This window comes from Microcaecilia unicolor, chromosome 12, assembly GCF_901765095.1.
Source record: "Microcaecilia unicolor chromosome 12, aMicUni1.1, whole genome shotgun sequence".
Lineage (NCBI taxonomy): Eukaryota > Metazoa > Chordata > Amphibia > Gymnophiona > Siphonopidae > Microcaecilia > Microcaecilia unicolor.
The window spans coordinates 69,068,072-69,133,802 of NC_044042.1; the positions used below are offsets into that span (position 1 = coordinate 69,068,072).

General features: G+C 49.2%; 1 protein-coding gene across 2 annotated transcripts; it reads right to left on the bottom strand.

The window, feature by feature from the left end:
- Nucleotides 1-13,300: 13,300 nt before the first annotated feature.
- STAC2 (SH3 and cysteine rich domain 2) lies at nt 13,301-50,698 on the bottom strand. Of its 2 annotated transcripts, XM_030221763.1 has the most exons (11): nt 49,857-50,696; nt 40,130-40,433; nt 22,210-22,307; nt 21,821-21,902; nt 17,551-17,663; nt 17,378-17,450; nt 16,905-16,960; nt 16,653-16,762; nt 16,497-16,548; nt 15,590-15,727; nt 13,301-13,971 (listed from the first exon to the last, which is right to left on the bottom strand). In XM_030221763.1, exons 1-11 carry the CDS (start codon nt 49,923-49,925, stop codon nt 13,870-13,872), a joined length of 1,197 nt encoding a protein of 398 aa, XP_030077623.1. In that variant the 5' UTR covers nt 49,926-50,696; the 3' UTR covers nt 13,301-13,869. The 2 variants fall into 2 exon arrangements, with proteins under 2 accessions (XP_030077623.1, XP_030077624.1); XM_030221764.1 differs by lacking the exons at nt 17,378-17,450; nt 17,551-17,663 and having other exon boundaries at nt 49,857-50,698.
- Nucleotides 50,699-65,731: the final 15,033 nt, after the last annotated feature.

Here is a 65,731-nt window from a genome sequence, read left to right on the forward strand (position 1 = left end):
GATTGGCCGCTGTAATGGATAGGATGCTGGCCTCGATGGACCCTTGGTCTTTTCCCAGTGTGGCATTACTTATGATCGATAAATGGTTCAGTGATTTTAACTATGGTTCATCTGTTCCTTTGATAGCCAACACTGTGTCTTCTAGTTGTAGTAAATGAGGTGAGACAGTATTCTGTGCACTGATGGTACTTTTACAGAGCTGTCTGATGCTGCCCTTATTGAATCCTTCCACATATGAATAGAAAAGTAAAGATCTTTTTATTATCTTTGGTCAATCGTAGACCTGAAACAAACTCTGGCCAAGGAATTGGTGTCTTGTAGGAAGGGCTGGCCTTAGTAATTGTGGAGGCCTCTGCCCAGGATTTAAGATTATAAATGCAGTGTCACAGATTTATTTATTTAAGGCTGGTCCTGGGGGGGGGGGGGGGGGGGGGGGGACTCCAAAAAGGCAATAAAACGGTGCTGTCCCTCCGAGAAGCATGAAAGCAAAGGGGAGTGAGCGTAAGGATGAAAATGTAAAGGGCTGGTCAGTGATGTGGTAGGAGGAGTATAGAGCATCAGAGCTGAGAAGCATGATTACAAAGGAGGAGGGAGAGAGAGATGGAAAGGGATAAGAAGCTTTAATGTTTGATCAGCCAGCCGTTGCAAAGCTAGTTCTGTTAAATGTGGGGTCCTCTGCGACTGCCCCTGTTTAAAGCCAGCCCTGCCCATAGGTGAGAAGAAAAAGCAGGAACTTAGGACCATGCCTAAGGCAGTTCTGGTACAGGGGTAGGAGAACAACTGGTGCTGCGGGTCATAATGAGGGCTGTGCAAGTAGTGCAGCTGCTCAGGGCATAAGAGAGGAGGGGGCACCAAAACCGTTCTCTGGCCATATGATCCTCTTTTTGGCTGTGGAACAGTGGGGTGGGAGTGCCAAAATAGGATGCAATTGCAAGTTGGTACAGTCCTGCTGCTGTTCACTCTTGAAAGAAGGGTGTAGGGGAAGGTGGGGACACCAGAGGTAGAAACCATAACAAAAGCTAAGAACCCAAAGATCAAATCCGCTGTGCTGTTCCAAACAGAGCTGGAAAATTAGTGCTGGGACAGCATGCGCCCAAGGCACAATCCACTCACAGAAGTTGTTTGAAAGATCTGGGCTGTCAAAAAAAAAAATAATAAAACCAACCAACCAACAACAACAACAAAAACCCTGGACCTGGAGACTTAAGGCTTGTCCTATCTGTCTTCAGCTTGCAAGTTTAAAACAGGAGCTCAGTAAAGTAAAGCAGGAATTGGATGCACTTAAAGCAGCTTCTAGGACTGCACCGAACCATACCAAATTGTCACCACTGCCTCAAAGGATAAAACCACCTAAGAATAGATGGTTCACAGTAGGCTCTGGCAGACTTTATGTGTCACAGAAGCATCCCCCCTCACAAGTGTTGCCCCTACAAAATTCCTTTACTCCATTACAGTACTGTGATGTTCCTGAAAATAGAACTGAGGCAGAAGAAAAAGCAATGGAGGTGGAACAAAAAGATATGAAGGTACCCAAAGAGAAAAGACACCCCCAAAATCACTAATGTTAAAACACATACTAGGAAATGTAGATGGAAAGCGATGACCACAAATTCTCACAGTCTAAGCAATAAAGTTCATGACCTTCAAGCCCTGATGTTGGAGGCAGACTTAGACATTGTTGCAATCACAGAGACATGGCTCAATGGTTCCCATTCATGCAAACATACCAGGCTATAATCTATTTAGGAAGGACAGAGATGGTCGTAAAGGTGGAGTAGCTCTGTATGTGAGAAATGATATCGCAGCGACTGAAATGACAGGGGCCTGCGGAAAGGAAGAAGCGATATGCAGTGGCGTTCCTAGCCTGGATGACACCCGGGGCGGATCGCCGATGCGCCCCCCTCCCCGTGAAATGACACCTCCCCCCCCCCCCCCCGGCAAAACGACACCCCCCTGGGTGCACGCCGCTGGGGGGTGTACCGCGGCGCGTGCCTGTCGGCTCCGAGTTCCCTAACTTCGCTCGTTCGCTGCAGCTCCCTCTGCCCCGGAACAGAAACCTGTTCCGGGGCAGAGGGAGCTGCAGCGAACGAGTGAAGTTAGTGATCTTGGAGCCAACAGGTGCGCGCGCGGCACCCCCCAGCGGCGTGCACCCGGGCCGGACCGCCTCCACCACCCCCCCCCCCCCCTTGGTACGCCACTGGCGATATGGATCACCTTAAAAAGAGATGATAGAACTTCCGACACAATTGGAGGAATTAGATAAAGACCTGATCACAGATATTCAAAAGTTGGGAAAGAAGAGAGAGGTGCTGCTGCTGAGAGATTTCAATTTGCCAGATGTAGATTGGAAGGTTCCATCAGCGGAATCAGAAAGAAGTAGAGATCATGGATGCTTTCTAAAGTGCTCTGCTCAGACAAATGGTGACGGAACCCACAAGGGAGGGAGCGACGCAGGATCTGGTGCTCACAAATGGGGATAGTGTGTCAAATGTCCGAGTGGGTGCCCACCTGGACAGCAGTGACCATCAAACGGTTTGGTTTGATATGACAGCTGAAGTGGAGGGCGGCCACTCAAAACTCAAAGTCCTGGATTTCAAGCATCCTGACTTTAGTAAAATGGGGTAATACCTGAGGAAGGAGCTGATGGGCTGGGAGGACATACGAGAAGTGGAAAAGCAGTGGTCCAGGCGAGTAAAGGAGAGTAAATAAAAGCAAGAGAAAAAGGAACCTGATATGGTTCTCCAAGCAAGTGGCTGAGAAAATAAAGGCTAAAGAGTTGGCGTTCCTGAAATACAGAAAAACTCAAGAGGAGGAACACGGAGAGGAATACCGGATGAAACTGAAAGAAGCCAAGAGAGAGATACGTCTGGCAAAAGCGCAAGCGGAAGAACAAATGGCTAGAAATGTAAGGAGGGGTGACAAAAATTTCTTCAGGTATATTAGTGAAAGGAGAATGACTAAAAAGGGAATTGTGAGACTGAAAGATGCTATGAACCGCTATGTAGATAATGATGAAGAAAAAGCAAATTTGCTAAATAGATACTTTTGTTCTGTTTTCACAGAATAAAATCCTGGAGAAGGACCGCAATTGACTGGCAAAAGTACATATGAGAATGGAGTGGATATATCACCATTCCCGGAAGAGAGTGTGTATGAACAACTAGGAAATCTAAAGGTGGACAAAGCCATGACCGGACAGGATCCACCCCAGGATATTGAGGGAGCTCAGAGAGGTTCTGGCGGGTCCTCTTAAAGATTTGTTTAATAAATCCTTGGAGACAGGAGAGGTTCCGTGGGACTGGAGAACGGCAGAGGTGGTCCCTCTTCACAAAAGTGGTGGTAGGGAAGAAGCTGGAAACTACAGGCTGGTAAGCCTCACTTTGGTTATTGGAAAAGTAATGGAAGCGATGCTGAAGGAAAGGATAGTGAATTTCCTGGAAGCCAATAAGTTGCAAGATCCGAGACAACATGGTTTTACCAAAGGGAAATTGTGCCAAACGAATCTCATAGAATTCTTTGGGTGACTGGAGAACTGAATCAGGGACATGCTATAGATGTAATCTACTTAGATTTCACCAAAGCTTTTGACACAGTTCCCCACAGGAGGCTCTTAAATAAACTGGACAGGCTGAAGATAGGACCCAATGTGGTGAACTGGATTAGGAACTGGTTGACGGACAGACACCAGAGGTGGTGGTTAATGGAATTCGCTCGGATGAGGGAAAGGTGAGTAGTGAAGTGCCTCAGGGATCGGTGCTGGGGCCAATTCTGTTCAATATATTTGTAAGTGACATTGCCGAAGGGTTAGAAGGTAAAGTTTGCCTTTTGAGGACGATACTAAGATTTGTAACAGAGTGGACACCCGGGAGTGGAAAACATAAAAAAGGATCTGCGGAAGCTAGAAGAATGGTCTAAGGTTTGGCAATTAAAATTCAATGCGAAGAAATGCAAAGTGATGCACTTAGGGAGTAGAAATCCATGGGAGACGTATGTGTTAGGCGGTGAGAGTCTGATATGTACGCACGTGGAGAGGGATCTTGGGGTGATTGTATCTGAGGATCTGAAGGCGACAAAACAGTGTGACAAGGCGGTGGCCGTAGCTAGAAGGTTGCTGGGCTGTATAGACAAGACGTGTGACCAGCAGAAGAAAGGAGGTGTTGATGCCCCTGTATAAGTCGTTGGTGAGGCCCCACCTGGAGTATTGTGTTCAGCTTTGGAGGCCGTATCTTGCTATGGATGTAAAAAGAATTGAAGTGGTGCAAAGAAAAGCTACGCGAATGGTATGGGATTTGCGTTACAAGATGTATGAGGAGAGACTTGCTGACCTGAACATGTATACCCTGGAGGAAAGGAGAAACAGGGGTGATATGATACAGACGTTCAAATATTTGAAAGGTATTAATCCGCAAACGAACCTTTTCCACAGATGGGAAGGCGGTAGAACTAGAGGACATGAAATGAGATTGAAGGGGGGCAGACTCAAGAAAAATGTCAGGAAGTATTTTTTCACGGAGAGTGGTGGATACTTGGAATGCCCTCCCGCAGGAGGTGGTGGAGATGAAAACGGTAACAGAATTCAAAAATGCATGGGATAAACATAAAGGAATCCTATTCGTAAGGAATGGATCCTCAGAAGCTTAGTGGAGATTGGGTGGCAGAGTCGGTGGTGGGAGGCGGGGCTACTGCTGGGCAGACTTCTACGGTCTGTGCCGTGAAACTGGCAGATACAAATCAAGGTCAGGTATACACAAAAAGTAGCACATATGAGTTCATCTTGTTGGGCAGACTGGATGGACCGTGTAGGTCTTTCTCTGCAGTCATCTACTATGTTACTATGTCAAACAGGAAGTCATTCCCTCTCTCTCCCCCATCCCATCCACAAGGGGTTAGAGCTCTGGTGGACCTCCAAGCCACCCCCCCCCCTCCCAGACACAAGGCTACAAGGCGCTGGTGGATCTCTAGCCCACCTAACCTCTTCCCCCAATGGCAAAAAAAGTCCCGTTTAACCCAGTGGCCAACCCTATCCTCTATCTACCCTGGTGGCCTAGTGCCCTCAAAATCCTCCCCGTACCTTTAGAAGGGAGGAGGTAGTAGAACCCCTGGGGCGCTGCCTTCAAAATGGTGGTGCTCTGGCCAGTGCATCCTGGGATGCACGGGCAGGGCTTCAATACCATATAAAGGAAAAATTCCCTTAGATGGTATTGATGTACTGGGTAGGGTAGGATGTCACCATTTTGAAGGCGGCTCCCCAGGCCCTCCTCCCTTCTAAAGGTACAGGGGGAGTTTGGGGGGGGCACTAGGCCACCAGGGCGGTTGGGGTAGTTACCCACTGGGCCACTAGGGCCTTTTTTTGGTGTTGGGAAGGGGCTAGAGGTCCATTTAAATGAGCTCTGCCGTATTCTTTGGCAGGCTCGTTGTTTGCCATGCCAGGGCCCTCTGTTCATATTGCGCGGGTAAGTATGGGCACTAGTGGTTTCCAGTGTCTGCATTTATCTTTGATCAGTGGGGCCCAAGAGCTTGTCAAAGCTGAGAACCCAGCACATGCACACAGCACTCCTCAGGGTATGGGTGAGGGGACACTTCTCAGGGCCATGAATGGGATGGGGGGGAGGCAGTGTGCTCTCATAGGTTCTATGCTGAACATAGCTCCACCAGTGCCATAGCCAGATGGCTCATTTAGGATGAGCCAGAAATTTCTCCCCCCCCCCCCCCCCACCCACGCTAAAAATAGAACTACCTCAGTTGGCAGAGATCTAATCCGTGCCAGGCCAAAACTTCCTTCTTGCTGGAACACTTGTAACCTGGGCAGATACTGCCAGCCCCCATGAATACATACATAAAAACTGAGCTGGGGGGGGGGGGGGGCGGCAGTGGCTTGGGGTTGCAGCTGCCCAGGTTGCAAGCGTTCTGGCCAGAAAGAGGTCTTCGGCTGGCAGGGCTTGGGAATTCCCACCAGCCCCACCAAGGGAACCCCACCTTTGGGTGGGCTCTGGCTACACCACTGCATAACTCGCAGCTCATATACTTTGCTCCTGTTATAACCTTAGTGTGGATTTCTCCTTCCAGCTCTGCCAATGCACCTCATTCCCGCCCCCCCCCCCCCCCCCATCCTCCCCAACAAACTTCACTTCTGTAAATTCAAAACACCCCCTCTGCTGGTATGAGACCTCCACAATTCTACTCCAGCACACTCTACTAGGCTAATATCGAATCTCCCCAATCGCTGCCAATGTAGGTCAAGTGCTGGTCAATGTTTTCTATAGGTAGTAAGTTTTCCTTGCCCTATGTGGTTGTTGAATTTATTACAAATTACCAAAATCTCAAAGAGGGAGGAGCTAGGGCCCTGAATATTATTGTAAGCTGCCTTTAAATGATGTTATGAAAAGGTAGTTTCAGAAGTTTTGCAATGAACTAAACAACAATTAAGTTCAAAGCTGAAGGTTGACCAGGGGTGACTAATTCACTTGCACCAGCCTTGGGCTTAGAATGCAGCAGCAGCACTCACTGGAGGTGATAGATCTAATTTAGTTTACTTATTATTAAACTTTTGTTATAGTGCACTTCCTAGATAAACAGGAGCAGTGTACATTAAACTAATAAAAATCAAATATAAAAGAAGGAACTACATTTAAAAAATACGAAAGAGGAGCAAGTGAAAGGGAAAAGAAAAAGATGCAGTACAAGTCCTCCATCCCATACCGTCCATTGCTGGTGCAGTTTTCTTTTCCAAGGCTGTGACAGAAAACAAGAGTCAGGGCAAATTCATTAGCAGCTCAAGGTATTACACTCTAGATACTCAACACTTGAATAGATCAAATCTGAGCTCTAAGATGCCTTCTCTGATTTTTTCCCCTCGTTGAAGTGACCCTTAAAGTGCTGTCCCCATCCCTAGCACTGCAGTTGGATTAGGGCTCTTGCCACTGCTACAATCCAGGGCTGGCTGTCCCTGAACAACCAGAGCAGGTAGTGGGAGGAAGACATTTGAGCAGTAGAGTACAAGATGGATCTCACCAAGGAGGTTTAATCATGGCATGATGTCACAAGGCTGAAGCCAGTCTCCACCCAATAAGGTTTTAATTCTCCCAACTGCAGCTGCCACCATCTTGGTACACTCAAAACAATGATAGGGCTACAAGCGCCACTTATTGGCTTCAGCCCACATAATAGGCCAGACAGGCTCATACCGTCTCCTGTTATCAAACCGCCTTGGTTCTCACAAAGCTGTCGCCTATTGGAGAAGGAAGTGGATAACACCTCAGCACCAGAACGTAGGAATATTTCTGTTCTTGCTGCTCCTCTTTCCAGCTTAATTGGCTACCCATAGGGAGCATGCCTTCCTGTTAGAAGAAGATATCTGTAAACTTTCTTTGACTCTCTTATGCTCAGTAATGCATCTTGAGTGTGGGGGTAAAGGCTGAGTTCAGGCTGCTCTGATGTTACTGCTTGGCCCTGTAGTATCAGTCTGATCTCCCTTGTGCAGGTAGTGCTTACACTTGTCCCGTGAGACTGTTTTTAAGGAGACATGTAATGGATAAAGATAGGTATTTTTATTCCTGCACCTGCATAGGCCTTATGGCTACCTTGAAAATCAGCTATAGTAGGTGTGCCACCAGCAAAAAAAAAAACCCAGAGGCATCCCTGCCATAAGCGGTAGCTTATCCTTATTTTGAGCCGATGAGTACATCACAAACTATAAATTCCAGTTATAGATTAGGAACCAATTTTTCAAAATGATTGGGGGTGCTAAACTTACTAGAAATTACCCCTCTCTGCCCACTGTTAAGGAGTTTAATCAATACTGCACCCACTTTGCTGGCTTCTAGGGTTATAGATAAGTAGGTTTGTGAAGTCACCAAATACAAGTAATACTACTAGCCACTGCAAGCTTTGCTTTACAGCTGAGATTATGTTGGCTGCCCCCTGCTGGTAATACTGTGCATTCTCTCAGCTGTGGGCAAAATAGACACTATAACAAAACAGCAGCATCTGCGGCAACAACTAATATCTGTGTATCTCTGACATGGCATGCACATAGTGTAATGTGTTAGTGACAGGCGCCAGAAAATTCTACAAACAAGGACAGACATGATTAGTACTGGTACAAGGCAGGAACATTTAATTAGGACCCACCCCCCCCACCCATCCCCAAAAACATTTAAAATCCATGAGACATGCAGAATGGATCTGCTCCATTGTCTGTACATGATAGTATTACCCAGAAGGCTTTTTGCTCTATTATTGCTCATTTGAATATAGATAGATTGGTTATTTTTAGTGATGTGAGCTCAGCTATTCTGTTAATAGAATTCTATAGAACAGGACCTAGGAGAGGGAAAAGCTGAAAAAGACAGCAGGATACACTGCTGACAACACTCCACTACCACCAGTCCATCATATCACAGCAGGTGGCTCTTATACCTAACTCCTTAATTGAGGGCTTTGCTGGGGGAGCCAGAACAAGCAGCTTAATAACCGCCCCTCCTCCATCAAACACATGTGCCATATTTGTAGATGTCTCTGCTCCAGGAAGCAATGGAAGCGAATTATGTTAGCCTTAGGAAGATTCATTGTACAATTCCCATCAAAAGGACCTTGCAGGGGTAATGGAGGCAAGGACAAAAACTCACAAAGGTATTGTTGAGTGGCGAGTATCTTCCAGGGTATAGACCCAGGATGTTTCTGCACTTGCAGCTAATATGGAAGCTAGAAGCCCTGACCACTGCCCACAAACTGATAGCATTTATAAAACTGAGCACTGGCATCTTTTAAAATTAAGCAAAGTCCCTATCCAACCGAGACCTTAACCCGTTCATCTATGCAGATGACGTCACAACCTACATTCCCTTCAGGCATGACCTGTCAGAAATAATCAAAGAAATCAATGACGGCCTGAACATCATGAACACTGAAAAAACACATTGCCTCATCCTCATCTCAACATTGTATTTATTTGTAGCATTTATACCCCACTCTTTCCCGCTCGATAGCAGGTTCAGTGCGGCTTACAATGTATGGTACCAAGTATCACAGAGATAATACAATTGAATAGAGTAGGACAAGAGGAAGAGATGTGGGGGGAGGGATTGCGGTAAGGGTAGTGCCCACAGCCATAAACACCCACAAACACACCCTTCCCACCTCAGACAGCCTAAAAATACTCGGCATCATAAATCGACCACAATCTTACCCTTGAGACCCAAGTAAATTCCGTAACAAAGAAAATGTTCTACTCAATGTGGAAACTTAAACGAATGAAACTTTCTTCCCAAGGGAAACTTTCCGAAACCTAATGCAATCAATGGTCCTAAGCCACGCAGACTACTATAACGGAATCTATGCGGGATGTAAAGAACAACTCGCAAAAAAACTCCAGACCGCCCAAAACACAGCTGCTAGGCTGATATTTGGCAAACACGCTTAGAAAGTGCCAAACCCCTCCGTGAAAAGCTACACTGGCTCCCAATCAAAGAACGGATCATCTTCAAAATCTGCACCTTGGTCCACAAAATCATCTGTGGCATAGTCCCAGGATACATGACAGACCTCATAGATCTACCAACCAGGAACAGAATCAGATTATCACGATCTTACCTAACCTACATTACCCAAACTGCAAAGGACTCAAATACAAAACAACCCACGCATCCAGCTTCTCCTACATAAGTGCAGAACTATGGAATGGACTCCCAAAAGCCGTGAAAACAATCCATGACCATCTAAACTTCAGGAAATCACTAAAAACCACCCTCTTCAAAAAGGCTTACCCCACCGATCCAACGTAAATCCCTACACCCAGCAACAAAACATAACCAATGATCGTACTGGACAATACCCTTCGACCCACATGATGCCTGATACACAACTACCTCATTCAACCACAATATAACCTTGTATTTGTTATCAACCGACTGGCGAACACCTTTACGGTACTATGTGAGCCACATTTGAGCCTGCAAATAGGTGTGAAAATGTGGGGCACAAATGTAACTAACAAATAAATAACAAATCTCACCACCTTCCCCAGCAGGCCTTCTTTACCTCAAAAGTGAAAATAAGAACATTAGCCAGCAGAAATTCTGCTATACCATCACCATGAATTCAAAATAAAGTGGAAATATATTTAGAGGAAAAATTACATACTCAGGCCACGGATAAAGATTGTGTACACATGCCAATCTATCCCAGGTAGGAGGGGCATTCATCTGTCACAGAAAGCCATCTTCCCCTCAAGTGTTTCCAACCACTGCATTTGACTGCACCAAATCCGTCAGTGTACGGTCTCAAATTTTAGTTCAAGCCCTTTGTGAGTTTGGCTGCTGAATTGAGACAAACAACCGGATGCTAGATGCGCTTCTCTGGACAACAGCCTGATAATGCATCAATTCTGAGCCCAGCATCAGCTTTTAGGGCTAGAAAGGAAGTTTTATTTCCCCACTGTTGCAGGCTTGGAACTAGCCATGGAGGGACTTCATCCTGGCCCTTGGCTTAGAGACACACAGTCATGCTGGAACTGCAGCCATCTGGATGCTTGTCCCTCCCCCCCCCCCCCCCCCCCCCCCCCCCCCCCCCCCCAGGACTGTATCTAATCCTTCTGGCCTCCATGATCAAATGTAAATGAAAGTGTTAGAAGCCACTAACACTGGACTAGCAACTGCATTTACCAGCACAGGATGATCAGATGGGTTTGGTGTGAGCACACCAGGGAATACCACAGAACTCAATTTAAATTAAGCTAGCTTTTTACACACCTATCAGACCTCTAACATCCTCTCAAGGAGCATCACTCTCTGTCCCCTCATCAATGGAAATTGTATGATATGATACTAGGGTTATCATAGCTGCTGGGGGGGGGGGGGGGGGGGGGGGGAGGGGAGGGGAACAAGAGAACACATGCCCCGGCCCGTCACACCCCAAAGAAAGCCAGATGTCCTCTCTCTCCTCCATCTAGATCCCCTCCCCTATTTTCCAGCCTCCCTCCACCCACATGACTCCATTCACTGCCCCTCCCCTCCTTTACCTTAGTGTGGTGCCCTCGGGGCAAGGAAGAGCACCCTTGTTCCTGCCTGGCGCATCTGCAGACTGTCTTGCTCCCAGCGCCGATTCAAAATGGCTGCCAAGAGTTCAAGCATTGACCTTGCAAGACTTCTGCAGAAGTCTCACGAGGCTGCCGCTTGAACTCTCGGCAGCCATTTTGAATCGGCGCCAGGAGAAAGACAGTATGTAGATGCGCTGAGCAGGAAAGAGGGGGCTCATCAGGACCTCAGCGCTCTTCTCCAGTTCCTAGCCCACCTCTTCAATGTCGCCTTCGGCACATAACCATTATACCTCCATCCAGGATATCTAGACTGCCCCAACTTGACATTTCATCCTTTAGATTGTAAGCTCCTTTGAGCAGGGACTGTCCTTCGTTGTTAAATTGTACAGCGCTGCGTAACCCTAGTAGCGCTTTAGAAATGTTAAGTACTACTACTACTACTAGTAGACCCTAAGCACCCGCTCCTTTCCTGCTCCACCGCCCAATGATTTTGTAACAGTTAAAAGAAGAAGCCAGGCAGAGTGAGTTAAACAGTCTGGATTCTGGCTTAAACAGATAACTTGTGACTCACCCATTACAATATGCCAGGAAAGACAGGCCAGAATCCAGCTTTTACCACACTGCTGTTGGGGGATACAGTAAACTTCACATCCCAGAGTGCTTTTAGGTGGAGAGTTAAACAGGTTGCAACCCACCTCTCTGAAGAGATTAGCAGAGAAGGTCATTAAGGGTACATAAGTATTGCCATACTAGGAAAGACTGAAGGTCCATCAAGCCCAGTATCCCTTTTCGAACAGTGGCCAATCTACGTCACAAGTACCTGGCAAGATCCCAAAAAGTACAATATATTTTATGCTGCTTATCCTAGAAATAAGCAGTGGATCTTTCCCAAGTCCATTTTAATAATGGTTTATAGAGTTTGCCTTAAGGAAGCCATCCAAACCTTTTTTTAAACCCATTTAAGCGAACTGCTTTTACTACATTCTCCAGCAACGAATTCCAGAGTTTAATTACACGTTTAATTCAGAGCAGCTGCCTGGGAAGGTTTAGGTGAGGTGGAGGTCTGGAGACCCCTCATCATCCCTTCCTTCTCTTTTCTGCTCTTGCTCTCTGGTGTTATGGAATCCTATTAATTCCTCTCTTGTATCTGTCACAGTGGCACAGGACCTGAGATAATGGCAGCAGCAATAGGGGGCTGAGCTTCCCAGCTAACATAAGTTGAACAGAATGGTCAGCAAAATCTTCCTTCCTCTGCCTGTCATTCCCACGTGCAGCCTTTGAAAAAGCAGCTAGGTACTAAAAATACCGACACTGCACCTCCACCAGATCGAGCTTGAGCTGCTGATTGCTGTGCGTGCGCTCCCTTCTGCGTGAGAAAATGTTCTCTCAAGCACTGCTCTGATTACACAAAGCAACAAACCCATCCCATGGCTCCATGCATTCTGCCTCTTCAGATGGTCTGCCACTTAATCTTAATTCACCGTGACATTTCATTTGTGATGAATAGTTATTATAGAGATTACAAGCAAACGCGCTGATTGTATCACATGCAGAACACATCTCCATCAGAACTAAATAATATTTCCAAAGGCCATGGAGTGTGACAGTGCAGGAGGGCCTTGGGCTGCCTCCCAAGCCATTTCACATACTGGCCCTGGTTTAAGTTTAAGTCCAAGTCATCCAACCTGCACCCGCCCGCTTGAGTGAGAAAAAAAACCCAGTGGCAGTCACTATGTCCATCTAGCACTAGTCCAGAGAACCCAGCTGTACCTCAGCCAGCTAGGATAAACATCTGTAATTTGATTATTTTACAAACAGGAAACAGAGAAAGAGCTTCTAGAAGCAAGGATTAAATTACTGGTGTTATGTAGATGAGAGAGTACCAGCCCCCCACCCCTGCATTTCACCTCTTGGAACAGCCACTGTAAGATGAGCCTTCCCAGGCTTAACCCATATAAGAGGAAGAGTTAAGCAGCAGAAGTCTGTTTTCTGCATTTTTTAGAGACAATTTTATCTACCCGCTGTTCAGAAGTGAAGTGAGAACCAGTGGGGAGTGCTCTGAGCCAGAAATAGAAGTCCAGCTGCACTCACTGTCTGCCCACTACAATTTAACAGTGACATAGAGGTGGAGATGCAAACAGAAGGATAGGGAAACATGACACAGGGACAGATCAAAGGAAGGCGTCCTTTGTGCAGAGGCCAAGGTGGCCAGCAAGGCTGGAGCGGCTGCCAGAGCAGGCTAATAAAGACACAAGTTCCTCCAGGCCGATCCCAGCATGTATTACAGAACTTTTGCTCCTGAGTAATGATGGTACAAGAACCTAGTCACTATGTCACTTTGACCAGAACAGTCTATCAGTTGAAGATATTGTGTTTTTCTTTTGGGAATCACATACACAAAACCTTAAATACAGCAGTAGAATCACTTTGTTTACATTAATGCATGCAAAACCCATGAGCAGTTAAGGGCCCTGAGCATATAAGGAGAGTTGTGTGCCCACAATACAGCATCCAAGTGAGTACAAGCCTCATGTCTATGCCTATACCAGCCCTGGGAGGAAGGAATATTTAAAAACCAGACAAGGCAAGAATTGGAAGACCCCCACCACATATACAGATGCTCCTGCAGTGCCTGAGATAGTCCAGTCCATTCAGCGCAAGACAAGGAAAGAGGAACAGTTCCCTCTAGCAATGGAGAGCAGAAGGAAGGGGCCCAGTTCAAAACAGAATCTGCTGAAAAGGGGGTGTCACTCCTTCTTCCCATCGAAGCACACCATCCAGGAGACATGGACAAGGAAAAACCGCAGGGGAGCCGAGAGCCGTCATCCACCCCCTCAGACCTCACTCAGGGAGTCCATGGGCACCAGACCTCGCTTTTTCCCACTAGCAACTTTGATAAAGCCACTGCTTTCCATCTTCCCAACCCCAACACAGATCTGAGATGAGGTGTGTGTAGGGGGGGGGGGGGGGGGAGAGAAGGGAGAGAGAAAAGGAGAGACAGTAAATACAGGACTAGAGATGCATCATACTTGCTTCAGTTATATCTCCTAGACTCAAGAGCATAAGTGCAGTGTAGGGGCAGGTGTTTACTGGACTGTCTTTACAAATCACTGTGATAAGTGTTAGAGTCAGGGGTACAGATGTTTTAGGGAGCTCTGTCCCATACTCCAGTTTTTTCTGGGTTTTAGATGGACCTCACAATTCTGAATTTCTATTTTTGCTAAGGTCTAATATAATTAGCCTACCAGGATAAGATGTCAATTGATGGTTCTTACACACAGAGCTATTTATTTATTTACTAGCCGTTAAGCCGTAACAACGGGCTAGTTTTTTGTTTTCCTATGCCCCCCCCCCCCCCCCCACCAACCCTGCTCTGTCCCCTGCCCTCCCCCAGCGTCTGTTTCCCTCAGTTCCGCCCCCTCCTGCCCTCCCTTCTCCCTCCTCCTCTGATTTCCACGCCCATGTCCAAGCCCTCCTCCCTATTGGGCTGTACTGCTGGTGGAGGCGGGGCTTGGACTTCTACACCCTCAGCGTTTCGACTCTACTGCGCATTTGCAGGTGAGTCGGTCACTTGCCGTTTATATGTTTGATTTATTTGCTGCATTTGTATCCCACATTTTCCCACCTATTTTCCCTAGATACATGTACTCTAATGATCCCCTCAACATTCATTTAATGTCCATGAGGAAGGGAGTGTTTTTCGATATGGCACTTTCCGTATGGAATGCACTCCCCCAAACATTAAGGGAAGGGGAAGTGCAATCTCTTTCACTTTTTAAATGCCATTTAAAGGCTCATTATTTTTTAATGGCATCTGCTGTCGCCCTCCCATAGAGCTAGAGGGGTGACGATTGTGAGATTCATTATTATTTTATTCTTTTTTATTTAGTGTTTGATTACTATGTTATTTTGTTATTGATTGTTGGTATGAGTGGTCGAGTATTTGGCTCTTCTATCCACTGACTGACGTTCCTCTTATTTTTTATAGATTGTATTTTTGGATTGTAAACAACTGTGATCTTTTTTTAAATCAAAGTGGTACAGAAAATAATCCATCTAGAACTGCCCTGCATTTCTACACTGCATTGCTCTCTGTAAGCTCTGGGCTGGAGATCACAGGAAGGGATGGGAAGGAATAGCACAAATGCTTTTCTTTAGGGCTAAAGCAGAGACTAACACTGGAGAACTGGCACTGGACCTCCTGCAGACAGTGCTGGACTTAGGAAACCTTTCCTAGTACAGGCAATGCATAAACTTCTATAAAATTTAGTCAGTCCTTTTCTTACTGAGCAGGTGGAGTCAGTGCTGTGACTTGGGAGACAGAGGTAGAGAGCAAGAGAGGGGAGAGGCCATCTCAGCCTGCAGAGTCAACCTCTTCTCTCGTTTATGTTACTACTACTATTTAGCATTTCTATAGCGCTACAAGGCGTACGCAGCGCTGCACAAACATATGTTATTTATCTTCACTTCTAATCCCTGGGGCTGAAGAGATGCACTCACTGCCTCACCCACATCTTCTGTAGGATGTTGAAAGTTCTGCTACAGGGTCCTTACCTGGCTCTCCTTGATATTCAGATGTCCCAGTTCTTTGTTACCCTGGAAGTTTTTTGTGCATTTCCAAACACTCTCGCCTAGGCGGACCCTCTGAACAAAGTTTGCAGGGAAAAAGCCCACACGGTCTCTGCTTTTCCCCTATAAAGGACATATTCGGTATAACACAGATTAGGACTAACATAGAGGCCTGGCCCAGCCCCCTGCTCTTTACATTATACGTAGCCCTTAGGAATGTGTGTCTTTTCATGGGCCAAGCTCTGGGCCTGACTGAGACACCAGTTAGAAAACACATGAGACAGTACAATATATGATTCATTACAATGGCAGAAGTGTACAGAGTCTACATCAAGGGTTCTCAACCCCATCCTCGGGACACACTTAGCCATTCACGTTTTCAGGATACCCACAATTAATATGCATGAGGTAGATTTGCATACAAAGGAGGTATGTGCATGCAAACTTATCTCATGCATATTCATTGTGGGTATCCTGAAAATCTGATTAGCTAGGTGTGTCCCAAGAATTGGGTTGAGAACCCCTAGTCTACAGAGGCAGTTGGGAATGTACAAATCAGTCTGTCTGATTCATTCAGGATTCCTTCTGCTGACGAGCTCTGTCTTCACTCAGGAGCTGAGGTGAGGTTGTCAATTGAAAAGGACTAAATCTCCCCCTTCCTCCCACAGCTATTTGCAGACCAGCCCCCTCCCCCCCCCCCCCGGGCCTTATTCAGATATCTCCCCAACCCAATGCTTCAGTGTTTAAATGGAAGCAAGATCATACCACTCTTACCCCAACAATGCTTGGGCCCAGGCACTGCAGCATATTATACAGAATCTGCCCTCGCTCTGTCCCCTCTGTGTCTCCTTGCACCCCTCAGTAATTTTTCTTTGCTGCTGGCTGTACTCACCTTCCACCAGTCCTCATTGGAATCATCAATCACCATAACCCTTTCCCCAGGCCTGAAGAGAGAGAAGATCTTGTTACTGGGCCAAAGAAACATACAGAAATCCTTACTCTTCCCCCCCCCTTCCAAAAAAACAAGATAGCACGTCCTATAACTCACTGCAGGGGCAGGTCATTGATCTCCTGTGGCAGGAACTTATAGAGAGCCACATAACTATACATAGGAGAGATCTCCTTCCGTGAAGAGCCTTTGAAACTTGTGAGTGATCCCTGAAGAGGAACATGGAAAATCAGACAGGGTACCAGTAGTGTTATGTGACATCACATCCACCCCACACCAGCAGCATGCGCTGTGACATCACAGATGCAGAAGCACCGGTAAGCTAAGTTGCATTACATAGTGGATTCCTACCTGGCCACTGCTCCTGTCATCTGATACCGGGCCTTCATTCTCTGGTGATGCAAACACTTCATGTGAGGCAAAAACCCAGGAGATGGAGGGAAAGAATTAATTAGAATAATCATCATCATTATCTTAAGGCATAAAAGGAAGAACTAATCAGGATTCCTCCTTATTTACTTAAAGAAAAAGGTCACCTCCAATGAGAAAGGGCTATACTGGCTTGCACATGGGATAACTCCTTCCACAGAGGCATAGGATGTCACAATTATTAGTACTCAGTTGCAGGTAAGGTAACTTGATAGGAGTTAGTGGCTGAGTTGGGATTAGAACCCAAGACTTCCCTTAACTGTTCGACTTGCACTTATGGAGAATAAGATAAGACTTGAAACTTGTCACCCAATAATCCCCAACCTTTACCTTTCCCCATCTGCTTCTATCTTGCTCCCCAGCCCCTTCCTTTTCCTACTGCATCACTTGCTCACCATTATCACTTAGCGTCTCTTCACTACTTCTCTCACTTCCTTCAGGGTCTTCCACTCTGTCGTCTCTCTCATTCTGGAAGGGGGCCGGGCAAATAAAGACAGAGTAAGAAACAAAGTCAGCATCCAACTCAACCCCTCATCCCTCTCCCAGCAGTTTACACCCTGTCCCATACCAGGCTCCTGGTGGGTGACTCAGACACGCTGCTGAAGTTGGAGCGGTTGATGTGAGCCAGGGTGGTCCCATAGCGCAGGGTCTCATACACAGGATCCACACGAGCACTGGGAACTACAACAAAGGAGGTAATAATAACCCATTCCCAAATGGAGACCCCGCCAACCACTTAACCCACTTCTTAGTGCAGGCTATGCCCCTCTACCCTCCACCATTTTATCCACTTCATTGCATGGGCTATGTCCTTCCATCCTCCACTCCTCTATTTGACTCATGGCACAGGCTACATCCCTCCATCCTTCTACCCATTTCATTAGCACGGGCTACATCCCTCCATACTCCACCCCTCTACCTGTTTCACAGCACAGGCCACGAACCTCTACCCTGCTTCAAAGTGCAGGTTATACTCATCTACCCTCCACTCTTCTATTTGCCTCATAGCACAGGCTACGTCCCTCTACCCACTTCATAGCATGGGCTATTCCCCTCCATGCTCTACCCACTTCGCAGCACAGGCTACGACCATCTATCCTCCCCCATCTACCTGCTTTATAGCTCTGGCTATGTCCATCTACCCTCCACAGATCTATCCGGTTCATAGCACAGGCTACATCCTTCTGTCTTCCACCCCTCTACCCACTTCATAATACAGGCTACATCTCTCCACCTCTCTAACCACTTCATAATACAGGCTACATCTCTCCACCTCTCTACCCACTTCATAATGCAGGCTATGCCCTTTCTCTATCCTCTACCCCCTTCCATTACACTGTCACCTCCTGTACAGCTTTGCTTCCAGCTGGGGTAGACTGACAGTGAATTAGGTCCCCAGGCAATAAAGATCACAGGCCCTCCCCCCAAATCTCTCATCTAACAGAGCTTATAAGTGCATTCACTCTGCAGCTCCTCAGTACCTCTCCACTCTCATCTCTCCCTACATTCCTCCATGGGAATTCTGTTCACTGGGTAAATCTCTCTTATCTGCACCCTTCTCCTCCACCACTAACTCCAGACTCCGTTCCTTTTATCTTGCTGCACCATATGCCTGGAATAGACTTCCTGAGCCAGTACGTCAAGCTCCATCTCTGGACGTCTTCAAATCTAAGCTAAAAGCCCACCTTTTTGATGCTGCTTTTAACTTCTAACCCTTATTCATTTGTTCAGAACCCTTATTTTATCATCCTCACTTTAATATTCCCTTATCTCTTGTTTGTACTGTTTGTCTGTCCTAATTAGATTGTAAGCTCTGTCGAGCAGGGACTGTCTCTTCATGTTCAAGTGTATAGCGCTGCGTACATCTCGTAGCGCTATAGAAATGATAAGTAGTAGTAGTAGTAGATTACTAGTTCTGCATCTATCACAATATTTCTAAAGTGGAGTGGAATGCTGATCCTGGTGAACTGGGTTCGATTCCCACTACAGCTCCTTGGATTCTGGGCAAGTCACTTAACCCTCCATTGTCCCAGGGACAAAATAAGAACCTGCCTATAATATGTAAACCGCTTTGATTGTAACCACAGAAAGGCAGTATATCAAGTCCCATTCCCTTTAAAGCTCACTCCCTGTGGTGATCAGAACCCTTCACTGCCTTCTGCTACAACTTACTACGTATAAAACTATCCACTCTCCCTCCTCTTAGGCTGTCCTGTACTCTTTTTTTTTTTTTCTTGTTAATGTAATATAAATTAATCATAGGGGTTTCCCTGCTCCTGTCTCCCTACTGGTAATAAGGAGTACTGTCTAGGAATACCTCCTACCTTCTATAAAAAAAAAAAAAAAAAGAAAAGGTATAATAGTGGGGTCCCACAACTAGTACACTCTTTATATAGCCAGTAGAAAGAGTGTGTTAGGAAATTCCCCTGTGAGTAACTTTTTTTGTAAGCAAGAGATCGTTTTATGCATTTTAAAATATGAAAGGAGGAAGGAAAGGGGTTTGGTAGCCATGGGGAACATTTTTAAAGAGGAAAGGAAGGTGTGTGTGTGTGTGGGGGGGGGGGGGGGGTCCTGTAGATATTTTTGTACATTTAAAAGGAAGAGTTGGGAAGGGGTCTGGTGACTACATATTAGCTCAAGGTTAGTTACATTCAGCTATACTAAATGCTGCCAAGACTCCAGTGCAATGGTTCTCAACTTTTTTCATTTGAGACACACCAAACAGATGATGCTTACATATGTGATGAACTGCTTACATGACCACCACAGAACTTGGTCTGACACAGTACACAGCAGTTCTTACAACTTAAATGTAAACATGATCTGCATCCACAAATATCCATTCCCCTACCCCCACAACAGGCACAGAGATGTAGGACATTTCTCCGTGGAAGGCACCATTCATTCAAAAGAATATTCTGATTCTCATGTTATATGAGTTATAGCAAAATAAATTTCTTCACTACCAAGCACACTGTGAAATATAAAACCAGAAACAAAATCCTAACATACATGTACAAACATGTCATACAACAGTAGCAAATACCCTACATATGAATTGGCAGCACTACAAATATTACAGTGGGTCCTATAACACCCAATACACCATCTGCTATTGGTAAAACAGAATAAGTGGGATACACAGAAGCTACATGCCCACAGAATACCATACTTCAGACACATACAAAACACAAACAAACCATCACCAAATACAGAACAAGGGGCCACAAATTAAAAATAGAGATATAAAAGAGAAAGTGACTCCTTGGGGTTCCCATTTCAAACCCAAGCATGTATCACAACATGGGAGAAATAAAACCAGAAATGCATTTCCTCTTATACTGAACATAATACAAAGACATCCATGATGTATATTTCCTAAGCTAACAATCTAGTTAATAAAGTCAAAATAAAATAAAAACACTTTCTTCCTTTGTTGTGTGGACATTTTTTTCCCATCATGTTGGTAATAGTTTTTGTTTCCTGCATTACTGTCTGCCTTCTGCTGTCTTTCCAAGGGCTGCTGTCCATTTGTCATTTCTCTTCTCTCCTCCTGTCTTGCTCCGTTCCCTTATTACATCTGTCTGTTATATTGATCTTTCCCTTTTAGCTCTATCCTTTCTTTTCTGCTTCTCTGTCAACTCAAATTTTAACTGCTTTCTCACCCTGCAGTCCTCCATCTCATTCTTTTTACTTTTCAACTACCTACTCCCCATTACTGCATTTTTACCCTCTAAATTTACTTTTCTCCTCTCGCTTATATCCTTGAGAACCCCTCATGATCTCTCACACATGGATCCCCCATTCCCAGTTTCTCCCATTCCTGTACCTTCCTCCATCCCCCCTTTGATGGCCAGCATCTCCTTCTCTCTCCCCCTTGTAGCCCGACATCTGCATGTTTCTTTCCTGTACCCCCCCACAACATCTCCCTGTACCATTTCTTTCCCTCTCTCTTTCCTTCCTCCCTGTTTCTATGGGCCAACATCTCCTCCTCTCTGCCCCTATGATCCAACATCTCTTCCTCCCTCCCCTTCAACCACGGGTCCATCGTTTCTCTCTTTCTTCCGTCCACCTCTTTCCCTGTTGTTCAACATCTCTTCCTCTCTTGCTTCCCTCCCTGTCCATGTGGTCCAACATCTCTTTCTCCCTTCCCTCCACCCTCAGGTCCATCATTTCTCTTTCTTTCTTCCCTCCCCTCTAACCCCAGTCCATAATTTTTCCCTTTCTTACCTCCTCCACTTCTCAGATTCATCATTTCTTCCCTCCCTCTAAACCCTGGGTTCATCACTTCTTCCCCCCACTTGAACCATTACTTTTCTCTTTCTTCCACAACCCCCCTCCACACCCCAGATCCATCATTTCTCTCTTTCTTGCCTCCCTCCCTTCTCCTCCCTGGTCCATCATTTCTCTCTTTCTTCCCTTCCCCTTTCATCCCAATATGAAGCATCTCTTCCTCTTGCTCTCTACCTCCCCCCCCCCCCCCCCCGTCTACTTTAAAACGTGTCTTCAAAGAGGTTCCATGGCAGCAATTCACAGCCACTGCTTGTGGCCTGTTGGGAGCTTTTCTTCTGCTGCGGCCTACCCCCCTGCATAAACAGGAAGTTGTGTCAGAAGTAGCAGGCTGCAGCAGAAGAGAGGCTCTGAACAGGCTGAAGGCAGCAGCTGTGAATTGCTGCTATTGCCTGGAATCCTGCTTGAAAACATGGCTTAAGGTATGGGGGAAGGAGAAAAATGGAAGAATCAAGGAGCAATGCTGGTTCATGTAGGGGGAGGCACTAGTCTCCCTGCTGCCTGATCAGTCCACCCCTACTTCCAGCTATGCTGAATCTCATGCTCACCTACTGGTGGGGTCTCTTTGGGGCTCGTCTGCACATCTTGAACCAGGAGAGGAGAACTGAAGTTTCGACGAAAAGAAGTAGACTGTTGAAAGATGTCGAAGGAGACACTCAGCACATTCTCATAAGTGTAAAGAGCAGAGTTACCCTGATATATCCTGTCCATGGACAGAATGACCCTGGTCCTTCTTTACAGTGCCACAGCTGGGTCAATTTACAAAATTTTGTTCTAGTCCAAATTGTTCTTGTTGGAATAAAGAACAAGAGGATTCTGAATTACATCCATCAGAGTAATCTCCCCCTCCCCCACAGCTCATTTCACCTTCTACATACCTGCCTGCATTTCTACCCTCATTCCCCCATGCTTTTAGAAGCTGAAGCCTGGCACTCACCGCCTTCCCCATACACTGCTGGTGGGACACCTCCTCGGAACACCACAGATGGACACTGGTCTTACACATCCGACAGCGCAGGCCCTGCTTAGAATTACCTGAAAACCAAGGAACAAGTTAGAGCAAAGAGATGAAGCTCAACACACCTCTTACCCACTAATGGGGACTCACAGAATGGGCCAAGTATGTTTTCACACCAGCATAATAGATTTACCAGAGGTAGATCTTATCAAATGAATCTGATTAATTTCTTTGACTGGGTGACCGACCATACAGCTGGATTGGAAAGAGTGCTAGATGTAGTGTAGTTGGATTATAGCAAGGCCTTTGACACTGTTCCACATAGGCGAGTGCCTTTGGTATGGTCCCTAAAGTGACTGACTGGGTTAGGAACTGGTTGAGTTGGAGGCGACAGAGGGTAGTGGAAACTGGAGCTCACTCTGAGGATAGGAGCGTTATAATGGTGTTCTTCAGGGATCAGTTCTTTTCAATGTTTGTGTAAGCAATCCTTGGGAAGTGTTAAATGCACTGGAGTTGAGGCCTCTTTCAGTTAAAAGGAGGTTTTGGAACAAAGGGTTATAGGATGGGGGTAGAATCAGAGGTAACCTTTATTGAAAGAGAGATGGATGTGTGGAACAGCCTCTCAGTGAAGGTGAAGATGATATTTGACTTCAAGAAAGCATGGGTCAAGCACAAAGAATCTCTGAGGGGAGAATAAGGGATTGTAGAGCTGAGCAGTTGCCGTGGATAAATACTGTAGAATGAGAAGCTGGATTAATAAAACAAAGTCAGCATGGATTTAGTGAAGGGAAATCTTGCCTCACCAATCTACTACATTTCTTTGAAGGGGTGAACAAACATGTGGATAAAGGTGAGCCGGTTGAAATTTTGTATCTGGATCTTCAGAAGGCGTTTGACAAAGTACCTCATGAAAGACTCCAGAGGCAATTGGAGAGTTCTCAGAGGACAAGCAGGCTGCTTGTTCTCACTGATGGGTGACGTCCACGGCAGCCCCTCCAATCGGAATCTTCACTAGCAAAGTCCTTTGCTAGCTCTCGCGCGCATGCGCGGCCGTCTTCCCGCCAGAAACCGGCTCGAGCCGGCCAGTCTTCTTTCGTCCGCACTCGGTACGGCTGCGTTTTTGCCGTGTCGAGCCCCGGAGAGTCGACCTCGCGCGTCCGTTGTTTTAATCGACGTGTTTTTTCTTCGGAAAAGTTCTAATTTCGTGCGGAAAGTGCTCCGAAAACCCCCTTGGGTTTCGTTTGCCCCTTCCTATATTTCCAGTCTTTGCCCGGTAAGTTTTCTTTCGTCGTCGGGTAGGCCTCTTTTAGGCCTCGGTCGAGATTTTCTCCCTCAAAGTTTTGGTGCTCAAATTCGTCATTTCGGATTTTGATTTCGCCGGCGTGATTTTTCCGCCCATGACATCAAAGCCTTCCAGCGGCTTCAAGAAGTGCACCCAGTGCGCCCGGGTAATCTCGCTCACTGATAGGCACTCTTCGTGTCTTCAGTGTCTGGGGGCCGAGCACCGTCCTCAGAACTGTAGTCTATGTTCCCTGTTACAAAGGCGGACTCAGGTAGCGAGATTGGCCCAGTGGAACGTTTTGTTCTCGGGCTCTTCGTCGGCATCGGCACCGGGGTCATCGAGTGCATCGACGTCATCAGCGTCCAGACCTTCATCCTCGGCCGCCAGTGCATCGAGTGCATCGAGGCATCGGCCCTCTGCATCGGCGCCGAGACATCGGATAGCTGCATCGACGTCGGTGGTACCGGGACCTCGTCTCCTGATGTCGTCGGACGGTGGTGCATCGTCAGGAGTGCAGGTGAGGGCTGTCCATTCCCCTGCTGGTGGCGGTGAGCCTTCGGGTGGGTCTCCCCCTACCCTGAGGGCTCCTGCGGTACAGCCCCCCCGGGATCGACCTGCTTCGACCTCGGCCCCGAGGAAGCGACGGATGGATTCTACGTCCTCCTCATCGGTGCCGGGGAGCTCCGGTGACATGCTTCGGAAGAAGTCTAAGAAGCATCGACACCGGTCTCCTCCCCGCGTCGGCACCAAGAGCTCTGGGTCGCCGAGGGAGTCGGCACCCAGCATGGCATCGGCACCGAGAGGGACCGCTCACCCTCTGTTCAGGAGGTGTCGATGCGCCTCCACTCTGGACAGCCCGGAACAGCCTCCACGCCCGGAAACAGGTTCTGACGTCGACGCCTGCATCGGCCTCCATGCCTTTCTCTGCAGCCGCTCTGAACGAGAGGCCTCCGGGCCGTTCTCCCAGAGATTCTGGGAGAGCTGTTGCGCCCTACCCTCCGGTACCGGCGGGTGCTTGCGCCTCCGGTACCGTCATTCGAGCGTGGCGCCGGCTGGCCCATCGCCCGGGGTGAGGTCCCCGACGTCGGTACTGCGTGCGGTGCCGACTGCGGCCACCTCCCAGGAAGGCTCCCCGACTACGTCGGCGGAGGGAGCTTCGCTGATGCGGGCCAGGGAGTCTACCTCTCGACGCCCCCATCGTGGACGTGGCTCCACTGAGTCGAGCCGGGCGAGGTTGCAGACACAGGTCCGTGAACTTGTGTCTGACACCGAGGGTGAGGCGTCGTGGGAAGAGGAAGAAGACCCCAGATATTTCTCTGACGAGGAGTCTGAGGGTCTTCCTTCCGATCCTACTCCCTCTCCTGAAAGACAGCTTTCTCCTCCTGAGAGTCTGTCTTTCGCTTCCTTTGTCCGGGAGATGTCTACGGCCATCCCCTTCCCGGTGGTTGTGGAGGACGAGCCCAGGGCTGAAATGTTTGAGCTCCTGGACTATCCTTCTCCACCTAAGGAAGCGTCCACTGTTCCCTTGCACCATGTCCTAAAAAAGACATTGCTTGCGAACTGGACCAAGCCACTAAGTAATCCCCACATCCCCAAGAAGATCGAGTCCCAGTACCGGATCCATGGGGACCCAGAGCTGATGCGCACTCAGTTGCCTCATGACTCTGGAGTTGTCGATCTGGCCCTAAAGAAGGCTAAGAGTTCTAGGGAGCATGCTTCAGCGCCCCCGGGCAAAGACTCTAGAACCTTAGACTCCTTTGGGAGGAAGGCCTACCATTCCTCTATGCTCGTGGCCAAAATCCAGTCTTACCAGCTCTACACGAGCATACACATGCGGAACAATGTGCGGCAGTTGGCGGGCTTGGTTGATGCTCTCCCCCCTGAGCAAGCCAAGCCTTTTCAGGAGGTGGTCAGGCAGCTGAAGGCGTGCAGAAAATTCCTGGCCAGAGGGGTGTATGACACCTTTGATGTTGCGTCCAGGGCCGCTGCTCAAGGTGTGGTAATGCGCAGGCTCTCATGGCTGCGTGCCTCCGACCTAGAGAATAGACTCCAGCAGCGGATTGCGGACTCGCCTTGCCGTGCGGACAATATTTTTGGAGAGAAGGTCGAGCAGGTGGTAGAGCATCTCCACCAGCGGGATACCGCATTCGACAAGTGCTCCCGCCGGCAGCCTTCAGCATCTACCTCTACAGGTAGAAGATTTTTTGGGGGAAGGAGGACTGTTCCCTACTCTTCTGGCAAGCGTAGGTACAATCCTCCTTCTCGACAGCCTGCGGCCCAGGCTAAGCCCCAGCGCGCTCGCTCTCGTCAGCAGCGTGCGCCTCAGCAAGGCCCCGCGGCTCCCCAGCAAAAGCAAGGGGCGAGCTTTTGACTGGCTCCAGCAGAGCATAGCCGACATCCAAGTGTCAGTGCCGGGCGACCTGCCGGTCGGGGGGAGGTTGAAAGCTTTTCACCAAAGGTGGCCTCTCATAACCTCCGATCAGTAGGTTCTGCAAATAGTCCGGCAAGGATACACCCTCAATTTGGCCTCAAAACCTCCAAATTGTCCACCGGGAGCTCAGTCTTACAGCTTCCAGCACAAGCAGGTACTTGCAGAGGAACTCTCCGCCCTTCTCAGCGCCAATGCGGTCGAGCCCGTGCCATCCGGGAAAGAAGGGCTGGGATTCTATTCCAGGTACTTCCTTGTGGAAAAGAAAACAGGGGGGATGCGTCCCATCCTAGACCTAAGGGCCCTGAACAAATTTCTCGTAAAAGAAAAGTTCAGGATGCTTTCCCTGGGCACCTTCCTTCCCATGATTCAGGAAAACGATTGGCTATGCTCTCTGGACTTGAAGGATGCCTATACACACATCCCGATACTGCCAGCTCACAGACAGTATCTGCGATTTCAGCTGGGCACACGTCACTTCCAGTACTGTGTGCTACCCTTTGGGCTCGCCTCTGCGCCCAGGGTGTTCACAAAGTGCTTGGCTGTAGTAGCAGCAGCACTTTGCAGGCTGGGGGTGCACGTGTTCCCATATCTCGACGATTGGCTGGTGAAGAACACATCCGAGGCAGGAGCCCTGCAGTCCATGCAGATGACTATTCGCCTCCTGGAGCTACTGGGGTTTGTGATAAATTACCCAAAGTCCCATCTTCTCCCAGCACAGAGACTCGAATTCATAGGAGCTCTGCTGGATTCTCGGACGGCTCGCGCCTATCTCCCAGAGGCGAGAGCCAACAACTTGTTGTCCCTCGTCTCGCGGGTGCGAGCGTCCCAGCAGATCACAGCTCGGCAGATGTTGAGATTGCTGGGCCACATGGCCTCCACAGTTCATGTGACTCCCATGGCCCGCCTTCACATGAGATCTGCTCAATGGACCCTAGCTTCCCAGTGGTTTCAGGCTGCTGGGGATCTAGAAGACGTGATCCACCTGTCCACGAGTTTTCTCGAATCCCTGTATTGGTGGACGATTTGGTCCAATTTGACTCTGGGACGTCCTTTCCAAATTCCTCAGCCACAAAAAGTGCTGACCACGGATGCGTCTCTCCTGGGATGGGGAGCTCATGTCGATGGGCTTCACACCAAGGAAGCTAGTTCCCTCCAGGAACGCGATCTACAGATCAATCTCCTGGAGTTGCGAGCGATCTGGAACGCTCTGAAGGCTTTCAGAGATCGGCTGTCCCCACCAAATTATCCAAATTCAGACAGACAACCAGGTTGCCATGTATTACATCAACAAGCAGGGGGGCACCGGATCTCGCCCCCTGTGTCAGGAAGCCGTCAGCATGTGGCTCTGGGCTCGCCGTCACGGCATGGTGCTCCAAGCCACATATCTGGCAGGCGTAAAACAACAGTCTGGCCGACAGACTGAGCAGGATTATGCAACCTCACGAGTGGTCGCTCAACTCCCGAGTGGTGCGCCAGATCTTCCAAGCGTGGGGCACCCCCTTGGTGGATCTCTTCGCATCTCGAGCAAACCACAAAGTCCCTCAGTTCTGTTCCAGGCTTCAGGCCCACGGCAGACTGGCATCGGATGCCTTCCTCCTGGATTGGGGGGAGGGCCTGCTGTATGCTTATCCTCCCATTCCTCTGGTGGGGAAGACTTTGTTGAAACTCAAGCAAGACCGAGGCACCATGATTCTGATTGCTCCTTTTTGGCCACGTCAGATCTGGTTCCCTCTTCTTCTGGAGTTATCCTCCGAAGAACCCTGGAGATTGGAGTGTTTTCCGACCCTCATCACGCAGGACGAAGGGGCTCTTCTGCATCCCAGCCTCCGGTCCCTGGCTCTCACAGCCTGGATGTTGAGAGCGTAGACTTTGCCTCTTTGGGTCTGTCAGAGGGTGTCTCCCGCATCTTGCTTGCTTCCAGGAAAGATTCTACTAAGAGGAGTTACTTCTTTCTATGGAGGAGGTTTGCCGTCTGGTGTGACAGCAAGGCCCTAGATCCTCGCTCTTGTCCTACACAGACCCTGCTTGAATACCTTCTGCACTTGTCTGAGTCTGGTCTCAAGACCAACTCTGTAAGGGTTCACCTTAGTGCAATCAGTGCATACCATTACCATGTGGAAGGTAAGCCGATCTCAGGACAGCCTTTAGTTGTTCGCTTCATGAGAGGTTTGCTTTTGTCAAAGCCCCCTGTCAAGCCTCCTACAGTGTCATGGGATCTCAATGTCGTTCTCACCCAGCTGATGAAACCTCCTTTTGAGCCACTGAATTCCTGCCATCTGAAGTACTTGACCTGGAAGGTCATTTTCTTGGTGGCAGTTACTTCAGCTCGTAGAGTCAGTGAGCTTCAGGCCCTGGTAGCCCAGGCCCCTTACACCAAATTTCATCATAACAGAGTAGTCCTCCGCACTCACCCTAAGTTCTTGCCAAAGGTCGTGTCGGAGTTCCATCTGAACCAGTCAATTGTCTTGCCAACATTCTTTTCCCGTCCTCATTCCTGCCCTGCTGAACGTCAGCTGCACACATTGGACTGCAAGAGAGCACTGGCCTTCTACCTGGAGCGGACACAGCCCAACAGACAGTCCGCCCAATTGTTTGTTTCTTTTGATCCCAATAGGAGGGGAGTGGCTGTAGGGAAACGCACCATATCCAATTGGCTAGCAGATTGCATTTCCTTCACTTACGCCCAGGCGGGGCTGACTCTTGAGGGTCATGTCACGGCTCATAATGTTAGAGCCATGGCTGCGTCGGTAGCCCACTTGAAGTCAGCTTCAATTGAAGAAATTTGCAAAGCTGCGACGTGGTCATCTGTCCACACATTCACATCTCATTACTGCCTGCAGCAGGATACCCGACGCGACAGTCGGTTCGGGCAGTCAGTTCTTCAGAACCTGTTTGGGCTTTAGGATCCAACTCCACCCCCCGAGGGCCCTGTTTGTTCTGTTCCAGGCTACACTCTCAGTTAGTTGGTAAATTTTTTAGGTCAATCTCTGTTATGTCCTCGCCGTTGCGAGGCCCAATTGACCATGGTTGTTGTTTTGAGTGAGCCTGGGGGCTAGGGATACCCCATCAGTGAGAACAAGCAGCCTGCTTGTCCTTGGAGAAAGCGAATGCTACATACCTGTAGAAGGTATTCTCCGAGGACAGCAGGCTGATTGTTCTCACAAACCCGCCCGCCTCCCCTTTGGAGTTGAGTCTTCCCTTGTATCTCTTTTGCTACATATGAGACTGGCCGGCTCGAGCCGGTTTCAGGCGGGAAGACGGCCGCGCATGCGCGGTGCGCGCGGGCGCGCGAGAGCTAGCAAAGGACTTTGCTAGTGAAGATTCCGATTGGAGGGGCTGCCGTGGACGTCACCCATCAGTGAGAACAATCAGCCTGCTGTCCTCGGAGAATACCTTCTACAGGTATGTAGCATTCGCTTCATGGGATAGGAGGTAGTGTTCTATTATGGATTAAAAACTGGTTAAAAGATAGAAAACAGAGAGTAGGCTTAAATGGTCAGTATTCTCAATGGAGAAGGGTAGTTAGTGGGGTTCCCCAGGGCTCTATGCTGGGGCTGCTGCTCCCATCTGCTAGAGATGGGAGTAACTAGTGAAGTAATTAAATTTGCCGATGACACAAATTTATTCAAAGTCGTTAAATCGTGGGAGAATTGGGAAAAATTACAAGAGGACCTTACGAGACTGGGCGTCTAAATGGCAGATGACGTTTAATGTGAGCAAGTGCAAAGTGATGCATGTGGGAAAGAGGAACCCAAATTATAGCTACGTCATGCAAGGTTCCACGTTAGGACTCACGGACCAAGAAAAGGATCTAGGTGTCGTCGTTGATGATATGTTGAAACCCTCTGCTCAGTGTGCTGCTGCGGCTAAGAAAGCAAATAGAATGTTAGGTATTATTAGGAAAGGAATGGAAAACAAAAATGAGGATGTTATAATGCCTTTGTATTACACCATGGTGCGACTGCACCTCTAATATTGTGTTCAATTCTGGTCGCCGTATCTCAAAAAAGATATAGTGGAATTAGAAAAGGTGCAGAGAAGGGCGACGAAAATGATAAAGGGGATGGACGACTTCCCTATGAGGAAAGGCTAAAGCGGCTAGGGCTCGTCAGCTTGGAGAAAAGGCGGCTGAGGGGAGATATGATAGAGGTCTATAAAAATAATGAGTGGAGTGGAACAGGTAGTTGTGAAGCGTCTGTTCACACTTTCCAAAAATACAGGACTAGGGGGCATGCGATGAAGCTACAATGTAGTAAATTTAAAACGAATCGGAGAAAATTTTTCTTCACTCAACGTGTAATTAAACTCTGGAATTCGTTGCCGGAGAATGTGGTAAAGGCGGTTAGCTTAGCGGAGTTTAAAAAAGGTTTGGACGGCTTCCTACAGGAAAAGTCCATAGACCGTTATTAAATGGACTTGGGGAAAATCCACTATTTCTGGGATAAGCAGTATAAAATGTTTTGTAGATTTTTGGGATCTTGACGGGTATTTGTGACCTGGATTGGCCACTGTTGGAAACAGGATGTTGGGCTCGATGGACCTCTGGTCTTTCCCAGTATGGCAATACTTATGTACTATGTACTTATGTCTTTTTCTGTCATCATGTTCTCCATTTCTATGTTGATGAATTTACCTCAATAAATATATTGTCTCAAATCCCGACCCCAGTGAATGGCAAGTTGAAATGCATCCTTAAACCAAGACTACAGCAAGATTACACAATGTGTCAGCTAAATACCAAGCTGTCAGGAAGACTGCCAAAAGCTTGCATGACACATCAGGCCTCCGAACTCCCTGTGCCCTGGAATGGATTGTTAATGGGTAGGTGTGTGGATGGACAAGGTCCATGGCCAGTGTAAGTACTTAGGTCCAAGGCCCTCTGAATCCCTTCCTATGTCTGCTATACCATCCACTTAAACGTGACACGGTCAACTCAAGCAGATCAAACTGCTATGCCCCTGCAATTTCAAAATTTCTTTTCAACATTGAAACTGTTTTCAGATCCCGTGAATCTTTCAGCTTAGAAGCCTGAAGTCACAGAATGGTGGGCAGTTGTATAATTTTCTCCCTTCTGATTTGGCTGCATACTCTCACACAGATGCTTTATAGTAAAACAGCATCATTGGAGATGAGGGCAGAAAAATGACCATCTCACCAATTTGGTATGCCTAGTTACTCTGTCCACACTACCAAGGATATTCCAGCTCACTCTGTATCCAGGACAATCAGTCACAATAAGTGATTGCCTGTGGGATATCACTGCGTATCCAGGACAAGTCACAATACATGACTGTATATAGGATATCACTTCATATCCAGGGCAATATGGTCGCAAGATGTGACTGCCTGTTGCATAGCACTGCTTGTTCAGGACAAAACTTTGTAAAATGTGTCACATTACTTCCTTTTCCTTTGTTGGAAATATGCTTACATTGAGTATTAAGTTTTGTTTTTTCTAGGCCTAATGATTTAATACTATTCCTTACCAAGAACTGCATTTCATCAGCATTAAATAACCCAATTTCTTCCTTCTTAGGCTTTTGATTCTGATGATGAATCATTGCTAGTCTTAAACCAGAATCTGAGGACTGCACAGGGTTTCTCTTCCTTGTAACAGGTGTCCTCTCCTGGCGAACAGAGCAAGTTTGATCTAGATCCACCTGGAGCTGGAGTTTGGCTTGTTTCAAACTCTTTTTTCCTGACTTTGCCCTGTCACAACATTCAACTGAGCTACAATACTGTTTACATTTTATTTTATTGCTTGCAGTGGTGCACATGGATCACTGCCCATGTCTCACAGATGCAGCCCCGACTGTGGGCTTCCCCCCAATCTGCACCTAGCTTTAAAAGACAGTAAACTGATATTAGCATCACATTTGGGTCTTTCTATATTGGGGGTTCGCAACCCAGTCCTCAGGGTATCCACAATGAATATGCATGAGATACATTTGTATACAATGGAGGTAGGGCATGCAGATTTTACCTGATGCATATTCATTGTGGATATTCTGAAAGTCTGGTCGATTGGCTGGGTGCATCCTGAGGCCTGGGTTGAGAACCCCTGCTCTAGCCCAAGATCCATTCAGGATAGAAGGAAAGTAATGTGGATTTCTTCCTGCTAACTACTGGTACTGATTCTTATTCTCACATGCTGTGTCTCCTAAGATACCCCACAAGTGCTTTTAGGAGCTATAGTGATGTGCTTTAGAAACATATATTTGCCTGTATGGCTGTTTCCTAGTGCAGTGCAGATTAGGCCTCTGCAGTTGGGCATTAGAAGCACATTACCACATTCATATCGTATGCTATCAGAAATGCCAAGTTACCCAGTTCCAGGCTGGAGACTTTTTGGCCAGTCCTGGTTCTGAACTTACATCCCAAAGCAGTGTGGGATTGTAGTGCTTGTTCTTGCCCATTGAAATCAGGGCTGCACATTCCATAATGCACCAGGATGGGATGGTTAGAAATCCAGGACTGTCCCAAAATCTCCAGTCAAATTGGGTAACCTGGTATCTCTGTGCTGTATCTCTCAGTGGGGGAGGGAAAGACATCTTAAAGCAGAACTTGGTGAGTAAAATGTTGATTATACTGTTGTATTGCTGGGACCGTTACAGGAGATATGGGGAAGTTGGGTGGTAATGCTTACACATCTGACCAATTGTCCATCCGAGGCAATGGTGCATTTCAACTGGGTAAGGACAATGTTATATTTATGAGCTGGTAGGAGAGTGGGGTATCCTGTTTGGAACATTTCCTAGACGGGGATGATAAACTACTATCATTTGAGAACCTACAGGATCGGGTAACAGATACATAGGGTAATCGTTTTGCGTATGCACAACTTAAGCATTACGTTCTTTCGCTGGAATCATCTCTTCTGGGGAACAAACTGGGAGCCAGGATTTGAGATTTCTTTCAGGAGGCAATGGACACGGATCTCTCGATCTTGAGATTGTGTAAGATCTGGGTCAGCTGGGATCCCGACAGAGACTTTCCCTTATGGAAAGCTAGATGGGCAGCGGTAGGGTTACCATATGGCTCCAGAAAAAGGAGGACAGATTGAGCCGGTCTGGGTTTTACCTCCATTGCTTTCAATGGAAGCAAAACCTGGACTGGATCAATGTGACCTCCGTTTTCTGGAGCTATATGGTAACCCTAGGCAGCGGATTCAGGGATTTCCTTGAAGAGTTGGGAGGTTGCTGCTACACTCCGGGCCATTCACACTTTGACTTCAGATGCGAGGCTTAGGGAGTGTGGCTATAGAGTGATATCAAAGGCTTATATGTTGAAGTCACAATTGCACTGAAGGAACCAGGTACACCTATTGGTCTCATGGGAGACCTGGGAGGTAAGGGGTTTCCCCAAACGCAGGCTGCGTTTTATGCAACTCTGGAACCCTATCTGCAGATTCTGGGCCCTTGGGGACGTAGTCTCCTCGTTAATATAAGTGATGTCTGCAATATCCCTTGATATGATTTGATTGGGGGGGGGGCTAGATAGGGTATGATACATACCTGTAGCAGTTGTTCTCCGAGGACAGCAGGCTGATTGTTCTCACGACTGGGTTGACGTCCGCGGCAGCCCCCACCAACCGGAAGAAGCTTCACGGGACGGTCGGCACGCAGGCCACGCCCACCGCGCATGCGCGGCCGCCTTCCCGCCCGTGCGCGACCCGCTCCCCGCCAGTTGAATGACAAGCAATAAAATATGAAACACACAACTCCAAAGGGGAGGAGGGAGGGTAGGTGAGAACAATCAGCCTGCTGTCCTCGGAGAACAACTGCTACAGGTATGTATCATACCCTTTCTCCGAGGACAAGCAGGCTGCTTGTTCTCACGACTGGGGTATCCCTAGCTCTCAGGCTCACTCAAACAATAACCCAGGTCAATTAAACCTCGCAACGGCGAGGGTACAACAGAAATTGACCTACGAAGAACAACTAACTGAGAGTGCAGCCTGACCAGAATAAATTCGGGTCCTGGAGGGTGGAGTTGGATTTACACCCCAAACAGATTCTGCAACACCGACTGCCCGAACCGACTGTCGCGTCGGGTATCCTGCTGGAGGCAGTAATGAGATGTGAATGTGTGGACAGATGACCACGTCGCAGCCTTGCAGATCTCTTCAATAGTGGCTGACTTCAAGTGGGCCACCGACGCTGCCATGGCTCTGACACTATGAGCCGTGACATGACCCTCAAGAGCCAGCCCAGCCTGGGCGTAAGTGAAGAAATGCAATCTGCTAGCCAATTGGAGATGGTGCGTTTCCCGACAGCGACCCCTAGCCTGTTAGGGTCGAAAGAAATAAACAATTGGGCGGACTGTCTGTTGGGCTGTGTCCGCTCCAAGTAGAAGGCCAATGCTCTCTTGCAGTCCAATGTGTGCAACTGACGTTCAGCAGGGCGGGTATGCGGCCTGGGGAAGAATGTTGGCAAGACAATTGACTGGTTAAGATGGAACTCCGACACCACCTTCGGCAGAAACTTTGGGTGAGTGCGGAGCACTACTCTGTTGTGATGAAATTTAGTATATGGAGCATGAGCTACTAGGGCTTGAAGCTCACTGACCCTACGAGCTGAAGTAACTGCCACCAAGAAAATGACCTTCCAGGTCAAGTACTTCAGATGGCAGGAATTCAGTGGCTCAAAAGGAGATTTCATCAGCTGGGTGAGGACGACGTTGAGATCCCATGACACAGTAGGAGGCTTGATAGGGGGCTTTGACAAAAGCAAGCCTCTCATGAATCGAACGACTAAAGGCTCTCCAGAGATGGCTTTACCTTCCACACGATAATGGTAAGCACTAATCGCACTAAGGTGATTCCTTACTGAGTTGGTCTTGAGGCCAGACTCTGATAAGTGCAGAAGGTATTCAAGCAGGTTCTGTGCAGGGCAAGAACGAGGTTCTAGGGCCTTGCTCTCACACCAAACGACAAACCTCCTCCACTTGAAAAAGTAACTCTTTTTAGTGGAATCCTTCCTAGAGGCAAGCAAGACCCGGGAGACACCCTCAGACAGACCCAACGCAGCGAAGTCTACGCCCTCAACATCCAGGCCGTGAGAGCCAGGGATTGAAGGTTGGGGTGCAGCAACGCTCCGTCGTTCTGCGAAATGAGAGTCGGAAAACACTCCAATCTCCACGGTTCTTCGGAGGACAACTCCAGAAGAAGAGGGAACCAGATCTGACGGGGCCAAAAGGGCGCTATCAGAATCATGGTGCCGCGGTCTTGCTTGAGCTTCAGTAAGGTCTTCCCCACCAAAGGTATGGGAGGATAAGCATACAGGAGGCCGGTCCCCCAATGAAGGAGAAAGGCATCTGACGCTAGCCTGCCGTGTGTCTGAAGTCTGGAACAGAACAGAGGCAGCTTGTGGTTGGTCTGAGAGGCGAAAAGATCCATCGAGGGGTGCCCCACTCTCGGAAGATCTTGCGTACCACTCTGGAATGGAGCGACCACTCGTGCGGTTGCATGACTCTGCTCAGTCTGTCGGCCAGACTGTTGTTTACCGCCTGCCAGGTACGTGGCTTGGAGACGCATGCCGAACCGACACGCCCAACGCCACATACCGACGGCTTCCTGACACAGGGGGCGAGATCCGGTGCCCCCCTGCTTGTTGACGTAATACATTGCAACCTGATTGTCTGTCCGAATTTGGATAATTTGGCAGGACAGCCGATCTCTGAAAGCCTTCAGTGCGTTCCAGATCGCTCGGAGCTCCAGGAGGTTGATCTGCAGATCCTTTTCCTGGAGGGACCACAGACCCTGGGTGTGAAGCCCATCGACATGGGCTCCCCACCCCAGGCGAGATGCATCCGTCGTCAGCACTTTCGTGGGCTGCGGAATTTGGAATGGACGTCCCAGGGTCAAATTGGTCCGTATGGTCCACCAGAGCAGTGAAGTGCGGCAACTGGTGGAGAGGCGGATGACATCCTCTAGATTCCCGGTGGCTTGGAACCACTGGGAAGCTAGGGTCCATTGAGCAGATCTCATGTGAAGACGAGCCATGGGAGTCACATGAACTGTGGAGGCCATATGACCCAGAAGTCTCAACATCTGCCGAGCTGTGATCTGCTGAGACGCTCTGGTCTGCGAAGCCAGGGCCAAGAGATTGGTGGCCCTCGCTTCGGGAAGGGAGGCCTGAGCCGTCTGGGAATTCAGCAGCGCTCCTATGAATTCCAGAGACTGAGTTGGCTGGAGATGGGACTTTGGGTAATTTATCACAAACCCCAGCAGCTCCAGAAGTTGAATAGTGCACTGCATGGACCGGAGGGCTCCGGCCTCCGAGGTGTTCTTGACCAGCCAATCGTCGAGATATGGGAACACGTGCACTCCCAGCTTGCGTAGGTAGGCCGCTACCACCACGAGGCACTTTGTAAACACTCGTGGGGCAGAGGCGAGCCCAAAGGGCAGCACACAATACTGAAAGTGCCGTGCGCCCAGGCGGAATCTGAGATACTGTCTGTGAGCTGGCAGTATCGGGATGTGAGTGTATGCGTCCTTTAAATCCAGGGAACATAGCCAATCGTTTTTCTGAATCATTGGCAGAAGGGTGCCCAAGGAAAGCATCCTGAACTTTTCTTTGACCAGGAATTTGTTCAGGCCTCTCAGGTCTAGGATGGGACGCATCCCCCCTGTTTTCTTTTCCACAAGGAAGTACCTGGAATAGAATCCCTGCCCTTCCTGCCCGGGTGGTACGGGCTCGACCGCATTGGCGCTGAGAAGGGCGGAGAGTTCCTCTGCAAGTACCTGCTTGTGATGGGAGCTGAAAGACTGAGCTCCCGGGGGACAATTTGGAGGCAGGGAGGCCAAATTCAGGGCGTATCCGTACCGCACTATTTGGAGAACCCACTGGTCGGAGGTTATGAGAGGCCACCTTTGGTGAAAGAATTTTAACCTCCCTCCGACCGGCAGGTCGTCCGGTACGGACACTTGTAGGGCGGCTATGTTCCCATGGATCCAGTCAAAAGCCCGTCCCCGGCTTTTGCTGTGGAGGCGCAGGGGGCTGCTTAGGCGCACGCTGTTGACGGGAACGAGCGCGCTGGGGGCTGTCCCTGTGCCTGACGAGGCCTTCGGGCCGGCTGGTTGTACCTACGCTTCGCAAAAGAATAGGGTGCAGCCTGCCGAGCCCGGGAAAAAACGCCCGCCCGCGGGGGCGGGTGCTGAAGGCGCCCGGTGGGAGAGCTTGTCGAGAGCGGTTTCCCGCTGATGCAGTTGGTCAACCATCTGCTCGACCTTCTCGCCAAAAATATTATCCCCCCGGCAAGGGACGTCAGCCAGTCTCTGCTGGGTGCGGTTGTCCAGGTCAGAGGCACGCAGCCATGAGAGCCTGCGCATCACTATACCTTGGGCCGCAGCATGAGATGCCACGTCACAGGTGTCAAAAATCCCCCTGGACAGGAACTTTCTGCACGCCTTCAGCTGCCTGACCACCTCCTGATAAGGCCTGGACTGCTCCGGCGGGAGCTTATCGACCAGGTCCGCCAGCTGTTGCACATTGGTCCGCATGTGGATGCTCATATAGAGCAGGTAAGATTGGATGCGGGTCACGAGCATGGAGGATTGGTAGGCCTTCCTCCCAAATGAGTCCAGAGTGCGAGACTCCCGCCCCGGGGGCGCCGAGGCGGTATCCCTCGAACTCCGTGCCCTCTTGAGAGCAGAATCCACGACCGCTGAGTCATGGGGCAACTGGGGCCGCATGAGCTCTGGGTCAGAGTGGATCCTGTACTGGGACTCTGCTTTCTTGGGAATGGTGGGGTTAGTTAGTGGTCGCACCCAGTTCCGAAGCAGCGTCTCCTTCAGGACATTGTGCAGCGGTACCGTGGAGGACTCTCTAGGTGGTGATGGATAGTCGAGGACCTCGAGCATCTCGGCCCTCGGCTCTTCCACAGAGACCACGGGAAAGGGAATGCTTATAGACATATCCCGCACAAAGGAGGCAAAGGAGAGACTCTCAGGAGGTGAGAGCTTCCTCTCCGGTGACGGCGTGGGGTCCGAGGGAAGGCCCGTAGACTCCTCTGAGGAGAAATATCTCGGGTCCTCCTCTTCCCCCCACGAGTCCTCATCCTCGGTATCGGACATTAGCTCATGTAGCTGAGTCCGGTACCGGGCCCGGCTCGACGTCGAGGCACCAAGGTCTCGGTGGCGGCGAGCGGTGGACTCCCGCGCCGGCGGGGACGGAGCTCCCTCCATCGACGTCGACGGGGACTCCACCTGCGTGGCGGTCGAGACCGGCACCGCAAGCGGCGGCGGTGTCGACAGCCCCGGCGCCGGGCTAGAGCTCGCCGGCGCCACAGTCATCGGCGCCGGGGGCGCAAGCACCCCCGACGCCGGCACAGCCTGGCGCATCAGCCCTTCCAGGATCCCCGGAAGGATGCTCTGAGGCACTCGTCCAGGCCCGCTGCCGGGAAAGGCGGTGGGGCCGGTAAGGGTGTCGGTGCCAGAAGCTGCTGGGGGGCCAGGAGACGGCACCGAGGTGCCGGAACCCCGACGCGTCGGTACCGTCCACCACCGACGGAGATCTCTCCTCTCTGCGATGACGCTTCGGCGTCGACTCCTCTTCAGGGTGCACCGAGGGCTCCCGGTGACGGCGCTTCTTATCTTTTTTCCGGTGCACGTCACCGGTGCCGGAGGGCATGGAGGAGGAGGAGGTCGATCCCCCTCGGTCTCGAGGTACCGGGTCCGACAGGGTTCGGTCCCGTGGCTCACGAGTTGAGGGAGTGACCGGGGCCGACTGCCCACGCGGCCTCTCAACCCCACTCTCACCGGCGGACCGGCGGGCCAACGGGACCTGTTCTCCTGGGGTCGCTGCCATCGGTGCGATGTCTCGGGCATCGATACCGGTACCGAAGAACCGGCCTTCGATACCGATGCCGTCGAGGTCGACGTCGAGGGGCCGGCGCAAGTTCCAAAAAGACGGTCCCGCAGACTTGCCTCGCAACCTGAGTCCGTTTCCGGAGACCGAGACACAAAGCGCACGACTTGAGATTGTGCTCCGGCCCGAGGCACTGGAGGCACCAAGCGTGGGTGTCGGTCTGCGAGATCGGCCGGCCGCAGCGACCACACTTTTTAAATCCACTCGGGACCTTCGAGGACATCGACGGAAAAATCGCGTCGGCGAAGTCAAAGTCGGCAATGGTGGCTAAAATCACACCACGAAAAAATCAACCGACCGAGCGGCCACTAGGCCGCAACGTGGCGTCCCCGCTAGAAAGCGAGGGAAAAAGGGGAGCGCGTGCTCCACACGCGCAAAAAAAAATTTCTTTTTTTTTTTTTCTTTTTAAAACAATACAAACAAAAAACAGAGGGAACCGAACGGTCCAAGCGACGATCCGCGTAAACGCGGTCGAAAATCCGGCGGCTGAACAGAGAGAGAGGCAAACGCACCACTCTCTCAGTCGTGGGAAAAAAGTAACTGGCGGGAGCGGTCGCGCACGGGCGGGAAGGCGGCCGCGCATGCGCGGTGGGCGTGGCCTGCGTGCCGACCGTCCCGCGAAGCTTCTTCCGGTTGGTGGGGGCTGCCGCGGACGTCAACCCAGTCGTGAGAACAAGCAGCCTGCTTGTCCTCGGAGAAAGGCCTTTATTGGCTTTGGAGGTGTTTATGGAACTAGTACATTTGTTATATAGGTTGCATTCTCACATGGTTTTGGGATTTGAACTGCTGTGGGTACATTATACCAAAGTTGCCCTTTTCTGTTATACTGGAACATATGGTTTGGGGGGGGGGGGGGGGGATTTGGGAGAAAATATGGTGCTAGGTAAAGGAATTACCTTTTGTATTAGAAAATACTGAATTGTTGTGATGTTTCAGTATTTTCAATAAAAAATTGTTTAAACATAAAATACTGTTGGATTGTTAGTTCAATCATGAATTGATAATCAGTGTGACTGCTGGGGCAGACTGAATGAACCATGCATGTCTTTGTCATTTACCATATTACTATATGTTACCATAGAAATGCTGAACTGAAGACCTGAGTCCCAGACCCAGAGAGGGATATTCTCCTGGCTCAGACATTCTCTCTTCTTGTTCAGCTCTAACATCTAAGGCCGGTGGAAGTCACGGAGTTATAAAGGAAGGTCCCGTCAGCAAGCTACACACCATAGGAAATGTCACCTGGGTTATTCGGGGGTGGGGGAAGAACATCCTGAAAAAAACAGACCACCACATCAGGAATGTGTGGGCACTCACCTGCAATGAGCTGATGACAAAGTTCGCATGGACAGGCCTTCCTGAACACATACTCCTGAAAGCTGTGGGTCCTCAGGGGTTTCAGCAGTGCCGAGGTTTTCTGGGAGGTGCCAGGGGACTGTTCAGCAGGTAGTGAGGTGTCAGTGGACACAGGGGGAGGCGACTGTGGTGGAGCAGGCACTGGGGGGCTCAGGAGCACTTCAGAGGGCAGCTTAAGATCACTGTTAGAGCGCAAGAAGAAGTTCTCCACACTCTTGGTCCTGAGAATGGTTTTCAGGGAGAGGGAGCGCTTGAACCGCTGGAGCTGCATAAAACCCAAGAGATAGGGGAGAGGAGGAATTACAGGACTCAAGACAACAATGGGTGACCTGGAAGAGTGCACAAGGGACCACATTACAGCAGGGGCAGATTTCTCAATGTGCAGAGACAGCCGAGAGGAGATATGATAGAGATCTATAAAATACGGAGTGGAATGGGTAAATGTGAATCGCTTATTTACTCTTTCCAAAAGTACTAGGACAAATCATACAAAACATTTCTACACTCAATGTGTAATTAACCTCTGAAATATGTTGCCAGAGAACGTAGTAAAAGTAGTTAGTAAAAGTACTTAGCTTAGCAGGGTTTTAAAAAAAGGTTTAGGACATTATCCAAACCTTTTTTTAGGAAACAAAAGTCCATAAGCCATTATTAAGATGGGCTTGGGGAAAATCCACTGCTTATTTCTAGGATAAGCAGCATAAAACCTGTTTTGGGATCTTGCCAGCTACTTGTGACCTGGATTGGCCACTAGTTCAAACAGGATACTGGGCTTGACAGACTTTTGGTCTGTCCTAGTATGGCAATGCTTATGTTCTTATGGACATGGAGCTACCCTCACAGGGAGCAATTCTGTAACATATATGTGCTAACATTTACCACGTTGAATGTGTAAAGGTTTAGAGTACTGGCATGCTGCCTTAGTGATATCCTTTAACACGTCTAACTTGCATGATGCATACATATAGGGGGAGGGGAATACACAGGGGAGGCACCCAAACATGTGCATAACAAAGTTAGGTGCATTCCTGCTACATTTAGGCGCCAACACTCCAGCTCTATAGCTGGTGGAAGTGATAGCACATTAATACCCAGTTACACTAGTATTCTGTAAAGCAGTGATTCCATAGTCCAATCCCAAGTACCCCTTGCCAGTCAGATTTTCACAAAATCCACAACGAATATGCATGAACTTGATTTGCATATACTGCCTCCATTATATGCAAATCTCTTTCATGTATCTTCATTGTGGATATCCTGAAAATGTGACTGGCAAGGGGTACTCAGGACTGGACTTGGGAAACACTGCTATAAAGGAACCTGGGCATCCACCCTTTAGAGACCAGGTTCCTTCAAAGCACCATTTTATAGAATCACTTCTCAATGTCCTCTTGACCAGCTGGTATAAAACAGCTCATTGCAGCCTTCTATTGTGAAGGACATGACATGATTTACCTCCTTAACATTCATTAATTCACAACCAATCTTGGGATTTTAATTATTAAATCAACTGGACAAATCTCTTACATATTAACCTTGAGCCAATAATACTGACAGAAAGTGATGGCACATAAAGACCAGATAGCCTATCAAGTCAGCCCATTCATGCCGAAGGGATGCGCAAAGTAGTACCTGAACTAGCTGCCAATAGTTTCCTAGAGCTCTAATGTGCCAAAACAGAGATAGGAAAATAAAATGGTGGTGGGAGGTTGACTTTTCCCATCCGTACAATAAACCTGGGGTCAACTCTGTAGCAGGTGGTACTCCATATCTTCCCTCTCCCCAGAGAGGGGAAGTCTGTTGAATGTTTCCTCAGAGAGAGAGAGAGAGAGAGACAGATGTGTTAGTGGGGTGCCATGTGATTCTGGTTCAGGGGAGGTTGGGTTGATGGGAGGCCACATGGCACTCCTGGTTCACGTGTACTCGGGGCATGGATTTGTGAACCAGGAGCATTGTAGCCTATCAAGTTCTTGGGGCATGGATTTGTGACAGGTGCACAGTACTCCTACTTCACAAGTGGGTTGGGTAGGTGGTATTCCAGGTTCTCCATGCATCCAGGGCTTGCATTTATGTCCCTTGTCCCATGGAGTCTTGGGAGACTGCTCTAATCACTAGAGATTCAAAGTATAGTGCAGTTTCTGGAATACAATGGATTGCAGTACCTGAGGTAGAATGGCTATAAGCCAGATGGGTCAGCCTGAGCCCATAGTGGGTGGGCATGAGAACCCTGCCCGGCATCTCTCCCTCCATTACCCCCCCCCCCCCCCCCGGTGACCAAGTGTCTCAACTCTCCCCCCTCCCCCCATACTTTTTAAAGCCTTTATTCCTTTGCTGGCAGCAAGCAAAGAAAGACTCATACTAACTGAATGCGCAAGCCCCAAGCCTTCCCTCTGACCTGGTCCTGCCTACGCAAAAACAAGAAGTTGCATCATAGGGGAGGCGCAAGGCCAACATAAGCATTGGATATGAATCACTGCTCACTGCTGGCACAGAAATGAAGGCTTTAAATGCTATGGGGGGGGGGGGGGGGAAGTGATGCCTGAACACCTGTGGAGAAAGGGAGGGAGAGATGCCAGGAGTCTTCAACTGGTGGGCTTGGGGAGCCCTGCCAGCCACATCAAGACATATGCCACTGCTGGGTGGGCTTAAGCCCAAAGTAGCTATGCCACTGGTTTTACTAGAGGTAGGTCTTGTCAGACAAATCTATCAATTTCTTTGACTGGGTAACCAGCGAGTTGGATTGGGGGTGAGTGAAAAGTACTTACATTTAAGCAAAGTCTTTGACATGGTTCCACATCAGTGACTTGTAAAGAAACTGAAAGCAGTATGTATGGGCAATAGGGCTTCCGCTGCTTTCAAGCAGAACAAATCACATTTTGCAAAGGGGAGGGAAAAGGTAGATTCCTCCTGCTGCTTTTAAGCTTCCAGCTCAATTAGAACCAGGATTGGGATCAGGTATAAGTACATAAGTAATGCCACACTGGGAAAAGACCAAGGGTCCATCGAGCCCAGCATTCTGTCCATGACAGCGGCCAATCCAGGCCAAGGGCACCTGGCAAGCTTCCCACACGTGCAAATAATGAGCTTCTGCTTGCAAATACCCAGGTACTTTGTCTTTTATGTTACTGCTCACCTTGTTATTTCAGTGACAGTCTTCAAGGCCAGCCCAAGGTTATCTGGCACCCTAGGTGAACATTCAACAATGCACTCCCCCCCCCCTAGTGGGTTAGAAACTAGTTGAGTGGGGTATGACAGAGGGTAGTGATAAATGGATGATAGGGCATGTTGAGAATAGAGGGGTCCAGAGAGGCATTACCAGTGGTGTGCCACAAGGATCAGTCCTTAATCTGGTTCTTTTTAACATTTTCATAAGTGATGTTGCAGAATGGCTGCCAAGAAAGGTTTGCCCCTTGGCACATGATACCAAAACATGCAACAGGGTACACACCCTGGAAGATGTGGATAGTATGAGGAGGGATCTAGTAAAACTTGAAGAATGGTCTAGAATTTGGCAGCTAAAAATTTAAGACTAAAAAATGCAGGGCCATGCATTTTGATTGCAAAATTCCTATGAAATGGTATAGTTAGGGGGGTGATGTACTTCTGTGCATGAAAAAAAGAGCAGAGACCTGGAGATGATCATAGCTGACACTCCCACTACTACTAAGTCCTATAGCACTACTAGACATACACAGCACTGTAGAATTTCAATTAGCACTTATATATCCCACACTATACAACTATGTTGTTTCAATGTGGCTTACACAGTATTAAGAGAATTATACAAATGATGGATGGTTTTGTGTAGCTTACATAGTGTTACGAGAAAGTGTACAGTGAATGATTCATTTTGGTATGGTTTACCTTAAGGATAGAGAGAGGATGTGCAGAGGAAGAGGGCTTAGTCTGGTGACTAGATGGATAGGGCTGTGGACATTCAGGTTGATGTCAGTTGTTGGGAATGATTTACTGGATAGTCAATAAGCAATATATACTAGATAGCTAGCGAGTCTGTGGTTGTAAGATGATAGTCTGTGGTTGTAAGATGATAGAGTATTTGGTAGGCTGTTGATGGACATAGGCTAGCTGAGGAACTTCTATGGACGTACAGAGGATTCTGTGGATCATGAGAAGATAACTTCTGGGCTCTGTAGGTGAGATGGGGGCTGCTCATAGAGAGGAGGCACGATGAGCGATAGAGGGAGTAGAGATTACAGTCTGATTATCCGTTCTCTATCAAACATTTCATGAAAAGGTGACCCTTCAGACTTTTTCAGAAGGAAAGATAGTCGGAGGACTACTAAAAACATACGAGACAATCACTGCTTGACAAAGCTTACAATCTATTCTAGTCAAACAGGACAAAAAAGGGATTAGGGAACTACTTATTGTGGAAATGATTAAAATAGACATGGGCACTGAACAGATAAATAGGAGTTAAGAGTTAAAAGAGCAGGTAGAAAAGGCCAGGAGAATCTTGTATTTGTAGGAATGGCCAACAGAAAAACAAAACAAAAAAAAAGACGTTAGTGCTTTTCTATAAGATTCTGTAGAGAGGTGTGGTAGCCGTGTTAGTCCACTCTTAAAGGTTATCAATAGAAATCAAACAAAACATGGAAAAGAAAATAAGATGATACCTTTTTTATTGGACATAACTTAATACATTTCTTGATTAGCTTTCAAAGGTTGCCCTTCTGTCAGACTGTCAAAGTAAAGCTTTGATGTTTCTCTCATATATACTATCTGCTACCACATTTGCTTATTTCCGATCTGAGGAAGAAGGGCAACCTTCGAAAGCTAATCAAGAAATGTATTAAGTTATGTCCAATAAAAAAGGTATCATCTAATTTTCTTTTCCATGTTTTGTTTGATTTCTATTGATAACCTGTAAGTTTCTGGTGAGACCTCACTTGGAGTACTGTGTGCAATTCTGGAGACTGCCCCTTCAAAAAGGTACAAATAGGATGGAGTTGGTCCAAAAGATGGATGCTGAAATGGTCAGTGGTCATCATAAAGCACACGACAGGCAGGTCTCAAGATGCATACTTTGGAAGAAAAGCGGGATATATTTATCTATGGTATAAATGCACAGGAGGAGGGCCTCTGTTAATTGAAAGGAAGATCTGGAACAAGGAGTCATTGGATGAAGGTGAAAGGGGATAGACAGAAGTAATCAAAGGAAATATTTCTTTATGGACAGTGTGGTAGATGCACAGAACGGCCTCCCAGGGGAGGTGATGAGATAAGCAGTGGTGTACCGAGGGCAGGGCGATGGAGATGGTCCGCCCCGGGTGCACTCTGCAGGAGGGATGCAGGGAGCAGCCATGTGGCTGTCAGCTCCGTCAGTTCCCTGCTCCCTCTGATGTTACTTCCTGTTCTGGGGCAGAGGGAGCAGGGAACCGGCGGAGCAAACAGCTGTGCAGCTACTCCCAGCACCCCAGGAGGTAAGAACAATGCACCCGTGAGGGGGGGGGGGGGGGGAGGCTTGGATGTGATGTGCCGGGGAGGGGTGGAGACAATGCACCCGGGGGGGGGGGGGGGGGGGGGGGGTGCGCAGCAGTGATCTGCCCTGGGTGGCAGCTCACCAAGGAACACCACTGGAGATAACGACTGTATCTGAATTCAAGAAAGAAAGGGACAAGCACAGAAGATCTCTGAGGGAGAGGAAGGTATTGAAGAACATAGTTGTTGGTATGGATTGGAAGCTGTATAGACATATGGTCTTTATCTGCTGTCATTTTCTGTATTTCTCAGATTTTTCCACACTTTCTTGTCTTTTGGTTAACGTAAGGTCATCCAGCAGGGTCATGACAGTCTTGCCACTGGTGAATAAAGCAGATGTGCAAAAGCATGTCTCACTATTTGGCCAATGATTCATCATCACGTAGCCTAGGCCAGAATGTCAGTCCTTAGACCTACAAAAACTAATCAGTGGCTTAGTGTCAGCTGCACATTATATGATTTTTCAGACTTTAAGACAGGGGGAGATCATGATTTACACAGAACAGAGGTACTGCATGCAAATCTCTCTCATGCATATTCATTGTGGATATGCGGACTGGATTGAGAACCCTTGCTGTAGAGGTATACAAGAACTCACTACACACTGGCCACGTTCTCTGAGCAACCACCTCCCAATAGAGAGATTGCTCAGATGCCTACATGAGAGCGAATCTTGTCAAAAAGCTAGTGAGGAGCTGCAGGGGACTGCTAGTCTATAACTGAAAAACAAAGCAAATTTAAGGAAGTCATTTTTCCAATTAAATGAAAACCTCCATGACAGGAAATGTGGTCAAGGCTAGTCATACACCTGAGAAAAGGTTTGGACAAGTTTCTGGAGGACAGGTGGATACATAATTATTAACCAGAAAGACTCTTTACTTCTGGGAGTGAGCAACAGCAGAATGAACTTTCCTTTTATGATTGCTGTGTACTGATCCGTCCACTGCTGGAGATAGGATGTTGGGCATGATGATGGATCATTGCCCTGACCCAGCATGTTCTTTGGCAGTGATCTGTAACTGGATCTCTGTGCCAGGAATCTGAACACACAGACAGCCATGAAGAAGGAGCGATATCTCCACATCATGAACTCCAAAGCATATGCCTGATCCTCAGCCTCCCTCCCTACACATGCCACATTTGCATCTCTCTCTAAAAACAGATTCTCCAGCAGAAGAGGGGGCAAAAGAGCTTCCACTGTTTTCAGGCAGGACAAATCCATTTTGCAAAAAGGGGGGGGGGGGGGTAGTTTCCTCCTTCTGCTTTTAGGCTTCCAGCTCAATTGGAACCAGGGCTGGGATCAGGCGTAATGAGCTTTCCTCTGAAAATATCCATATACACTGTCTGCCATTTTCCCCACCCCCATCATCCTAGCCTTGTTATTTCAGTGACAGTCCCCAAGGCCAGCTCAAGGTTATATGACACCCTCCCCCCCCCCCCCCCCCCCCCCCCCGGGCAGCTCAAGGTCCTTTTCTCTTATGTTCACCATCTCCTCTTCCCTATCCCCCTGCAAGTGTCTATCTTCACCCCTTTCCTACTCCCCTTCCCTACCCCTCCCTAAGGTGCCCAGCACCCCCAACCCCACCCCACCAAGGTGTACATCTTCTCCCCTTCTCTACAGCCTCAAGGATGGCACAATTTGGTAAACAGCACTGGTACAGCTGGTAACATCTCTAAAGACTCAACACAGTCAGCGCAGGGCCTTGAGCATCTATGCATATTCAATGCCTGTTGTGTGCTACCCCCTCCTAATTCCTGTTTGGAGGGGGCAGGACATGGCAGGCCTTGAGCAGTGCAAGTGATCAAAGCCCCACATCAGATGCCTTGAGTCTTGTTGAGAGCTGCTAACTTCCATGCTAAGACTGCCCACCAAGTTGTGCTCTCCTAGGCAGATACCTAGTCTATCTAGTGGTTAGACTGGCTCTGCCAGTCCTCAGCCAGGGGCCACAAACTGGGATTCAATCTGGAACACTGCAATAAGGAGCACTAAATCCAACCACTAGGGGTCACCATTGCATGATTACTTACTCCCCCAGGAACTGTTAATGCTTCTTCAGCAGTATCCCAGCTGTAGCTGGTCCAAGGAGGAACACAACTGAGGTGGGAACTGAACTCAGATCCCTATACAGTGCATTGCCACCAGATCAGGCCAGATCTCCACCTCTTATTTTCATTTTGGTAAGTGAAGAGTCCTCTCTTGCTCTCTCATGTGCTGGTGAATCTGCCATCTCTGCATAAGCCTGACAATATGTTAGATCATCTACCAGAAGTTTGTGCTCGTTTCGAGGGTGTTCACACACTTCCCTCCTGCATTGTAGCCCCAGCGGTCAACGCGTCCCAGAATTTTGTAACAAACTGATCTGTTGCTTTGCCCCACTGCATGCAGGAATCTGTATTTATGCTTTTCTTAGCAGACTAAGCAGTTCCCTGGATATAATGGGCTAAAACCTGGATCTCTCTAATCATCCCTCCCTGTATGTCAGGAGAGAACTATGGATTAGCTCTGCAGCAGAGCGTATTGTCAGGGCACTAAGATGTTGGAGGTTGAACTTTTCTCTCTCTTAGAATGAAGCCCTTCTAGTAATTAATTAGTTCTGGCACCTATGCCACAAAGCAGCTTCCTTGGTGAAGCAGAAAGCCGCTCTCACTGGTCATCTTGCAAGGACATCTTAGAATATTGATTATATTATACAAGCAGAGTGCCAGCGAGAACAAGCTAGATCTAAAAACTGCAATGAGCCACGCCGAGCTGTGCGCCATGCAACAGGTCACGGACCTCTGTCAGGTGGATGAACCCAAGTCGGGAAGTATGACTACAGCACACTGTGCTAGGCTTCAGCACTGCGTAATAATTTGTCCGGTTAGAAGTCTGGAAAAGCCCAGCCTGCTTCCTGTAGGCAGCTGAGAGATACACTCTTAAATACTTGGGAGGGAGAGGGTGCCAACATTAATTTGCAGGACACTGATGGGTACAGATGCCAACCCCTCCTCTCACCACCAAACCGAGAAACACCCTTTCAGCCTCAATAGGATGAAATGAGAGAAATGGCAGCTTCTGCCATACCTTACAATTACCCTGAGCAGCTCCGAGAGTAATAACTGGGTATGGAGTGCAAGAAGGGGTACTTATGCTGTCATTATATAGGTACCAGCCTGTTATCCTGCTGCAATGACGTGCATTCTTACACAAATGAGTGGGCAGCTAGGGTGGGCAAGATTCAAAAACTATTTTGAGGGTCATGTCAAAGCAGCTTCCCTCTTCCAACCCACCCTCCAGCCCAAGAATACATGCCAGTGTAGGACAAATCATTAGCCAAAGCAGGTGTCACTCTACCATGGAAGGACAGAAAATCAGCCTGTGCACAACACAAACAACATAAAGAAGGCACAGTGGGATATACCCAGGGGAACAGAGCGGGTTGATGTGACACATGCAGATGTACTGAGTATCCTTCTCTTTCCAGGGACAGGGAGGCGGCCAGAGAGGGCACGGTGTGATACACCCAAGGACACAGAGCACCCATTTCTTTCATGTGGAGGGATGCCCAGTGAGGGCATGATGTGGATGCACCCAAGGGAACAGAGTGCCCCTTTACATCTTAAGGAAGGGGACTTGGAGAGGGCTAATGACATGCAGATGAACAGAGTAATCCTGCTCTTTTCAGAGGGGGTGGGGGGGGGCAGAGAGGGCATGGTGTGATACACCCAGGGGGACTATGCCCATCTAGAAAGAGGGGCTCAGTGAGTGCATTGGTTGCCACACTTGGGGGCATGAAGTGTCCCTTATCTAACCTTCCCCTCCTGCTTTCTCACGTTCTCTGCAATACACACTCGGAACCTAATTTGAGATCCACAAGCTAATACAGAAGTCATGGAGACACAAATACTACAAATACATTTACAACGCAACACACAGACATAGCACAAACATGCACACTTACAACTGCTAATGCAGGCATACTACATATGTACACAATTGTACCGTCACACACACTGCAGGGACTCTGTCCCCTCCTCCACTACACTGTGTACACAGCACACCCCCAGCCTGCGGTACAGATTGGATGCCATCACTGGACCATTCCTCCTGAATCCTCCAACAACCCTCCTTCTCCTATCTCTAAAGTCCGAAGACAGAAGGCAAGGAATGAGGCGATCTGGCTGCCTTGTCCCCCTCCCTTCTTACCTTGGTGCCAGGGGGTCTCGGGGGATCGCTGCCCTGGGGCTCGCCCTCTTTATCAGTGATTTCTGTCATGTTGCTGCGGCAGGGCAAGGACTCGCTGGAGATCTGCAGAGAGCTTTAGTGGTTCAGAGTCCACCCGCCATGTGGGGCTGGTGCAGGGAATACAGCTTTGCTCAGCTGGCTGGCCAGTCTGCGGCCAAAGTTGTCTGTCCTGATGCTGGGTCTGATCTGCAGCTTGCTTGATCCAGTGCTGGGTTTACCCGACTTTCTTTAGATTGCCTGATCCAGTGGGGTTCTCCAGCCCCATTTAGGTTGCCTGCCCTGTAGCTGACAGTTCTGTATGGAGGGGTTTGTCCTGTAGCTCGCCCTGTCTGTGCCCGCCAGTACACGTTTTCTTCTAAGTTTGATTTAGGAGACTGCTAGCTCCTCCCCTTACGAGTTCTCATTATTATCAGCTACCTTTGATATGCTAATCGTTACCGAATTCCGCCCACCATTGGCTCCACCTTGAAGGGTGTTGCTACGTCACAATGCATCCGTGATATAATGTATCCGTTTTGTGGCAGCTTTGATCTCTCTCCTCCTCTCCAATCTCATGCTTCCTAGGTTTCTCTTCTTCTGCTGATGATCAGAAGCAAACACGGGCGCTAGAGGCCAATAGCGCCTGTGTTTGCGCCCAATGATCAGAACCGGAGAGCATAATAACACTCTTGCTGGCTCTGAAACCAAACTGCATGCAAACAAGGGTCTCCCACATTCCATCCTCATGATCTGCGGGCAGTGCGCCAAACAAGGGCGCTGCTACCGCTGCAAACCTTACGCCAGCTAGGAGCTGGCGTTAGGGTTTGCTAGGAAAGAGGAATGAGAGGAGACCCACTGAAGAGGTTTGACAGGTCTGTGATTTTCTCCCAGACCTGTCAAACCTAAGCCCGCCCCCCTCCAAAGCACAAAAACACCCTGGTGGTCCAGTAGGACTGCTGGCTTCAACCCCCACCCCCCTCCGAACAAAAACACCCTGGTGGTCCAGTGGCACTGCTGGCTTCACCCCCTACCCCTGAACAAAAATGTCCAGGTGGTCCAGTGGGACCGCTGGCTTCGACCCCCCCCGAACAAAAACACCCTGTAGTCCAGTGGGACTACTGGCTTCGTCCCCGTCCCCCCCGAACAAAAACACCCTGGTGGTCCGGTAGGACTGCTAGCTTCAACCCCCCATCCCCTCCGAACAAAAACACCCTGTAGTCCAGTGGGACTACTGGCTTGGTCCCCGTCCCCCCCGAACAAAAACACCCTGGTGGTCCGGTAGGACTGCTAGCTTCAACCCCCCATCCCCTCCGAACAAAAACACCCTGTAGTCCAGTGGGACCACTGGCTTCAACCCCCAAGAACAAAAATGCCCTGGTGGTCCAATGGCTTCGTCCCCCCCCCTGAACAAAAACACCCTGGTGGTCCAGTAGGACTGCTGGCTTCAACCCCCCCACCCCCACCAAACAAAAACACCCTAGTGGTCCAGTGGGACCACTGGCTTCAACCCCCCCCCCCGAACTAAAATGCCCTGGGGTCCAGTGGGACTGCTGACTTCACATCCCTACCCCTGAACTAAAATGTCCCAGTGGGACCGCTGACTTCCACCCCTCCCTACCGAACAGAAACGACTTGTTGGTCCGGTGGGGCCGCTATCTATTTCCCCCCTCCCCGGGTAACCTGCCTCGCTCGTGCTCGTAGGAATGGGAGGAGTAACACTCCCTCCCTCCTCGGTCGCCTTCCAAAGATGGTGGTGTCCCGCCCTGCCCGGTGCATCCTGGGATGCGCCGGGCGGGGCTTTCTGGCTAAGCCTCGCCCAGCGCATCGGAGGGCGGGCGGGACGCTGTCTTTATGGGAAGGCTTCCGAAGAGAGGGCGGGAGTGCTAGTCCCGCCTTCCTCCCACCCCACCACCACGACGATGACGACGACGACGACGACGAGGAGGAGGTAGGCTGGGGGCGGGTGCGCGTTTGCGTGGCGGCAGGTATATAGCGGTCCCTGTAGAAGAGCACCAGGTTGTTTCTGTTCGGTGGGGAGAGAGGGGAAGCTAGCGGTCCCGCTCCCGCTCCCGCTCCCACGCGGCCACCAGGGCATTTTTATTCGCGCGGTGGGGAGAGGGGGAGGAGGAGGAACAGCCAGCCAGCCAGCGAGCGGTCCCACTGGATCACAAGGGCATCTTTGCTTTATGGGGATGATGGGGAAGCCTGGACCATAAGGGCATCTTTGTTAGGGGGGGGGGGGGGGGGGGGAACAAGCTGGCCCACTGCACCACAAAGGTTTTTGGGGTTGGGGCGTGGAGGTCCACGGGACCAGGGCTGATGGGGGGCCCAAATGCCCCCGCCTCCAAGGGGGGCCTGGCACTGGCACACAGTAGTAGGAGACACACAGACCCTGGCACCGGGCCCCCCTTGGATGCCAGGGAGGAACAGACACACTGATGCAGGAAGGTAAGGGCAAGGGTGGCTTGAGTGAGTGAATGAGCAAGTGCTGTCAGTAGCAGCAGTTGCATGTTTCCTGAGTAGGGGGATGGCGACTTGGCAGTCCTGGCCTGGCTCTGTCTCTCAGCGGCCCTGCACTGGACCTCCAGGTCTTGTGTTTTGGGGGTGGCGGGCTCAGGTTTGACAGGTCCGGGAGAAAATCCCAGACCTGGCAAACCTATTTTTGCTGTTTGACAGATCTGGACTATTGACAGCCCGGACCTGTTAAACAACTCGTGCGGGCAGATTTTGCCTTGGGCACATGCCCAGGCACAATCTTCCCGCAGAAGTAACCCTATGATCAGAGCTAATAGCGTATATAAACTTGCATGCCATTAGCTCTGATCATAGGGGTGATAAAGCCCCATGCTGTTCCAGCGCTATTTTTAGAGCGCTGTTTGGAACAGTGTGGGGCTTTCGATCATCTGCCCATCCATGTGGTAAGAACATAAGAATTGCTCTACTGGGTCAGACTTAAGGTCTATTTAGCCCAGTATCTTGTTTCTAACAGTGGCCACAGGCCCAAAAAGTAGCAAGATTCCTTCTTATGCCCAAGGATACGCAGCAGCTTTCTTACAGGCAGATGATTGAAAGCCCTGCGCTGTTCCAAACAGCGCTCTAAAAATAGCGTTGGAACAGCGCGGGGCTCTACTGCCTCAATGATCAGAGATAATAGCATGCAAATTTATGTGCGCTATTAGCTCTGATCATAGGGGTGCTTCTGCGGGAGGATTGTGCCAGACCTGTCAAACCTCTTCAATAGGTCTCCCTCATTCCTCCCTCCTAGCAAACCCTAATGTCAGCTCTTAGCTGGCGTAAGGGTTGCAGCAGTAACAGCGCCCTTATTTGGTGTGCTGCCTGCTAATTGTGAGGGGTGAATGCAGGAGACCCGCATTTGCAAGCAATTCAGAGCCGGCAAGCACGTTATTACACGTGCTCACCAGCTATGATCATGTGGCAGGCGCAAACACAGGTGCTAGTATGGCCCTGTGTTTGTTTCTGATCATTGTCCCATTAGAGCTGTCAAGTTCTACTCATTCCAGGAGGGAGACTTTTTGGCCATTTCTGGTTTCAAACATCCCAATGCAGTGTAGTATTTGTAGTCCATGATTCTATCTATTAAATTTAGTGCTACAGATCCTATATTGCACCAGGATGAGGATGGTAGAAACCCAGGATCAGCCAAAAAAAGCAGCTACATTAACTGTTTTTACCACTTGCTCCTACAGTGAGGTCTAGAACTACTATGTAATTAGTGTTTGTACTTTTTGAAAGTACACTGCTTAGACAGATTTCCTATTAGCGGTTTATCAAATTACTTAATAAAACTGAAACTTGAACTTGAAAGAATAAACAATTGATTCATATTTACTTGTTCCACTCCAGTCAGGATTTTATAGACTTCTACCACTTCTCCAAGCTGAAGAGCCCTAACATCTTTAGCCTTCCCTCCTAGGGGAGTCCTTCCGTCCCTTTAATCATTTTGGTTGCTCTTTTCTGTACCTTTTCCAGTTCCACTATATTGTTTTCGAGATGCGGGGACCAGAATTGCAACCAGTTCTCAAAGTGCAGTTTTACCATGCAGCATTGAATTCCCTAGGTCTCTCCTAATAGTTGCTAACATACTGTTTACTTTTTTGGCCACCAAGCAGAAGATTTCAGCATACTGTCCATGACAATATCTAAATCTTTTTCCTGGGTGGGGACTCCTAATGTGAAACCTATATCATGTAGCTATAATTTGTGATATTCTTCCCTATGTGCATTACTTTGCACTTGTCCACATTAAATTTCATCTGTCATTTGAATGCCCAGTCTCTCATTCTCCTCTTTCCAAGCGGTAGGTGTATCAAAGTCCCGTTGAAGCACCGACTGCTATTTCCAACTCGTTAAAAGTTACCCAAGTTGGACATAGCAAAGGATGCTGAAAACAAATGGGATGCAGATGAGCTGCACGCAAAAACAGCGAGCATCTCGGTAGGGGGAAGGCAGTCAGTCACCCAAGTATGCACAGAACAGACAATTGCTAAGCATAGCTGCTCTGCGCATGCTGCAGACATCTGTCATATAGTCCTACAAGCTGCATGTATAAAAGCAGTGTGTAGCTTGTAGCGAATGCCTAATCGGCATTACTGTCCAGCTACCGTGTACCCCGAGTGGTAATTTTGAATTTGGCGTGCGCCAAAAATACACGGTAAAAAAAATATTTTCTATTTTCTGTCGCGTGATGCTTACCCAGCGGTAAACAGCAGTGGGTGCGCACTGCATGCCTACTGCCTGGGTAGTGCGGGAGACCTTACTGCTAAGTCAGTGGGTGGCGTTAAGGTCTCAGGCCGAAAATGGACGTGCGCTGGTTTTTATTTTGCCGCATGTCGATTTTCCGGTCGCTTAAAAAGGGCACTTTTTCTAGGATGTGGTAAAAACTGGCCTGGCAAGTGCCCAAAAGACATTCTCGCACTGCCGCATGATATTTTTTGCTATGGTTTATAAGAGGGCCCTGTTTATTAAGGTGCACTAATGCTAGAGACACCCATAGGAATATATAGGTGTCTCTAGCATTAGCGCACGCTAAAAATGCTAGCATGCCTACAGCACAACTTAGTAAACAGGGCTCTTAGCATTCAATTATCGTTAGCTGCTACCATGACAGGAAAAGAGCCTGCAGAATCCCTTTGTGCATGTCTCGCTGAACTCCGTGCTTGCTTAACTGGCTTAAACCAGTGTAAAAACCACATTACTGGTTTGTTCATTTTTGTGCATCAGGGCCTAGGTGAGTTAACTTGCCCTTTCATGGACAGATTACAGGATGAAGATCTACATAGTAACATAGGTGCTCATTTTCAAAGCACATAGACTTACAAAGTTATGTGGAGGGGTATTTTCAATATGACATTTAAGTCAGACTTTGGACATGTTGCACTAAATGTCCAAAATCTGAATAGGAAATATGGCCATTTTTTAAAACTGCAAAGCTTCAATTTTTTCCCCCAAAATACCATTTATAACAAGGTATTGTGCTCTGTGCATTTATTTTTCAGGCCATTTTCAAAAAGAAAATACCATACAAGTGAAAAACAGAAAATCAAGCAATTGGGATGTAGGATGGGCCAGCATTTCAGCAGACTGGTCCTCCAGACATCCCAGGAGAACAATGGGGCACCCTAGGGTCACTTCTGTGTACTTCTTATAAATGCTCCCAGGTACACATCTCACCTGCTGAGACCTTCCAAACCCACTACCCCCAACTGTACACCATTACAGTAGCCTTTGTGGGTGAAGGGATCACCTATGTGTGGGTACAGTGGATTTCTGGTGAGTTTTGGAGGGCTCACAGTTTCCACCACAAGTGTAATGGGTAGGGGGAGGTATAGGCCTGAATCCACCTGGCTACAGTGCACTGCACCCACCACTATACTACTCCAGGGACCTGCATGCTGCTCTAATAGACCTGTGGGAGAGCATCAGTGACCACTGGGGGGTCATCTGGTTATTTAGGGCACCTTTTTGTGCCTTATTCATTCTGAAAACAGTTCTAGACGAAGACCTTTTAGTTTTAGTCCTGGACGTTTTGATTTTGTTCCATTATGGCTGTAAAACGAAGTGTTAGGCATGCCCTAATCCCGCCTTCAAAACACCCGCAACATCCCCCGTGTGATTTGGATGCATTGCAGACAATATGATAGATAAACGTCTGCAAAATAGGTTTCAAAAATACTGATTTGCATGTTTTGAGAAAAAATGCATCTAAATGGTGCTTTATGACACATTTTGGAAATGAGCCCCATTGTAACATACTTAACTTCGTTAATCTATTTACTTTGAAAATGAGCCTCTATATATTAAATGTTGACAGATAAAGACCTGCACCGTCCATCAAGTCTGCTCAACAAGGTGGCCAGAGTTGAATTTGGCACTCTGCACAGGTTCCACTTTTTCATGATTAAATACTAGAATATTTAGAGGCTCATTTTCAAAGCACATAGTAGCATAGAGGGGCATAATTGAACGGCGCCGGCCAAATAGCTGGCCGGCCATCTTCTGGACTGGCACCATAAGTGGGCGGAGCCAACTGTATTTTCAAAAAAGATGGCTGGCCATCTTTTTCTTCGCAAATATGGTTGGGCCCGGCCAAATGTCAGAGTTCGCCGGGTTTGAGATGGCCGGCATCGGTTTTTGGCGATCTCAAACCCGGCGAAATCCAAGGCATTTGGTCGTGGGAGGAGCCAGCATTTGTAGTGCACTGGCCCCCCTCACAAGCCAGGACACCAACCGGGCACCCTAGGGGGCACTTCTAAAAATTAAAAAAATAAATAAAAATAGCTCCCAAGTGCATAGCTCCCTTCCCTTGGTTGTTTAGCCCCCCAAAACTCACTCCCCACAACTCTGCACCATTACCATAGCCCTAAGGGGTAAAGGGGGGCACCTACATGTGGGTACAGTGGGTTTGGGGGGGGGGGGGGTTGGAGGGTTCCCATTTACCATCACAAGTGTAACAGGTAGGGGGGATGGGCCTGGGTCCACCTGTCTGAAGTGCACTGCACCCACTAAAAACTGCTCCAGGGACTTGCATACTGCTATCAGGGAGCTGGGTATGACATTTGAGGCTGGCAAAAAAGTTCTTTTTTTTGTTTGGGTGGGAAGGGGTTGGTGACCACTGGCGAAATGCTTGTCAAGCCTGGCTTTTTTTTTTTCCATTATCAGGCGAAGCCAGCCATCTCGTGAGCATGCCCCCGTCCCGTCCCGCCCCGCCTTCACTACCCTACTGACACGCCCCCTTGATGTTTTGCTGGCTCCGCGACGGAAAGCAGTTGAACCCTGCCAAAATCGGCTTTCGATTATACTGATTTGGCCGGGTTCAGGAGATCGCCGGCCATCTCCCGATTTGTGTTGGAAGATGGCCGGCGATCAATTTCGAAAATGTGCTGGATAGTAACATAGTAGATGACGGCAGATAAAGACCTGTACGGTCTATCCTGTCTGCCCAACAAGATAAACTCATGGTATGAGCTACTTTATATGTATACCTGACCTTGATTTGTCCTTGTCATAGGCTTACAAAGTTACATGTGCTTTGAAAATGAGCACCTTGATCTCTGTCTCTCTGCCAATTTTGGGACACAGATCATAGGAATCTGCCCGGCACCGGTCATACTTCCCAACTAGAGTTGCTGTCGAAGCCCACTCCACTCCAGCCTTGATGCTGATCTGTCCTTGCTATTTATAGGACCCAGACCTTCTGTTTGCCTGGCATTGGTCATATTTCCCATACTAAGCGTCCTAATAACTTACTGCCTGTTTTAATGCACAGCGCTTGTTGCAGGAAGGATCTGTGCGTTAAAACAGGCAGCAATAGAAGCGCAAAGGTCAGGCCTACACATGTGGAACCACTGTTCTTGGGTGGGGTTAGTGGGAGGAGGGATTGGGGGAGCGTGTTGTGGGGAGGTAGGAGGTATAAGGAGGAATGTGAGGTCACGGAGGTATAATGGTCTTTTTGGAGGTAGTTGTTGTTATGTTGGGATGCAAGAGTATATTGTTCACTATTGAGAAGCTTTTAAATAAGACTGTTTCTAGTTAAACATACAGAATATACCACAAAGGGACAGAAGCTTTACGTAGTAGGAGACTGAGGAAGGATTAAAGTTCCTTAAATAAGTTCACTGTGGCTGGGAATTGATGAGGGTCTGTGTTTAATGTTATACATAGAATAGAGGTGCGGGGTGGGGATAAACTGCGTAAAAAAAGAATGACGAAGGAATGTAATAGCTTGCCCACACTACATACTTTTTGTTATTTGAATCTGTATACAATTCTAGTATGGAAGTGTCTCTGTTGTATTGACCTGAATAAAAAAAAACAGACTGCAAGTTACTAGGACCTCAGGAGTCTTTCCTGCTGGAAACCCCACTCTTTCTTGTTAGATCTGTACAGGACACTGCAGGGTAGGATTAACACTTTGGAGAACCCCAGGCAAGCAAGTGAATTGGGCTCCCATCATAATATAAATACTTTGTGAAACTCCCACAATCAGTAACCCTATGTTGTTCTGACTACAGAGCAGGGCATAGCAGGATTGACTTTTGGTGTGGCCTGAAGTTAACATAGGTGGGCACTAGACCTTTTCACTGGCCCATACCACTGCTGCTGACTGGGTGGGCCTAACTCCAAAGTGGCCCACTCTGACCCATCTGTAGCTACACTGCTGCTAGGGGAAGAACTGGCAGAGGAGGAATCAGAAGGTAACAAGTGTTGCTGTGCCTGCTGATGGGAGAGGATTCTCTGGGGGTGAGGCAAATAGGGAGATCTCTGCAGACAGCAGAAGGTTTGATTTCCCCACCACCACCTCACACCCAACAGTTGACTAACCAGAGCAAAGATTGCCTTGGAATTCATTGAATTAGCACATCTAAGAGTGCCCTTCCTAAATGGGCATAAGGCATGTGCCTAGTTTGCCTGTACCTTAATTCTGCCCTGGGACGTGGTGACATTTCCTAGGAAACCCGGTCTGGCAAAAGATCATCTTTGATGTTAGGTAAAAACATTGCTTTTCACCAGGCCTTTGATTTTAACTTAATGTTCTTTCTTTGTCTTTTTAAATTGTATTTATGCCATTGTCAGCTGTATTTATAAATGTTTTGTGGGATTTATATTGTTCTTAAACCGTTTGCTATTGTTTATGACTCAGAATCATAGAACATGATGGCAGACAAAGACCATACCACCCATTCACACCATCTGCTCAGGCCTGAGACTCTGCTTCTCTGTCAGAGATCCTTGGTGCTTATCCGTGGCTGGGTATTGGAGAGAGAGAGAGAGCTGCTGAAGAGGCTAAGGGCTGACTCTGCTTCTCAGAGACACATTCAGTGGCTGGATTGTTTCTGGGACAAGAGACAGAGACTGCAGACAGTAGACTTCACTTCCACCTTCGGTATGTCACCCTCTGTGCTCAGATTTGGGAAGCTCTTCTGAGGAAGGACACTGTAAGCATGAGAATATAAAGGGCCATGCACATGGAATGGTGTGTATAAGAAAGGATGTTTGCTCGTGTGTATGGAAGGTCTCTGTGTCTGGGCAGAGTTCCAGTGCTAGCTGGGTCCAGAAGAAAGTGGACTTTTTTGTAGTTTGTATTATGTCTTGTCTGGGTTGGGCACCTCTGTCTCAGCTTCCACCGTCAGTCAGCCTGGATCTCTCTTTTTCTGTAAGTCTGCATGGAATAGCTTCTTTTGAAAATTTTCTGGCTTCCATTCTTTTTGCATTTAGTTTCCACTGCTCATGAGTTTCTCTTTCATAAAACAGATATTTAGGTGTTCTTTTACTAAGCTGTGTTAGGCGCTAACGTGCTTAACGCAGGAAAAATGACAACACAGGATTCGCTGCAGTGTTCTGTGTTAGTCTTGCTATTTGCACGTGCTAAGTACATGACGTTTATTAATTTTTTTGGAGGGTTTATTGATGCACTAATCAGCTAGTGTGCTGATATTAGCGCTGTTTATAGGAGCCCTTAGCAGTGGCGTAGCTGCAGGAGCCCACCCAGTTTTGCTTTAGGCCACCCAGTGGCAGCACCCATCATTAGTGTAGCTGGCGGAGATCCCTGGGCTCCGCCAGCTATTAGTCCTCTAACATATAGTAAATAAAATGATGGCAGATAGACCTGTATGGCCCATCCAGTCTGCCCAACAAGATAAACTTATTTTCCATATCATCAAGCTGATCAATCCATAGACTGGTGGGTTGTGTCCATCTACCAGCAGGTGGAGATAGAGAGCAAACTTTTGCCTCCCTATATGTGGTCATGTGCTGCCGGAAACTCCTCAGTATGTTCTCTATCTCAGCAGGTGGTGGTCACACACAGCAGCAGCTCTGGCTAGGCCTCCAAGCCTAATTTTTAGGTTTTGTTGAGTGCCTGGGGTTGAGGGCTCTTCTTGAGCAAGTGCAAACCTGGTGGCGCCAGGTCCCTCCTTTTCTCCCCCCTCCCGCTGGCTCCGTTTAAAAAAAAAAAAAAAAAAAATTTGAACATCCTTAAAGGCGTTTATTTCGACGTTTATTTAAACGTTTATTGCAGCTACTCACTGGGACACCAGGTCGTTACAGCTCGGAGCGGACAGCAGGTAATTTTTACCTTTTATAGCGGGCAGGGGGTTCCCCGATTGGTCTCCACGTGGCCCATGGCGTTGGAGGGCGAGGGCGCAAAGAGGCGCTCCCCGGATCGCGTGTGCGCTTCCAGAGGGGATGCGGGGGTCTTAAAGTCTGATTCGCCCTTGTTGGGTGACAGTTTCGTGACCGATGAGTGTCCCGGTCCTTCCTCCGGCGTGGCGGTTTTTCCCGCCATAAACGCCCATCCCCCGCGGCTCGCCTCCGCCATATTGGTCGGCCACGCGGCTCGGACGGCTTCTTCTTGGGCCGCCCTTGAGGTGGGAGACATTGATGCCATGAACGCCCTTAATTTGGGCGACGGCACAGAAGCGGCTAAAGTTAAGCGCCGTTCTTCCCGCGCGGCTCCTTCGCGGAGTGTCGCGCCGGACGCCATCTTGGATGCGCAGCATGTCTCTCCCCCGCTCTTGCGAGCGCCGGTTGAGGGTGCGTCTAGGGCTGTAGCCCAGGCTGCGGAAGTGCACAGTCTGGGGGGTTTCTCCCCCGAGTTTGTTTTGCTGCTGCATCAGGCCTTCCTTTTGCAAAACGCTGCCCCTGCTCCCTCGTCTGGTAAAGAGGTTGAGGCCCCCGGAGGTAAACGCCCTCAGGTTGATTCCCAGGCCTTGGAGGACTTTGTCTCCTCCGATGTAGATGAGGGCAGCGTATCTGAGTTCTCCCAACGGTCCTTTGCGGATTCCTTGGAGGAGACGGATCCCCGCTCGGATGGAGCGGATGACCCCTCTGCAGCGCGGCTCTTTAGCTCAGAGGATTTGCCCAACCTGTTAGTGCAGGCCATGGGCATTTTGAAGATTTCCTCTCCGGAGGACGTCTCTCCCTCAGCCCCTGTTGGCTCTGCCATTATGCTGGGGACGAAGCGCCCGCCTAGAACCTTCCACGTGCATGATGCCATGCACACCTTAATTTCGGCTCATGGGATGTCCCGGAAGCGAGCCTTAAGTGGCTAGGGCTATGTCCCGCCTCTATCCTTTGCCTGAAAGTGAACGTGAGGCCTATCTGTGGCCTACCGTGGATTCTTTAATCACTGCGGTGACTAAGAAAACGGCGTTGCCGGTGGAAGGTGGCACGGCCCTAAAGGACGCCCAAGACAGAAGATTGGAGGCGGCCTTAAGGTCGTCCTTTGAGGCGGCTGCTTTAAGTTTGCAGGCCTCAGTTTGCGGCTCCTATGTGGCCAGGGCGTGCCTGACTTTGGTGCAGCGGGCTTCCCCCTCGGATCATTCCTTGAGGGCTGATTGGCCGGCCCTGGAATCGGGCTTGGCCTATTTGGCAGACTTGCTGTATGATGTCTTGAGGGCCTCAGCTAAAGGCATGGCTCAGACAATCTCTGCGCGGCGGTGGCTTTGGCTGAAGCATTGGTCTGCTGACCACGCCTCTAAATCCCGCCTAGCGAAATTGCCTTTTAAAGGCAAGCTGCTCTTTGGGGTCGAGCTGGACAAAATCGTGACCGATCTCGGCACGTCTAAGGGCAAGAGGTTACCATAGGTCAGGGCTCGGGCTAGTACTCGTCCTGGTACCTCCAGAGGACGGTTTCAGGAAGCCCGTCGGTACCGCCCGGGCAGGTCGGGCTCTTCTGCCTCCTCTTCCTTCAAGAGGAACTTCTCCCCCAAGCAGCATTCCTTTCGCAGAGACCGCCGTCCCGGAGGTGCTCCCTCCGGTCCTCCCCCAGGGTCTCGTACCCAATGACGGGTCTTGGTCCACACCCCAGTGCAGATTGGAGGACGGCTGTCCTCGTTTCTGGGCGAGTGGACCACAATAACTTCAGACGCTTGGGTGCTGGAAGTCATCAAAGACGGCTACAAGCTAGAGTTCTGCCGACCCTTAAGAGACGGGTTTGTACTCTCTCCCTGCAAGTCTCCGGTCAAAGCTGTGGCAGTGCAGCAGACCTTGGGCAATCTGATCCGCCTGGGTGCGGTCGTTCCGGTGCCAGAAAATCAGCTTGGCAAGGGACGTTACTCCATTTACTTTGTGGTACCAAAGAAAGGAGGTTCTGTACGGCCTATCCTCGACCTCAAAGGGGTCAATCGGGCCTTGAAAGTTCGGCACTTTCGCAGGGAGACTCTCCGCTCTGTTATAGCGGCAGTGAAGGCAGGGGAGTACCTGGCATCCTTGGACATCAAGGAAGCGTACTTGCATATTCCCATCTGGCCTCCCCATCAACGCTTTCTGCGTTTTGAAGTCCTGGGCCGACACTTCCAGTTCAGAGCCCTCCTGTTCGGGTTGGCTACTGCTCCGCGGACCTTCTCCAAAGTCATGGTGGTCATTGCGGCCTTCCTGAGGAAGGAAGGAGTACAAGTCCATCCTTATCTGGACGACTGGTTGATCCGAGCCCCGTCTTATGCAGAGTGCGGCAAAGCTGTGAACCGGGTGGTTGCTCTTTTGGGCTCCCTGGGGTGGATCATCAACTGGGAGAAAAGCCAGCTGCGCCCGACTCAGTCCCTGGAGTATCTGGGAGTTCGATTCGACACCCAAGTGGGCAGAGTGTTCCTGCCAGACAATCGGATTGTCAAACTTCAGGCTCAGGTGGACCAGTTCCTAGTAGCCTCTCCTCTTCGGGCTTGGGACTATGTGCAGCTGTTGGGCTCTATGACGGCCACGATGGAAGTAGTGCCCTGGGCCAGGGCTCATATGAGACCACTACAACACTCTCTGCTGCAGCGCTGGACTCCGAAGTCGGAGGATTATGCTGTGCGCCTTCCCTTGGACCCAGCAGTGCGCAAGGCGCTGAGCTGGTGGATGCAGACAGACAAGTTGTCCGCAGGAATGCCTCTGGTGACCCCGGAGTGGATTGTTGTCACGACGGACGCCTCTTTGTCGGGCTGGGGAGCCCACTGCTTGGGAAGGACAGCGCAGGGGCTCTGGTCTCCTGCAGAGGCAAAGTGGTCTATCAACCTCCTGGAACTCAGAGCCATTCGGTTGGCGCTTTTGGAGTTCATCCCGGTACTGGCGTTGAAGCCAGTACGGGTCCTGTCGGACAATGCCACGGCTGTGGCCTATGTCAACCGCCAGGGAGGTACCAAGAGCACCCCTCTAGCCAAGGAGGCTATGAGTCTATGCCAGTGGGCGGAAGCGAACCTGGAGCAGCTGTCAGCGGCCCACATTGCCGGAGTCATGAATGTCAAGGCGGACTTTCTCAGTCGCCATACCTTGGAGCCCGGAGAGTGGCAGCTATCTGCTCAGGCGTTCTTGGACATCACGAAGCGCTGGGGCCAGCCGAGCCTAGATCTGATGGCGTCATCGGCCAATTGCCAAGTGCCGCGCTTTTTCAGCAGAGGACGGGACCTTCGATCCCTGGGAGTAGATGCTCTTCTCCAACAGTGGCCGACACAAGAGCTTCTCTATGTGTTCCCGCCCTGGCCCATGCTGGGCAGGGTGCTAGACCGGGTGGCAAAGCATCCAGGCCGGATAATCCTGGTGGGTCCGGATTGGCCCAGACGTCCCTGGTATGCGGACTTGATCAGGCTCTCAGTCGACGATCCTCTGCGGCTGCCAGTGGAGCAGGGCCTGTTGCATCAGGGTCCCGTGGTGATGGAGGATCCCTCCCCCTTTGGTCTTACGGCCTGGCTATTGAGCGGCAGAGTCTGAGGAAGAAGGGCTTCTCAGACAAGGTCATCGCCACTATGTTGAGAGCGAGGAAGCGCTCTACTTCTACTGCTTACGCCAGGGTTTGGCGTACCTTTGCAGCGTGGTGTGAAGCAGGCTCATTTTCTCCATTCACTGCTCCAATTTCTTCAGTGTTGGCATTCCTGCAAGAAGGTCTGGAGAAAGGCCTGTCGCTCAGTTCCCTTAAAGTCCAGGTAGCGGCCCTGGCTTGCTTCAGGGGCCGCCTGAAGGGTGCTTCCCTGGCTTCGCAGCCAGATGTGGTGCGTTTTCTCAAGGGAGTTAATCACCTGCGCCCTCCTCTGCACTCGGTGGTGCCTGCGTGGAATCTCAATCTGGTGCTAAGAGCGTTACAGAAGCCGCCTTTGAACCCTTGTCGAGGGCATCTCTGAAAGACCTGACGTTGAAAGCAGTCTTTTTGGTGGCTATCACTTCAGCCAGAAGAGTTTCCGAGCTCCAGGCGCTCTCATGTTGAGAGCCTTTTTCTGCAGTTCACTGAGGCAGGAGTGACTATTCGCACAGTGCCTTCCTTCCTGCCCAAGATTGTCTCTCGCTTCCATGTGAATCAGCAGCTCTGTCTCCCTTCCTTTCGTAGGGAGGACTACCCAGAGGAATACTCTGCTCTTAAATATCTGGATGTGAGACGAGTCATCATCAGATACTTGGAAGTGACCAATGATTTCCGGAAATCGGATCATCTGTTTGTCCTGTTTGCAGGTCCTCGTAGGGGTCTGCAGGCTGCTAAGCCTACAGTGGCAAGATGGGTCAAGGAAGCCATTGCAGCGAGCGGCTTATGTGGCCGCGGGGAAGGTGCCGCCTATCCAGCTGAAGGCTCACTCCACAAGAGCTCAGGCGGCCTCGATGGCAGAGGCCGGTTCCGTCTCCTTGGAAGAGATATGCAAGGCGGCAACTTGGGCTTCGGCCCATACATTCTTCAAGCATTACCGCTTGACTGTGGCTGCTCGGGCGGAGGCCCGGTTTGGAGCTTCAGTGTTGCGGTCAGGGATTTCTATGTCCCGCCCTGGGTGAGTACTGCTTCGGTACATCCCACCAGTCTATGGATTGATCAGCTTGATGATATGGAAGGTAAAATTATGTATCATACCTGATAATTTTCTTTCCATTAATCATAGCTGATCAATCCATAGTCCCTCCCAGATATCTGTACTGTTTATGTTCTGGTTGCATTTCAGATTCAAGTTTAGTCTTCAGTTCCTGTTCAGGAAGACTTCGTGTTCAAGTTATTTTTTCACTTGGATTCTTCAAGAGTTGAGACGAGTTTGTGTTACAGTGAGCTGCTGCATTCCTCTCCCCTCCGTTTTACGGGGCTGGATTGAGACTTAAATTCTGCCGGCACTCCCTCCCGCTTCGTGCGGCTGTAGGGCAGCTTTGTACCCCTCCCGCTTCGGCGGTGTTAGGGTCAGTCAGCTCCTCCCGCGGTTGCGGTTGCAGGATAAGCCAGATCCCCCCGCATCGGCGGGTGTGGTGTCCCTCCCCCGCTCCGCGGGGATGAGCTGGACGGATTCCCCTCCCCCACTTGTGTGGGGATGAGCTGGGTTAATTCCCCTCCCCCGTTTCGGCGGGTGGTGAGCTGGGCAGAGTGTCCCTTTGTGGGTGTAATTCTCTAAGTGCTGAGT

What these genes read in the sequence shown, in the direction of transcription:
- STAC2 (XM_030221763.1), bottom strand. Translation starts at nt 49,925, where the DNA reads ATGACAGAAATCACTGATAAAGAGGGCGAGCCCCAGGGCAGCGATCCC. An exon ending in AGCAGTGTATGGGGAAGGCG is followed by an intron (nt 21,903 to 22,209) that starts GTGAGTGCCAGG and finishes ATCTTTCAACAG; the next exon opens with TCTACTTCTTTTCGTCGAAA. An exon ending in CAAAGAGACCCCACCAGTAG is followed by an intron (nt 17,664 to 21,820) that starts GTGAGCATGAGA and finishes CCTTTGTTGTAG; the next exon opens with TTCCCAGTGCTCGTGTGGAT.